Genomic DNA, 67,668 nt, shown 5'->3' on the forward strand with positions numbered 1-67,668 from the left:
GGGGGGCGGCCCGCGGGGCCAGGCGGCGGCTGTTCTCCCCCCCGGGCAGCGGGACTCGGGAGCAGCCGCTGCTGCAGCTCCCACTGCCGCGGGGGAGGAAGCGGCCATGGCGCTCCGCGGCTGCGGCACCTCCGAACCCCCCGAGCCGGGGCCTGCTGCGGGGACCCAGCAGCGCGTACGCTGGGCCCAGCCCCTGGCCAGGCGCATCTGGGCTGCTGCCCAGTTGGTGAAATCCCCCGGCGGCCCCGGGGTGGAGGCATCGGCCGCCCAGCCCCGTTCGTTCCCCTGCGGGACGGGGGGGCTGGGGCCCGCTGCCCCCACTCCGGGGCCGCTGCGGGATAGCACCAGCTGGACAGCAGCCCAGACACGACTGGCCAGGGGCTGGGCGCAGCGTGGGCGCTGCTGGGTCCCCGCAGCAGGCCCCGGCTCGGGGGGTTCGGGGGCGCCAGAGCCGCAGCCGCGGAGCGCCATGGCCGCTTCCTTCCCCGCGGCAGTGGGAGCTGCAGCAGCGGCTGCTCCCGAGTCCCGCTGCCCGGGGGAGAGAACAGCCGCCGCCTGGCCCCGCGGGCCGCCCCCCTCCTCTCCCAGCCACCCAACTGAGTCCTGCTCGCGGCCAGGCCGGACTGTTACTCACCCCGGCCCCGCGCTTCCCCTGCGTCTCCCGGGCCTCTGCGGAGGAAGTTTTTTTTTTTTTGGCCACGCCCCCCCCCCCGCGTCACCCCCCCTCCCCCCGCGTCCCGATATTTGCCTTGGGTGATCTGGTCACCCTAATGCCTAACCCTCCTCTCCCAAAGAGCCTGCACCGAAAAAATTCCTTCCCGAAAAAAAAAACGCTTACCGGGAATATGCTCTTCTGTTTGTCCTCCACCAAATATCGGCTGCTGTGATTGGCTACCTTCCTCCTGGCTCGAGAAGAGCTCCTGGCTGCATGGCTCCAGGGATTCCGGGGTGTCTCCATCTGGCCCACCACCATCACTCCCGTTTTCCTCCTCCTCTTCTTCCTCCCCCCCCCCACACCGGCTCTGAAGTGTCCATGGTGGTACTCGGAGTGGAGGTGGGGTTAACCCCAAGTATTGCATCCAGCTCTTTGTAGAATCGGCAGGTCGTGGGGGAGCACCTGAGCGGCCGTTTGCGTCGCGGGCTTTGCGGTAGGCACTCCGCAGCTCCTTGACTTTAATCCTGAACTGCAGGGTGTCCCGGTCATGGCCCCTTTCCATCATGTCCTTTGATACCTTCCCAAAGGTATCGTAATTCCTACGGCTGGAGCGCAGCTGGGACTGGACAGCTTCCTCCCCCCAAACACTGATGAGGTCCAGCAACTCGCCATTGCTCCATGCTGGGGCTCGCTTGGCGCATGGAGGCATGGTCACCTGGAAAGATTCGCTGATAGCACTACACACCACGCCGGGCTGAGCAAACAGGAAGGGGATTTTTAAAATTCCCAGGGAATATAAAGGGTGGGTCGATATGTTGGTTACCTGAGACTAGGGCAGTAGAGTTTGAACTGATGACCAGGGTGGCTAGAACAGGCATTGTGGGATACTGCCGAATAATTCTGGAGGCCATTCACAGCGCATTGGGCGGCCACATTGGTGCCGCAGCGCTGAAGCGGCAGCGCAATACTTGCTATTCCTCTGGGAGAGGTGGAGTACATGCAGTGCTGCAACCACGGAGATACAGCGCTGCAAATGCCTTGCCAGTGTGGACGGGGAGTGAGTTACAGCGCTGGGGGAGTCTTTACAGCGCTGTAACTCGGAAGTGTAGCCAAGGCCACTGAAAGCAGGAAGGAAGACCAAGAAAGAAGGGTGAAAAGGTTGTTCTGATGCCTTTCTTCCTCTCACGTCTGTCACTTACAGGTGGTCCCTCCAGATCATAGAGGATGCAAAATGTGACAAGCTTTCTCTACTGCTGCCTGTGCTGTAATTGCTTTGGGATACACGAGAAGCTGGAAGGCAGGATTTTCAGAAGTGCCAAAGTGATCTAGGAACAGACGAGGGACTTGTGTTCCTTTAATCACTTTTGAGAATCCCATCCGTAGGGCCCAGGACGGTCAGTCCGTCACCTTTCACCCACATTTAGGTCACTCAGAATTAAAAATAATGGGCTAGGAAAAGCAAGCTAATGCTTCTAAGGAGTCATCACAATGAAAAAAAAAAGCAAAAGACATTGCAATCGCAGAGCCTTTTATTTACTCATTTTAATCGAACCATCAAGAATACAGGATGTATCCCACAAGCAATCTGCTCATTTTAGGTAGCTGTGGGTATGTCTACAAGGCAAAGTAAAAAGCTGTGGCCCTGAGTCAATTGACTCTGGTTCACAGGGCTTGGGCTGCAGGGCTAAAAATAGCAGTGTAGATGTTCCTGCTTGGGATGGAGCCTGGGCTTTGAAACCCAACGAGGGAGGAAGGTCTTGGAGCCAGGCTTTGGACCATGTGGGGACATCTAGACTGCTAGTTTTAGCCCTGAAGCCCATGTCCCATGAGCCCAAGTCAACTGATCCAGGCCCTGAGACTGACTCACTGTCGTGGGTTTTTCTTAGTAGCGTAGATATACCCTGTATGGTCCTGGGCCACAATCACGCTTGGTGATGGCATGAGAGTTACATCAGAGATGCATTTGATCCAGTATGTAGGGAAGCTCAGTTTCTGGAAATTGTCTGTTAGCTACTCAAGGAAGGGACTATGTGCCAAATTCTGGTCCTGGTGAAGGCTTGATCTGGTTGAAAATTCTTGGCAAACTTTTTGGAGATTTTGTTGTGAAAGTTTGTGGCTGCTTTTTACTAGTGAATAGAATGGTTGATTGTTTTTTTAATTCAAAACTTTTGCAAAAAGAATTTAAAGTTTTTTGTGTGCTTTTTTTTTTCCTGCAAAATTTGACTGGCTCAATTGAAAACAACATGATCTTTACCACAGGCTTCAATTATAACAGCACTTGGCCCCTTGTCTTTTCATTTTGCCTGTGAATTGCTAAGCACACTGGCACTATATGTGTAATAATCAACAATAGTATTTTAAATTGACAACCAAATATACATTATGCAAATAATGAGGAGGGGACAGAACAAGGTGAAGGAATGGGAAAATTGGACCTCTGAAATCTCTTAATTGCTGGTTGGAGATGGGGAAAAGGGATTGGGGTAATTTTGGCATCTGTCCTTAATGTTGAATGGTGGGAAGGGAAATTTAGCTCAAATGAGATAATTAATATATATATATAATTTCCACCCAGTTATAGAAAAGCCAGTCTTGGAGCAGCTGCTAGGTCATTGTTTGTGAATTTAAAAATAAAGATTACTTGGCATAGGCTGCAGGGGTGGAGGCAGCCTCTCTCTCTCTCTCCTTCTAGGGAGAGGTAGATGAGATTGGGAAACGTTAGCTAATCCAACTGTTTGTTGCTCAGGTGTGGCTTGGCTTTCAAATCTCTCCCCTCTGGCTGCTCAATGAGTGAATATCCGTGGCCCAGATGATGCACCCTGCTGGTATGAGATTGTGGGTCCTACACTCTAGAGAATTGGGGATGTCCTGCCATGCAAATAGCTAATGGTGTCAATTTAATTTATTTTAGGAGGCTTTGTCTCTGGTAGCCCTGGTTGCTAGTTTTCCCCCTTCACTGTACACTCAGTGATCTGATGCCTTCTGGCAGCCATGCACAGATTTGGAGACTCAGAGGTGAACATTTCCATTCGCTATCTCTGATTCCCTGAGTCATCCGGTCCTCCCAGCCTGGGATGGGAATTGAACTCATAACCTAGGAGTAAAAGGTGCCAGGTTCCCACTCCGATCTGCTAAGCATCCAGTCTCCCATGTCCCATTTATCATTTCCAATCCCTGCACAACCCAGTTAGGTTCTTTTCCCCCTGTGACAGACTATAGTTGCTACTATCCTGCTCCCTCTTCTACTGCTCCTTGTGGGGATCCAGTGCTTTCCCCCAATGCCTCTGCTGCATTTGGCACACCAGCCTTGGCAAACAAAAACAACATTCCAAAGAGCCTGCCCCCAGATTCTTGGCAAAAAGGAAAAACAAGAACACCCCCTGCCAAATTACGCAGCCACAGAAAGAGTGTGAGGCGTAGGAGGGTCTGGCTGGATTCAAAGCCATTTTCCACCTGCTTACCACACTAGAAAGGAAATCAGAGAAGGGGACAGAAACCAGTGATATGCCAGAGGGGGCTCTTGTTTAATTTGGCCAAAGCAAAGGGGGAGTTGAAGAGATCGCCCTGCATCTAATAGAGCTCCCCCCCTTCCCTGGATACTGCTGCCACTGCCAGAGCTAGACTTTGTCCCAGGGGCTTACACAAATACTTCTGCAGAACAAATGCACCAGCATGCCCCAGACTGCTCCAAGCATCAGGTATGTTCAAAAACATCTCCTAGGAAAGATATAGCTGATTCTTCTGCACCCCCGTTTCGAATGACACCAAGCGATACTATCAATGCACTGCCTCTGTTTTTTCAGAACCAAATATTAACATTTCTTGCATGTGCACTTCAGACAAGTTTGTTTGCAAAGAGGTGTTGGCTCCTCCTTGGTTGTGGTTATAAGAAAACATTTTTGTTTAAATAGGAAACAAATAAATAGATCCGCCAGACACTGACATGCACCCTGGTTATCACAAGCTAAAGGAGAAAATGTTGGTGGGCGTCTCTGGTTAAAACATGGGCAGCAAATCACTTGGTACCCCGTCCCAGTTCTTCTGTGACCACTTGCTTGCTTGTTCTGAGATACTGTATGTTCTTCTCATATCAGCCACTTCTTTTTTAGGAGACTAGAAGGAGTGGGAGAACTAAAACTGATGTGCTGTGAGTGGAGCTAAGTATAGGGCTCCTAGACTTAGAATAGCAGGGGTTGCTGCAGGTAAGCACGCAGAGCTGTAGGGGCGCCGGGGACTGGAGTACAAGAGAGTGCTGCACACTGGCAGAGCAGTGGGTGTGGCCCAGGACCAGAACAGTAGTGAGTGGAGGAGGAAATGGTAACATTGAAGAGAAAGGTTCTCTCTCTCTCCTATACATAGCTAACAGAGCTATGTACCTCCTGATAGCGAATAGCGGTGGCTCCTGACATTCCCCCGTGCACCACAGAAACAGGAGGGGACAGAATCAACCTCGGAAATCCCCTCTGTCTCATCACTGGGGAAAGGGGGTCTTTGTGGTGATCTCACCCAGTCTGAAACCCTCTGTGCTGGTGTGTGAGATTAGCATGAGTGAGTGAGAAGCAGTGAGGAGGGAGGCGGGGAAGGAGGGGAGTCATGGGCAGGAAACCAAGAATACATCAGACACTCTATATTTAGATCTTTTTATTCAGCTGAGGACAATATTCCTTGATTTCTCATTGTTTGGGAGAGGGCAGAGGGCAGGCAATCTATTCAAAAAGCTTTGTCCTAAGAGATGCCACTTTGTCTGGGCACACCAGGGGCGGAGGAGGGGCATATTAGGCCAGTCAAGTGTGCTTTCTGGGGGGGTTGTCAGTCAAAGAATCCTGGGTTGGGTAGGTGGAAGGCTTTGTATTAGTGATGCTGTCACAGGGTATTAGGGTAACCGTTGCAGGGGGAGGTTTGGACCTGGAACACTTCTGTACTTTGTCCTTGGACAGTGACTCATACCAGACAAAGTCTGTTGTAGGTGTGTGCGGGGGGGGGTGCGGATTATTGTAACCTTCTAGGGGCAGGGGATAAAAGCAGGCAGGGATTCAATATAGGAACGTATGCAGAATGGCGTGTGGACGTTACCAGAGTGGAGGTGGCTGGGGAGGGGCAGGGGCAGAGAAATCTGGGGCTGCCCATTTATTCCAGCTCCTAAGAGTGGGACAGAATTGTAACGAAAATAATATATTCATCGTATAAGGGACTCTGGGTGCAGCCCCCTTAGGAGGTGGGGAAGAACCTGAGTTGGATTCCTGTGCCCCTGGAACAGATTCTGGGTGCAGCCCCTGGGGGGGTGAGGGGGGGAAAGAACCTGAGCTGGATTCCTGTGCCCCTGGAATGGACACTGGGTGCAGCCCCAGATATGCTGCTGTGTAAAGCTTGCTATTTCATTGACATTCTTCCCTCTTATTGTGCTCCTGAGGTAAACTAACTGATAGTATCATGCTGGTGAGATCCCTGTTCACTGTGGGCCTGCTTCTCCAATGCCTTGCACTTTGCCTGGTGCAAGTGAGTGGATAAATCGATCTGGTAGCATTCTACACCCACTTTGCATAGGTGCAAATAATTATACAAAGTGCAAGACACTGGAGAATCAGACCATAGGTATGTAGGACACATATACCAATTTCTCAATATAACCATCTCTCTCTTTCCTGCATTTCAGCTCCGAGTCTATTTTTAAACTCTCTCCTCATTCCATACCCTGCAAGATAGATATCAAGTGCCCCCACTATCCAGCATTGTGCCATATCCTGCTGTATCACACACTTTACCCTTAGGGATCTCAGTCCAGGTTATGTGTGTACAGAATTCATGTTGTTTGCGGCACCCCTGTTGGTCCCAGGATATGAGAGAGACAAGGAAAGTGAGGTAATATCTCTTACAGGACCAGCTTCTGCTGGCGAAAGGTACAAGCTTTCAAGCTACACAGAGCTCTTCTTCGGGCTGGGGACAGAAGCAGAGTGTACTAAACTCAGACAGAGTAAAGCATTCTGTGGGAACAGAGGGCAGCAGGCACAAAACCAAGGCCAACCCAGCTGACGCTAACTGGGCCTCTTGTAGGCAGTCTCACCAGAGGGGCCAAGTATTGAATGGGCTGTGGAAATTAACCCACTGCCCTCTCCGGGCTAGAGCTGTTTCCTTGAGAGTGGGTTCGAGCCACACAGGCAGGGAACAGAGCATGGGCACAGCTAGCACTGTCACTTCTGCTGCTGGTAAACAGGACTTCAGGGTGGTATCCTGAGCTCAGCTACACCACTGTAAAGCTGAAGGCAGGGCCAAATCCTGGTCCCAGAAAAGTCACAGGGAGCTTCTTTCATTATTTTAAATGGGATCAAGATTTGACCCTAGCTCCTTTGGAGTCAGTGGAGTTACAGCAGATTGAAATGGACGCAAACAAGGTCAGGCCTTGAAGAACTGATTCCAACCTCCCTCACACAGGTATAAACCAGAACTGATGTCAGTGGAGTTAGTTACGCCGGTGTAAAATCTGAACGAGAGCAGGAACTCACCCTCTGGGTCACATTCATCTCAGGCGTAACTTGAGTGGCTTCACTGGAGTTACACCATAGATGATTTTGGCCCTCAGCCTCCAGGACTGTTAACTAGGCATCTCCACTGGCATAAAAGGGAAACAATTGATATTTAGTTTTCTCTTTAGCCATGAAAAATAATAATGCATGGGGGGGGGGAGAAGAAATGATCACTTTTGTTTTTCGCTCCTCATTTTTACTTCACATCATGAGTCATGTTATCATGTTCTCAGGAGCTGAGTAACTGCCGGGGCTATTTTTACCCTTGTTCTTGTTCAGCAGGCTTCCTTTTCTCTGCCGCTGCTTCTGGATGGACGAAGGACATGAGGACGGTGAGTGGAGGGGAAGGGGAACTGAGGGTGGGATGGCTGTTTGGGGGGTGGAGGTGAGCCCCACCCAATTAGGAAACAAAAGCAATATATTAATATCCAAAAACAACAGGATGAGCTCTGATGTATGTCATATATATATATATATATTATTATTATTATTATTATTTATTATATTGGGGGAGAGAAATTTCTTTCCAATGCTAGTCACCAGTCTGGAAAAATAAAGAAGGAAAGCAGAACATTTTTTCCTTCCATCAAAACAGGAAAGAGATGGGGAGTGGGGTTGGGAGGAGATATATACACATAGTAAAATGTTGCCAGAGTAAGGAGATGGCTACCCTTTGCCCTAAACTTGTGGGGGAGAGCAGGGTATGTACGTACTGTGAGAGGTGCATTCTCTCACTTAAAAATACATGCATACAGGTAGGTTTGAGGTATAAATCAATCCTCCCACTCTGCTATATCTTATCCTCTGTTTGTATCTCTCTCTCTCATTCATACATCCACGGAGGGACAAAGAGGTTGCCCATTCTCCCCCCCCCTCTCGCCCCCCAGGTGTGTGTGGGGGTGAGCAGTGCCAGTCACCATTGTAAGAGCCCCTTTCCCAACCCTTCTGTATCAAGAACTGTGTAAGGTCTCATGGGTCTGGCCTATGGTGTCCTCTTCCCCAACCTCTTCTTTCATTCAGTCACTGTCAGGGATCACTCTTAAGGAGAGTGAGAGAGATTTACTAGCCCACCATGAGGGCAGAGGAAATCCTGGCTCAGGTGAGTGACAGTGGAAGTGGGGACTCCCTGGGAGGTCCTGGCAGCTCACACCAAACACTAACTCCCCAGGTGGCATCTCTCTCTGCCATGTAGTTGTTCTGCCAGGGTTTTATTTAACACCTGAAAAGCAATTAGAGCCCAGAGGCCCTGTAATCCTTCCAGTTCAACACAAAGACAGAATATGCAAACCCTACACAACTGTAGCTTTTTCTTTCTCTAAGCAATGTTCCCCACCCCATCTCTGCCTCCTTCCTTCCTTCCCTCTTTCCCTTGCCTCCTTTCTGACTCCTTTTGGGCTAAGTTTGACCTTCAAGAAGTGGGTGCAACTCCCATGGGAGATTCTGGGGCAAATGACAAATGGTGGTGTAGGTGACACAACTGTAGCCTTTTTCTGATCATACTTATACTGGGGTAAACCTGGAGTAACTCCACTGAAGCCAACAGAGTACCACTGATGTGAAATCAAAACTGGCCCCTGGTGTATGCTAGTCATAGAGCAAGATTTAGGTGGGCTGAATTCATCTTTAGCTGTGACTTCACTAAAGTCTATGGAGTTACACAAGGGATGAATTTATCTGGCTGCAATAATGGTAAATTACCTCTTGCTATTTCTGTCCCTGGGACCCCCACCCAAGCTTTGCTAATGGATCTCAATCTTGCCTATACCACTGCTGCTCTTCCACCCCGGGTCTGCCCTCCCCCCATAGTTCTGCCAATGCACTACCCTGCAGCACCCTCTGCTGCTAATACACCCTAATCCTCATCAGCAGTACCCTCTGTTTTCCTGTTCTGGGCTCCCATACAATTCAGCCAATATATCTCAGTCCTGCTCTGAAATATCACCTGCTATTCCAGTCCTAAGAGACCCACTCAGCTATACTGAGACACTTTAGACCCTGACTTTCAGACCTCCTATTTTTTTCTATTGATTAATTTTACGTAGCATTCATCATGGAGAGGCTGAGACGTGTCCACAATTCAAGCTGCGTCTTGCTTCCCACTATAAACCCAATTTTGTTTCCTACCCCTACAAAATCCTCAGAAAAGGTTATTAACACTCACATGTTGCATATGTGATCTGTGGCCAGCCAAGAATTTTTTGCCAACATTTGAGCTGATGGGGGAGAAGCTGTTTATGTGCTAGGGAATCTACATTGTTTTAGGACTTTTACGTGCATGTTAAACCAATTCCCAATAACAAATAAATGATTGGGGCATGATGAACGCAATTCTTCATTGTTTAAAGAGGGGAGAAAATTTCTAATAAAAAAACTTCATAATTAAAACTCCAGGCCATCGAACGTGGAGGGATCCTATAGGGCTGTCATATTTGTGGCTTGTTTGATGGGATCTGCTCAGTCATCACTAGGTTGTGACATTGCCTCATCAAGTCATGATGACACATAATGACATTTTGGCTCAACATCATCCCATTGCATCTAAACCTCATCCCACTGCAATATGCAAATGACAATGCAGTGTCCAACTGTTGTAATGTGAAATAACAACATAATGACTTTGCCACTGGCCTCCAAAGTGCTCTGGAGTCAAATGAATGTCTCACAGCAGTCCTTATAGAAGGTGCGATCGCCTCATTAGAAAGGTGACGATTCTGGACATAATGAGGTGAGCAGCAATCCTATTTCATAAAAGCACTGAAATAAAAAGAACAGAGAGCTGACCAAGTTCAGAGCTGGGGTAAGCAGGGGCAGCCCCAGTGAATTGGTATTGGGCTCAGTGGAGTTGCATCTGCCCAAATCTGAATTTGGCCCAGTACCTTTAAGATTTTTCACAAGAGAAAAATCTGTCCCTGTGTTAAAAACAGAAAAGACAAATAAATAGCCTCTGAAATCCAAGCAACTCTGAATATTATTTAGTTCTATTTTCAGCCAGGGTTACAGGTGGATGATTAGTCAACTTCCAAACATCCTCTTCCTTGTCGTTTAAAGATTCAATTGGGATTTAGCTTTTCACTGTTGCTGAGCTTCTAAAAATTCCCCCGCATCATCCACATCAAAACAAATAACTTTATTTCCATCTGACCTTACATGTAATTTAGCTGGATGTAGAAAAGCCAGTCCCCCAAAAGCAGACCCTAGAGTCGTACAACATTTCCTAATGTCTTGTGTCTCAGAGAAAGATGCAGCACTTCCTGCTAGCTTGGTCCTTAGCCCCACTCGCTTTGACTGATGTATGTAAAGTGCTGATCACCCCACACCCACTCAGTCCAGTCCTGGGTGAGTAGACACAGCCAGTGGGGTCTATGGGCCATAATCTCGGCTGATGTAAATCATAGTAGCTCTACTGAAATCAGTTCAGGTATGCCCATTGACACTAGCTGAGGATCTGACCCTGTATGTTCATATGTGTGATGACTGATGTGATGTGGACCCGGCTAGGATGGTCAGTGGACTATGCCTAGAGAATGAAGGGAGCAGTAACACTAATGGTATTAGTGGGGAGTGTGACTAAAGGGACTGAAAGATCTAAGAGAAAGCTCCTTTAAGATCTGTGATATATTGGGGAGGTGGCACTATGCCAGAGGGGTATATCAGACACTGCCTTCCCATGCTTCAGTTCTGGAATTAGGCTCGGGTCTGATTCAACACCCTTCCATCCCAAGCCTTTTCTCCTGCACCTGTGCGCCATGGGTTGGATCCTCAGCTGGTGTAAACTGGCATAGCTCTGGTGACTTTACACCAGCAGAGAATCTGGCCTCTTGCTTCCTGGTTTAGGATGAAGGTGGCCCATGTACCTTGCTAACTCAGAGCACTTAGCTTTGCCCACCCTTTCTATGTGAATATTATGCTTTTGTGAGTTAGGTTACATTTGTTTTGGAAGTAGGGAGCAGAGGAGATTACTGTGTTGTTATGGGAGACATAGATACGGAGAATCTGATTCTGCAGTCAGGTACTCCACAGGTTCCTGATTTACACCAGAGAATATGAGCTCAAAGTCAGGCCCTTTAGGTATGAATAGCTAAGCTGGGAGAAGTTGTGATGTCCGGGGCCTCACACTGCAGAGGAGACATTACACTGGACACCCTTCTGCCCATCTCTTGTGGTTGCTCATCATGGAGAAGTTAAAGATCACAGGGCACTTCTAGAAGAGTAACTCCAGCATCTTAACCAGCGTCTCTTCCCTCAGTGAATGGGGTTCTAATAGCTGCTGCTACATTCATACCATTGCTGAGCAGAGAACGGCTGGGGTCTTTGCTTAGGCTGTCGCTGTGCCATCAGGATCTCTCTCTCTGCTGCATACAGTGCCCTGGGACCCCTGGGGTACGAAGCTGAAATTCTCTTTCTAGCAGAGAAATCACAAGAGCAAGCACCTTAGCTCCAAATGTGTGAGTGTGTTTGTGCATGTGAGAGAGAAGAGCATGTGGATGTGTCTGTCAGGATGCATGAGTATGTGATTATGGGTGTCTAATTGTGTTGATAGTGTGAGAGAGTGCCTGTGAGTATCTCTGATTGCGTGACTCCGATAGAGTATGCATATGGTTGTGCATATGTCAAGAGTGAGAGTGTTAGAGAAAGAGCATGCAGTTTGTGTATGTGAGTGTATAAGGCTGTGTGTGTGTGTAGGAGAGAGCATGGGTGGGCACATGAGTGTGTGAGAAAGCAGGTGTGATTTGTATGTGTGTGTTTTGTTAAGTGTGTCATTTTGTTCGTGAAGAGAACATGTGAGTTTTCAAGAAGGCATGAGTTTATGAGAAGTCATGATATGACTTTATCTTGAATTCACCTGTTAACTAACCCTCTTGCTTCCCCCCAGCAAATACCTCCTTGCTTAATTTCCCTTCGGATGTTTATTACATGTGGAGATAATCATGCAGCAAAATTCGTTTTAGTGCCAAGAGCAACACAAATTCTGTTGTAACAATGTTTGAATTTTTTTGGCTTTCTTCTGCACACAGAGAGATTGAAGATATTAAAATGATACCTCCCTCCAGAGCAAGTGGGATGGCAGAGCAGGGGAAAAAATGCTATGAGTTGCAACAGTGAAAGTCTTAGTCTCGGGCCAAAAAACTCAACTGCTTTGCTGGGAATGTCCTTCTCCTTATCTCTCGCTCAGTCCTGAAGGAATTTCTCTCCCTACTTCTATGTGAGTGTAGGGACATCGCCAATATAAATTATGTTTATTAGTGAGGGTCTTTTTTAGTTTGGTGAGTATTGAATTGTCAGTGCCTTATTACATTTTTTTTTTCTCTGTCTTTGATATACAGCCAAGAAAGGAGTTGCTGCTAGCTGTCTCCACCCCTCTCTTCTCCTTTAAAAGAACAGCTGAAAGGGTGACACCTTATTCTCTTTCTTGCAGACTAAAATAAAGACCCACCAGCTCTCTCCCTGCTACTCTCTCTCCTCCCACTTGATTTTACCTTTTTTCTTGTTGCAAGAGAGCATAAGAGGCGGCAGCAGCACCGCTGAGACTTATCAAGACTCAACACACACACAGAATCCAGCCAAGACATTTGCTCAGCTGTCTGCAAAACCAAACCAAACAAATCAGACCTCACATACAACCAAACTACCAGCAACATTTTGAAAGAAAAGACACTGAAACCAGAAAATAATTTAGGAGAAAAAAAATTCAACTTAAAACAACTTTTTGTTTTTTTAAAAACATGCCAGAGGAAGAAAAACATTATTAAAAAAAATTAAACCAACAAAAAAAATATTAAGAAAGAAGATTTATTTTCTGATTTTGTATACATATTTAGGAAAACTTTGTTTCAGACTTTTTGGGGTTTTTTTGGAAAACATTGCAAAACATTTTTACCTTTTTGTGTGGGTCTTTTTTAAAGAACAAAAATTAAGAAGGAAAAAGATAAGTGTGTGGACCATCCGATAAAAGGAAATACTGAAAGATTTCTTGCGGAGAAGGGGAAGACAGACTTTGGATGCATACATTTGGGGGGGGACTGCCTTTTTAGTTTATTTATACTCCTCTCCTATATTCCTGCTGGCTGATGAGGCAGAGAAAGGGGCAGACAAGTAACCAAGACTTACTTTTTTAAAAATAGTCTCTGTTTTTAACCCTTTCTTCCCCACTCCATGATTGTGGGAAACAAGAAAAAATAATTTGGAGGGGAAAATGAAGAAGTGCAGAACCCTCTCTGCAGAAGGCAAGGCTGGAGCCAAACTGTAAACAGAACCTGCCTCTCTCACCTCTTTGCCTAAGCGTGGGAATTTATTATTTCTTTTAAAGTCTGTCCTTCAATGTGTCTGGAACTTTTGGGGCTCAGAGTCGGTATGGATTTCAGATTGATCTTCATGTCTCTCTGGTACCTGCCTCTCATCAGTACTGAGGTGAGTGTCAAACCATTTTATTTTACAACTGAGAACAATCAATATCTGGTGAACTTTAGACCCAGGATAAAGTATACAGAGCAGAGTGAGAAGACTCCTTATAGGTGTTTCTCTGACAAGTTTCATTGTATCTGTGGGAACAGTTGTACATTTGGGGTTTTTTTTTAATCGTACTTTATTTTAAATTTAAATTTAAAATTAAATAAATTAAATTTAAATTTAAATTTAAATAATGGTAAATAAATTTGTTTTTAAAAGGCAAGAAAATGAATAAGGGGAAAATAAATACTGTTGAACAAGCAACATTTAAGCCGCTGAACTGACAGGTAAAAGGGAGTTGGGGAGAAGGGTTCAGTTTTGACTCTATATTGGGGGGGGCGAGGGAAACAATTCCAGCAAGGCCAATGGGGCCACACGGGGGGAGGGGGAGCAAATTCTGCACCTGCCCAAGGCTTGCAGTTTGGGAGAGGGCAACAGTCCCCTACCCCCACCCCAAACTACACCCATGTCTGGGGTGCACTCCCCATCCCCACCCATCCTGGCCAAATGTAGCAGTTGCAGCTTCTCAATTGCTCGTGCATTTATGAGTTTTGCTCTTTAAAACAAACAAACCTTATTTAGGCAACTCTTTCTGCAGCGCACCATGGCTGGCCCTTGCCCTGCTGGCTAGCTGTTTGTAGGGGGAACACCTTCTCCCACCACTCCCCAGAGAAAACATGTAATCCAATGGTATCTCAGACCTCCGGGTGGGGATCTTCAAGATAGGTTCTGCTGGAATTGAACAGGGATGAGCCTGTCTGGCAGTTCAAAAGGGAGCCTGGGGTACCTGTTGCAATGGGGGGGGGTAGACCGAAGGAGAGAGCCCCCAGTAGTTTAAGAAGGCGCTTGCGTACATCTCACGATGCTAGTGGAGTCAGACGGAATGAAAGCGCTCCGGTGTCGTTCAAGATTTATGTCTCTCTCACGCTGGGAGGTCAGGCTGAGTGGAAGTGGGGAGCTCCCTGAGTTCTTGCGGCTGAATTCTAGCCCTGGTTGCTGGCTGCAGCAGCAGCAGCGTGTTCCCCAGCTGTTCTGGGCCGGGAGCTGCAGCAGGGATCCTCCTATCAGTTCTGAACAAACACCCAAGAGGAAGGGAAGATTGCAACGATTTGCAGAGAGGTTTGTGGGGGAGGGGGGGTTCTTAAAGGAACCCAGGTCCTCTCTTTTGCTTTCCTGGTTTTATCCCCCCCCGAGATTTCTTCAGACACAGTGTGCCCGTCTCTTGGGACTCTGTGATCTCTTACACCAATGTAACTTCATTGGGTCCGACCCTCAGCATGCTGCGCGGTGTGTGTCCGTATGAGTAAGAGTGCATCTCTAGAGGGTCAGGACATAGGGCGGGAGAGCCGCAGCAGCTTGGCTGGAAATGCACAGCTGCAGGGGAGAGTAATTACAAAAAAAAAAAAAAAAAAAAACAACTGAAGAAATCAAGTTGGAGGAGCTTGCAGGGAGCTGGCAACAGCAAAGAATTTAGTCTGGGAGCGACAGGAACAGCACGAGTAACGAGGACTCGTACTTCTGCAATAGAAAGCTACAGAGGGTCCTGTGGCACCTTTAAGACTAACAGTATTGGGAGCATAAGCTTTCGTGGGTAAGAACCTCACTTCTTCAGATGCAAGAAGAAGTGCAATAGAGTTATTCATAGAGAGCTCAGGGCAGGACCCAGCCAAGTATAAACAGGCACAACATGGAAAAAAATACAGCCCCCCGAAAACACCAAAAGGGCGGCGGGAGTGGCAAAGGGAGAGAGGCAGGGGAGGGTTAACATGGAGGTGAGCCTAGCAGAGATGGAAAGCTGGGACGCAGCCAAGGCAGGTTGTTTTGACCACCAACTGGTGGAAAGAATTCTCCTTTTGTTCTCCGTGCTCCTGCGAGTCGTCATGCAGATTTCACCCACCTCCGCTCGCTCGCTCCTGCCTTGCGGTGCCAGCGGGGGACGCCCGCCCCCCTATTCCTTCCACCCACCCGTGCCTCACCTATTTGGGGGAGGGGCAGGTGCACTTCGGGCCCCACCCTTTCTACAGCTGCAGTCACTCACCCTGCCAGTCTCATTTCCCAGAGCCAAACCAAATACAACCAAGAGGGAGGGAGGAAGGGCTTCCCCACCACGGGTGATGATCATCCTGAGAAAAAAACAGCACAGATTCATTCCAGGATTTCAGCCCAAAACTCTGTCCACCTTCTCTCCCTCCCAAACTGCAGGAGTTCGCACCACACCACTATTTCTTGCCTTTTAATGAGGGTAAATCAACATCACACTCCTGGTAACTCCTCCACAGGCTTGCTACAGCTCTGTCTGGAACAGCTCTGAGGGAAAGTAATAACCATCATACTTAGCAGCTAGATAGCACTTTACATTTTTTAAAGAACTGGGCAAGCCTTAACTAAATAATCCCCATAGCCCCTCTGTCAGGTACTGTAAGTGCAGTTTAAAACAACAACAGTAAGAGGACCAAGAAAATGTCACCATGACTCAACAACAGAGTAAAAGAGGCAGTTAAGAGACAAAAAGACATAATTTAAAGTCAAATCCCACTGAGAAAAATAGAAAGGAACATTAACGCTGGCAAGTCAAGTGTGAAAGTATAGGCAGGCAAAAAAAGAATTTGAAGAGTAACTAGCAAAAGACTAAAAAAAATTGCTCTTAGTTTGTAAGTACACCAGAAGCAGGAAGCCTGCCAAACAATCAGTGGGGCCACTGCACAATATAGGTGCTAAAGGAGCACCCAAAGAAGACAAGGCCATTGCAGAGAAGCTAAATTAATTCTTTGCATCAAGCTTCACTGCAGAGAATGTGAGAGAGATTCTCACATCTGAGCCATTTTTTTAGGTAATGAATCTGAGGAATGGTCCCAGATTGAGGTGTAAATAGAGGAGGTTTTGGAACAAGTTGATACATTAAACACTAACAGGTCACCAGGACCAGATGGTATTCACCGAAGAATTCTGAAGGAACTAAAATATGAAATTGCATAGCTACTAACTGTGGTATGTAGTAACCTATTGCTTAAACTGGCCTCTGTAACAGATGACTGGCAGATATTTAAGGTCTCACCAATTTTTAAAAAGGCTCCAGAGGTGATCCTGGCAATTACAGGTCTATAAACCTAACTTCAGTTCCAGGCAAACTGGCCAAAACTATAGTAAGGAACAGAATTATCAGATGAACACAATATGGTGGAGAAGAGTCAACTGGGCTTTTGTAAAAGGGAAATCATGCCTCACCAATCTATTAGAATTCTTTGAGGGGATCAAAAAACATGTGAACAAAGGTGATCCAGTGGATATAGTATTTGGACTTTCAGAAAGCCTTTGATAAGGTCCCTCACCAAAGGCTCTTAAGCAAAGTAGGCAGTCATCAGATAAGAGGGAAAGGTCTCTCATGGATCAATAACTGGTTAAAAGATAGGAAACAAAGGGTAGGAATAAATGGTCAGTTTTCACAGTGGAGAGAGGTATAGTGGGGTTCCCCAAGGATCTGTACTGGGACCACTGCTGTTCAACATATTCATAAATGATCTGAAAAAAAGGGGTAAACAGTGAGGTGGCAAAATTTGCAGATGATACAAAATTACTCAAGTTAAGTCCAAAGCAGACTGCAAAGAGTTACAAAGAGGTACAAAGAGTTACAAACTGGGTGACTGGGCAACAAAATGGCAGATTTCAGAGTAACAGCCGTGTTAGTCTGTATCCGCAAAAAGAAGAACAGGAGTACTTGTGGCACCTTAGAGACTAACAAAATGGCAGATGAAATTCAGTGTTGATACATACAAAGTAATGCACATTGGAAAACCTATTCCCAATTATACATAAAAATGATGGGGTCTAAATTAGCTATTACCACCCAAGAAAGAGATTTTGGAGTCATGGATAGTTCTCTGAAAACATCTGCTCAATATGCAGCAGCAGTCAAAAAAAGCTAACAATGTTAGGAACCATTAGGAAAGGGATAGATAATAAGACAGAAAGAATCATAATGCCCCTGTATCAATCCATGGTACGCCCACACCTTGAATACCGTGTGCCGCTCTGGTCACCCCATCTCTCTCTAAGGTGCCACAAGTACTCCTGTACTTGTCTCTAAGGTGCCACAAGTACTCCTGTTCTTTTTGTGGATACAGACTAACACGGCTGCTAGTCTGAAATTTAAATACTGTTTCTGTAGTGTGGGCGATTCCGCCAGCCATTACACTCAATGTAATTTTGACTATACGCGATTTTTGCTTTAGGCGCTGACTGCGGAACTTAACCCCAGCGTAAGATGAGACAGACCTGTAATTCTTTTCTCCCCTGTCTGAACTCACAAAAGCTCTGAACTGGAATCAACGGGCAGCTCTAAGGGAAGTAGAGACCTGGCTAAAGCTGTCTTGGTTGAAAAGGCAGAGTTTGCCCCGTCACTGTGCTAGAATGCCTTGGGAACTAAAAAGCCCTCCAAATTGTGCCTCCCCCTCCCTTACAGCCTCATGCAAAGACACACAACCATGGATACATTAAACACTCCGTCCTCTATGCAAGTCCCTCCCCAACAAAGCATGCATCATACAAATACACACCTATGCAAATCTGCATGTAAATACACACATGCACGCATCATACATACATTATTATTATATTTCTGAGCACCCCCAAAGTATACAAGGCACTTTGCAGAAACAAGTAAAGGCACAGACCCTGCCCTGAGAAGCCTACAGTCTGAATTCAGACCTGACACAACAAGTTAAGGCATGTGCACATCTTGCTAGTTCTATTAAATGAGGTTAGAGATATCCATCCGTGTACCATAGAGACATCTTAATGCAAACATGTCATCTTATTCCTGGAGCATACATACATCCACACATACATGCACCATGCAATTACCCCTTCAACTATCGCCCACCCCCATCCGTCCCCCCCCCCACACAGACTGCTTAGGAGAAAACACGCCATGGGAACTGGGGTCAGGTGACAAGTTTGATCCATTGAACACATGTGATGAGGGCAGCTTTTGTATTTCCCCAAATGGAAACCAAGCTCTCTTTTCCATTCCAACCCTGGAACTGTTTTTCCTGCCAGGGGAGATGTGGTCGAGGGGAAGGGACTCTCCCTGATCCTCAGGCCTCTGCACTATCATTTATCAGTATCTGACTCCACAAAGGAGTGAGGGGGGCAAAAGACCCCTAATATTTCCCCACATAACACCCCAACGTACCCAGTGGGAGGATGACAAACAAGTGGGTTGAATCCTGGCTTGAGACATGGGCAGGAGACAGGAATGCTCCTCCCCAAAATATCACCTCCCGCTTTGCATCATTTCTCTCTCTCTCTTCCTCATTTCGGTCTGTCCCTATGTGGGCAGAGGGGAGGGGATGGAGGTAAAGAAGGGTATGAGGTATCCTTCACTCCTCGTGGCTCTCTCTTCTCTTACCCAGACCACAAAAGGGAAGCAGTTGGTGCTGTGGGCTGCCCAGCGGTTGTGTTTGTTTGAGCAGGCGAGTATATTTCCGCCTCGCGCACTAAACACGAAACATCATCTGTGTTGGAAGGGAGGGAAAAAAATAAATGTGCCTATTTCTGTGCATTGTGAGAGGTGCGTTCACGCACGTGTGCACCAACACACGTGCGCGCGTGCACACACACACAGTGTTTGGGCACTGCTTTAACACTGGTGATGTCAGAACTCAGGAATGCTGGCCCCCAGCAGTAGTTTTTTTTTTTTGGAGGGACTGTGATGGCATTTCTCACCTCCCTCACCAGGCTGAAGATGGCGCCTGCCTGAGAGGACACACTCAGCGCCCTGATGGAGTTTCCCTACCCAAACCTACATTCACAGCCCTGTCACTGTCCCCCTCTCCACCAACCTGCAGAAGCTCCTGAAACCCCTAACTGACTGCTTAATGGCAGGCCCTGTAAGAGCAGCATGCACGATGATTCCTCACTGCCTGTAAAGGGAGGAACTACTTGATCCTGAACTCACATCTTTCTCCACAATGTCTGGGGGAGCGTCACTAGAAACACTGGGTTTGCATCTGATTCGGAAAGATCTGAGCTGTAAAGTGGAGTCCTTTTGGTCCCTCCACTTCTCCAATCACACCCATCTTTAAGGCCTGGGAGCCCTTCCAAGGGGAGTGTGAAAGTGGGAAGGTATTTGCCAGCTGGGAAGCAAGGATACTAACCTATTTGCATTTTCCCTGTGGGTCATAATAATTGCCTTGCAACCTTTAGAGAGATGGGCTAAACCAGGCGTGGCTTTGGTTTTTGTAAATTTCCATTGGCTGGGCCTGCACATTTTGGAATCCATCTCCCAAAGAATGGGGTGGGGCTGTTAAACAGTCCTAGTTTTGGTTCATCTCTAATTTACATCTTCATGGTGTCATGGCGTAAGCCTCTTATACTGTCCTGCACACGTGAGGCTCATGCAGGAGTGAAATGGTGCAACCATGGCAGTGAATTTCAGGATGGGTCACATGTCTGGGGTAAGCCTGGGGAAACGACAAGGCGATCAGTGTGGGTCTATCTCTCCCCATCAGCTGATGTGTGGGCCAGGAGAGAATGACTCTGTCTCTTACGGTATTTCCAACACTATTTATACATGTTGTGCTGATGAGCAAATTCTTCCATTACTTTGCCCAGAGGCTGCTGTTGCTTGGGGGCTGGGGACTGTATGCCTCCTCTTCATGTCAGGGGGTGGGGGGTGAGATTGGTACTAGTAGATGGTTAGAACACAGAGGGCGAGACTGTGTCACTGGAATCAAGTTAGCAAAGATTGAATGGAATGTTTTAGGGAGTAGAACCTAAACAGTATTTCTGTGCCCACATGGAATGGATTCTGGGAGAGATGAAGGGGTTTTCCCTGATTTGTGAGAGAGCAGAATTGGTCCCTGGGAGACGGGTGGAAGGATTCCTAAGAGGTTACCCATAGCTGGGTGTGGCACTGGAAGGGTTAAATGCATCTGCCCAGCCAAGGAACCAGCAGCCCCTGGGGTTAAGTCAGAATGAGTCTCTTGCCAGGCTCTGCTGGGACTTGCCCGTCTTACTCCACGCTGAGGAATGTCACAGTGTCTCCCCTCACCATCCCCAATCTGAGTTTAAGGTAAAGAGAAACTTCTTCTCTTCGTACCTTGCTCTCTTCATCCTTCATGCACCGACCATGGTATAATGACACAGTGGCTATTAACCCATCCCTGACATTGTGAACCCTCTGTTCTGATCAGCAATGAGGTGGCTGGGGAGTTTCATAACCTACCCCCTTCCCCAGGGAGAAGAGCAGAGAGCTCAGCGCCTTTCTGCATTTTCCTCCCCCAAATCAGAGGGTCTCCCCTTCCATTCTCTCTCCTGTGCCATTTATGTGGCACTACCCGGATGTGCAGAATCACAGCCTAAAAAGGAGGGGAGGAATTTCTTTCTCCAAGCCCCAAGGGTCTTTCTCAATCCCTTCCTCTCAGTTTCACAATCTTTGCTCCCTCGGGGCCATGCATTTGCTGTGCTATTAAATGAGGAGGAATGAGCTACAATCTGTTGGAGCCCATGAATAGCCATAGGGATCACTGCAGAATGGCAGTGCATGCTCCATTCACTGCCCTTGCAGAGACTGATCACACTTTTCAGCACTCCCAGCTCCTGACGGCGCAGGGAATAGGACCTGGAATCTAACCTGAGTTTTCCACACAGCCCGGCATACATATTTCTAACCCCAGAGCAGTGAACTGGCCTCTGCAGCATTCCCTCTTCCCTCCCCACCCAACATGGGTTGGCTCCATGCTAGATTGCCCTACTCCGTGTACGTGTCTACAAGTGCAGGGGAGGGAGAGAGTCACGGTGAGTTAATGCATTTGGGTTTCACCCTTGGCATCTTGGGGTTCAAATCTTACCATAGCAGAGGGCCAAAGACTGAAATAGATATGGGCTCCCGGTGAGGACTGAGGGGCATGAGCAGAGCTTTGAGGGGGTCTCAGACTGAAATAATAGAGGGGACTGTAGGACAGGACTGAGCTATACGTAGAACATTAGCAGAGCTGCACGTGGATTCGTTTTGCATCAGCCAAGGCTGCTGACATCTGAAAGTAGGGAAGAAAATCTGACACATAATAGAGACGTGCTTAGAACTTACCAGCACATAAAGATCACGCTGTTCTGCCTCAACATAGGGCAGGCAAAGCCACCACTGAGGAGACCCCACTGGCTTGCACAGCACCTGCCCAGCACTGTACATCCCTTGCTTTCATGAGCACCAAAATAATTTGACAATGTTAAACAAACAAAGAAGCATGCTTGCGTGTATGCGTCCGTCAGTGTGTCTGCCTGCAAGTCTCTAGCGCAGGGGTAGGCACGCCAGCTGATTTTCAGTGGCACTCACACTGACCACATCCTGGCCACCGGTCCGGGGGCCTCTGCATTTTAATTTAATTTTAAATGAAGCTTCTTAAACATTTTTAAAACCTTACTTACTTTACATACAACAATGGTTTAGTTATATTTTATAGACTTATAGAAAGAGACCTTCTAAAAACGTTAAAATGTATTACTGGCACACGAAACCTTAAATTAGAGTGAATAAAATGAAGACTCGGCACACCACTTCTGAAAGGTTGCCGACCCCTGCTCTAGCATGATGGCTGTGCATGCAAGTACAGAACATGGGGAAGCAAGGAACTCAGGGTGGGAGCAGAGAGAGGAACAAAATCACTGGGGTAGGAATTCCAGGGCCATGCAGCAGCACAAGGCCAGGCCTCAGGCACTTGACAGCCAGCCAGGACTCCATCAAGACAAGAGACTTCTTTGATCTACCACAGAGTTAAAAGGAGATCATTAACCTGCTCTAGACTAATAACCCCCCCAACCTCCCCCGCCTTGCTGCAATTGCAGGAAAATCCCTAGCTGCTCTGGTTGGCCCATGGGGAGACTCCACCCTCCACTGCCATTCCACTCATCTCCCAGCCATATCGCAGAATCAGGTGGATGTGTTTGCTGGTAATTGCTGCATTGTGTGCAGGGCCGGGGGGGGCGCAAGTGGGGCAATTTGCCCCAGGCCCCGGGCTCCACAGGGGCCCCGCGAGCCCTGGCCGAGAATCCCTTTCCTGGCTAGAGGCGCCTTTTAAATTTTTACTCACCCGGCGGTGCTCTGGGTCTTCAGCAGCACTTCGGCGGCGGGTGCCACAGAAGACCCAGAGCCAGTGAAGGACCCGCCGCCGAAGACTCAGAGCGCCGCCCGGTGAGTACAAGTGCTGCAGCGGGTGGCGCCTTATATTATATCCGCTCCCCCGCTTTGCCCCAGGCCCCCTGAATCCTCTGGGCGGCCCTGATTGTGTGTCTTCCCTTCTTAGCTTCTAAGGGTCCCTCCGTAACTTGGGTGTGCAGTTTCCTACTCACAGAAAGAACAGGAGTACTTGTGGCACCTTAGAGACTAACAAATTTATTAGAGCATTTGTTAGTCTCTAAGGTGCCACAAGTACTCCTGTTCTTTTTGCGGATATAGACTAACACGGCTGCTACTCTGAAACTACTCACAGAACTTCCTCAGCCCAGGCTCTGTGACATGGGGATGCTAGGACATCTTAGGTGAGCATTCCCCTCGCACAGAACCAACTCAGAGAGGTGGGGAGAGAATAACAAACCTCACAACCAGGCATAGTCTCTCACAGGTCCCTCTCAGACTTGGCTTTGTGACTGGGAAGAAAGTAAGAAACCTCACAGCCCAGGCATGCAGCCCCCACTGCCAGAGCTGCTTCAGAGATACAGGTAGAGAATAATGAGGCCTACAGCCTGGGCGTGCTGACATGCTTTAGTCAAACTGATAGCATCTGCGACAAGAAAAACTTGGCACCTAAAATTCCTTCTGTGATCAGGGAGTGGAGCTAATTCCTGTAATCCGGTCCCCAGTGAGTGGGCCTGCTTTTGCAGTCCCTCTGCAGAGCACTGATCCATAAATGCTCCTCCAGTTTTCTCTCCTCCTCCTCCTAGCTAGCAAGGTCGCATCTCTCCTCTTCCCACTAATTCCACCAAAGTCATGCAGTCGTGTAGCACCTGCCTGCTGACCCCAACAAGTGCCAGAGTTTAAAATAAAGTCTAATTTCCTACATGTATTAAGTATCAGGAAGGACCAGAGTCATCTGGACAGTGCAACGTTCATCCACAGATGCACTTCTTGACAGGTGAAAACATTAAAAATCAATTCTGATCTCAGATTACAAATACTTGGACTAACAAACAATCCATTTTCTAATATTCACTCCAGTGTGTGTGATACAAAAATAGTACCATACAGGAGGAATACAGAGCCTTTCACTTCTAGCTCACTGGTTCCAACTAGGGTGACCACCTGTCCTGAATTGCAGTCCTGAAATGCAGAGTTCAAGTCCTGGTTGTGGGTTGAATGACTCCGGGACAGCATTTGTCCTGGATTCCCTGCAGCGCCACTCTGCACCTGCCCAAGGCTTGGAGGCAGCACCAGCCTCTTCATGGTGGGGGGGGAGGAGGGGCTGAGGTGGGCCTTGGCCCTCCCTCACCACAAGGCCCCTCCCCCTGCTCCTCCTCTTCCCCCTGAGGCCTTGCCCCCTGGCCAGGCCAGAAGCTGGAGTCAGCCCATGGTAAGAGCTGCCCAAGGAGCCCCAGCCACTGTGAGGAATACCCAGACCCTCCACCTGCCCTGGGCAGCGTGCCGCAGGGGACAGGGGCATGGGCTGGAGACTGCTCTCGGGCAACCTCGTACCCCACCGAGGGCATGTGCAGGGTCTGGGGCTCCTCACAGTGGCCCAAGCTCCTTAGGTAGCTCTTACCACTGCCTGGTTCCAGCTTCTTACCTGGCCTGGCCAGGGGGCAGGGCCTCAGGGGTGAAGAGGAGGATCAGGGGGTGGGGGCTCAGGGGAAGAAGAGGGACAGGGGTGGAGCCAAAGAGGGGGGCAGAGCTCATGCATGTGTCCTGCTTTTGCCTTTTGAAAAGATGGTCACCCTAGTTCCAACCCAGATCCAGTAATTGGTAATTATCAGAAGTCATCATCATATGACAGCTGTTTGGTGGCCCCTGAATGACATGAGTTTATGGCCTCTCAGCTGTGTGTCTTGTGAGAAGACGTCTATATCACAAAAAACACCATGAAAACTGGCATTAGCTGGCTCCCTTATTGGCAGCCTAAGCAGAGAGTCCAAGGATTTAGTGGGCTGGGAAACTGCACTTCTCTTCTCATCCCTAAAAATGGTCCCTAAAGATCAGATCTGAGGCCCATTGGTAACAGGGAAGGGGGAACAGTATGTGGGGTGAAACGTGCATTGCCATTGCCTGTGTGGTACCTGCTCTGTGGATAAACAGAGGATTCATTGTCTCTAGAGTCATCAATCTGGCACTTTTCCCCAGCACTAAACTTGAAATGAAATGTTACACCCCGAAAGCAGCTGAGCAAAGAATAACCTCGGTAAGAGAGCATTCACCAGAGCCCAGGTACATGCATCTCACTAATAATCCTAAAACATTAAAAAAAGCTACATTTCATAAACACATGGGGCCAAATTCTCCTCTCAGTTACAACGGGGCAGCCCACTGAGGGACACCGGGCAGGGGCTCAGCTACCACCCACTGCATAGGAACCCAATTAGGCAAGCAGCTGAAAGGCCAACTTTTCACACATGAGTACTCCAGAATAAAGAGAGCATGGAGCTAACCAAACAGTTGGGTAATACTTTTCTCTGTTTCTGTTCCTATTATTCTGGAAATGTGTTTTAATAAGTACTTGCTTTCCCATGCCTCTACTCTGTACTCCTGCAGGGCAGTCACAGGGACCAATTCAGAGTTGGTGTAAGTGGCTGAGATTTCACTGAGCTCAATGGAATTGCACTCACTTACACCAGTTCTGAATTTGACCTGTAACCTGGGGTTTGTAATGTCAGCATTCAAGGTTTATGACATTGAAATCCAATTGTTATGACATCACAGCCCAACACCATGGAAATAATTGTGATGTCATAGTGCAGAGTTTGTGACTTTGCTGCTGGATCAAACAGGAGTAGCAAATTGGTCTCTGAAAAAGGAGTCAGTCTCCCTTTCCACTCCTTTTTTTTAACAGTGCCCAAATGGGCACATAATTGGCCAATGGGATTTAAAAACAAACAAAGCCCGCAGAACATCTGATAGATCATGTGAGTGAGTTTCATAGCAGAGGGAAATATTGGGAATGTTTTCCCTGATATTTTTAAAACTACTCTGGTACTGTATCCCTTTATAATGAAACTTCCCTGACTGTTGGCAAAGTATTTAAGGTTCCTCAGCGTGTAATGCTATTGCTCAGCAATTCTCAGACTTCATTCCGCAGCCCACTTTGTAAGAGGCAGAGATTCTCTCACTTCCCTCCTCTCAGATTTCCCATCCCACATGTTCATGGCAGCTTTCCTCTCTCCGTTGGGCTGGTTCCCTGCCTCTCCCTCTCACTGCCACCTTCCCCTTCCTCACCATAATTGGAGCTGTTTGTGCAGGATTGGCATTCAATACCTGTGTAACACTTGTTTCCTACTTTGTTATTGTCTGGTAGGGGGACCCCATCCCAGAAGACATTTACAAGATAATGAGTGACAGCTCGGTGCGCTCCAGGAGTGACCTCCAGCGTGCCCTGCAGATAGACTCCGTAGGTAAATCTCCTCTACACCAAACACTCCTCTTCCTTCCTTAAATCTCATGGTGGGAGTACCTTTCTTTTTCCAGCAGGTACACTGGCAAGGCTTATCACTCTAAATATAGAAACATGTTAGTCTCTAGGTGCCAGTCTATCAAGCTATACTGCAAAACTCAGTTACAATAGGGCTGGGTACTGGGGAGATTTAAATAGCCTGGTGCATGGAATGAGGAGCTTGAGAAAAACCCAAGCAAGCTTCTGAGCTAGGAGATGCCCAGAGAGGTGGTTGGAGTGGAACATGAGTAGATTAAGAGGTGCACAAGTGGGTGAGTGAACTAGCTCATGGGCTGATGCAAAGGCACACAGGTGAATGAATGAAGTGGGCTTTGAGGAGATGCACAAGTGGATGAATAGACTGATCCATGGGATGACAAAAAGACAGACAAGTGGGTGGTTGGGAGTGAGCCAGGTGAGCTGATAGCACTCATCTAGGAGCAGGTGAGAATATGTGCAGGGGAAGGGGGGATGAGAGAGCTGGTCCCCAAGTAGAATAGCTAGGGAGGGGCACAGGCAGGTGGGTGGACTGGTTCCCAGGTAGACCCTTCTATGAGATGATAGAAAAAGGAAGAAGGACGTGGGATTGTGTCAGGCTGACTAAGCTGGTGGGGGGGTTGGAATTGCTTTGTCATTTTCTGTGGGTAATAGCTCAGAGTTTGCAGTGCTTGGGAACACCTGGCCAGGACTGAAGTCACAGAGCAGCAGCAGCAGCCCAGGGAGCAAAGTGTGGAGGGACTGGCACGTGTGGGAATGAGACCACGTGTCACGGTCGCCAGGCTGGATCAGGAATTTATTTATAAACGGTCTCTTCAGAGTGAATTCCATTCTATTCTAACCTCTGCTCCCGCCCGTCCCCCTCCACCCCCCTCGCCTTCTCTCTTGTGTTTTGTCTGTTTGTAGCTTTGTAATCCTTGCCGAGACACTATCTACGGGGGAACAGAATTTCCTGCTTTTGTTTCCTATGCCAGTCGGACCACTGGCACGTTCTCAAAAGCATTCCCGCTCCCTTTCAAAATGGCCTGGGAGGGGACGGGGAAGGGGGGAGAGAACCAGCTGTGGGCTGCTATTGTTTTCCTTAAAAAGAGGCGACGAGGTTCCCCCCCCCCAAGTTCTTCTTCTGAGTCCATGAGCCACACAATGGGGCAGCTTCCAAAATTAGCAACACTGCCTTTTGCAAGCCTGGGTCCCCACCCGTCAGCAGCAGCAGCAACGGTCTATCAAGAAGAAGGGGAGGAGGAGGGGGACCTCGGTTTTCAATAGAAGATTTGTTTCAAGTCAACAGTGTTGCTCTTTTTTTCTCATCAACTTAACCTTTATGCAAAAGGCAACCCGCACCCTGGCCTGATAAAATTCCAGAGAATGCAAGATGGAGGGGGGGAGAGGGAGAGACAGAGAAGATGTGTGCAGTCTGTCATGTCCTATAGCTTACGTAAGGGATACATTTCTGTTCCAGTGACTAACCACTCATATGCTTAAGAAATTAAACAGGATTCTCTTGGGAGACCAGGGGTTTGGGAATGGGCTATGGAGTCTTTCAAGCCCAGGTCATTGGTTCCACGCTAAACCCAGATTAGGAAATACTGGATGACACAGGGGATCACATATGGGACTGAACGCTTTCATACCCAAGTTACAGATTCCAATTTGCCCTCAAGTAGTTAGTGACTGCATGTCATTACTGTTCGCTGGCCTATGTGAAATCAGCTTGGTGCTGTCACCGCAGGCCGGCAGCCAGGTGTTCACATCACAATATCCACTGATGATGACTTGTTCACGTGTGGTCTGAACAGAGACCAAATGCCCCTCTCACCCTTAAAAAGTGGCCATCCCCAGGGCACGGGTGAAGTGCATTATGGGGCGTGATAGGTGTGAGATGCTTGCTCTGCTGTTGTGCCTGATAAACAGAGATCTTCAGTCCAGCGCCTTGTCCCAGTCCTGAATTCACTTTAATACAATAACTCCCTGGAGGCTGATGTCCATTCTGCCTCCCACTGCAGCTACACCAGGCCACAGAAGGAAAGAGCTGCCGCTGGGTAGGAGCTGTCTCTGAACACTGCTCTAGTCTGGGGCTCAGGAGGGGCCACTTACTAGAGCAACCCAGGGAGACTATGAGAAGTTCTCTGTTCAGCACTTCCTATGGGAAAGCAGTGGGATGGGATACTGGGAATTGGGCTGACTGCTAACAGTCCTCCTTCCTTCCCCCCCAACCACCCCCAGTAACTGAGTTTTAACTGACAGTAGTAGAGGGGAAGAGTTATTTTGAACTCATTTTTCTATTCTCCTGCCAAAAAAGTTGACTACCTCAAATGAGCGCGAACGCAAGTACCCCACCGCCACCTCATCTAATGCACCTGCATCCTGACCTCCCGCCCCACTGCTATTCCAGTCCTGGGTCCTCCACTCAGCTCTGCCAGTGCCCCTCAGTCCTGCTCTGTAGCACCCTTTGTTATTCCAGTCCTAGGACAAACACACAACTCTACCACTGCACCTCAGTTTTCACCTGCAGCACCTCCTGCTAATCCAGCCTTGCTCCTTGCTCTCCACTCCCACTCATCTGATTCACCTGAATCTTGACTTGCAAGTCCCTCTGCTACTCCATGTACATTCCAAATAGCTCTGCTAAAGTGCATCTCACTCTTGCCCTAGAGTATCTTCTGCAAGTCCAGCCCTGGGCCTCTCTTTAACAAGATATGCCGGTTACTGTGAATGGAGCAGTGTGATGAGGTGAACAAACGTAGAATCTCCCCATACTCATTGCACTTGTGACCTAAGCTGGGACTTGAACCTAAAACTCTGGACGGGACATGCTAGTGCAGTAACGAGACCGATGAATCACCCAAATGCTGCCTCCTCTGTCACTTGATTCCCACACCATTGCCTCACTTTTTTACCTCATTGTCTTATTTGGCTCTGTCCTTCTCTTGCAGAAGAGGATGGCTCCAATTTGGATCTGAACTCAACGCGAGCCCATCCTGGTCAAAACTTGCCTCGAGGGAGACGAAGTCTAGGTGAGTGATAGACTCAGACCTAACTTCTGTGCAGGAGTTTCAGTGTAAGTGAGAGATTAGCTATACAGATATATGGGTTTGTACAGTCTGCATCTGTGTTCACCATGAGTGTATGAATGTAGGTGTGCATGTTTAAGTGTGTGTCACTCTGCGCACGTGCATTTAGCCATGTAAGTGTGTTTGTGTTAGAGAGTCTGTCTCTGCCTCTATGCTACCAAATGTAGTCTCCTTCTTTCAGCATTGCTGTAACTGCCCCAGCACCAAGGGTAGTACAGACAGCAGGGTGCAGGCATTTCCAGCACTGTGTCCTGATGCCCTCCTCTGGCTGGGGCTTCGGACTTGGTGCTGGCAATGCCTGAGCCCTGTCTGCATTAGCATTCACTTCATAGCTCGTACCAGTGCTGGAAAACAAGCTCTAGATATGCTATTGTAGACACGTCTTGTGACAGTCAGTAACTAACTCTGTGTTTCTGCCGAGTGTGATACTGCCCTCAGCAAACGTAGAGACTGCTATTAATTGTTAAGTACTGAAATTAGCTGAAATAATTCAACAGAGCAGAATGATAATGGACCAGGCCTGGTGCCCTAGCGATTGTTATTTGCACTTTTTGATTCCTAGTCCCATCCTCTTGCTCCAGTAGGGCCTGAAAGTGTTGTAGAGGCCAAGTGTTCAGCACCTGAAGTGGAGGAGCTCGTGTTCGGAAGCAGGAGACATCATTCTGCAGCAAATCACGCTATCTCATTACACAGCGGCATTGACTAGCCCCTGTCCTTTCCGGCCCAAGATGTTAGCTGTAGTTATCATTATTTATTATGTACCATCAGGATTCTTGGCCCTTTGAAGGAGACAGTGAACGGCATTGAATGGGTGTAGGATGGGGAAAGAATATATTTCTGTAGTTCCAGGAGAGTGTGAGCCTTTGTCAGATAACATAGTGGGTCTGCATCAGGTTTCTGGGAGTAGCCTGTGAAGCCTATTTCATCATTTTTCTCTTGGGTCCCTCTAGTTGCAGTGGTAGATGCTGAGCCAGCAGTACTCGCAGAATGCAAGACACGGACAGAGGTCTTTGAAATCTCCCGGAGCATGGTAGATTCCACCAATGCCAATTTTGTGGTGTGGCCGCCGTGTGTGGAGGTGCAGCGGTGCTCCGGATGCTGCAACAACCGCAATGTGCAGTGTCGCCCCACGCTGGTCCGCGTGCGGCATGTCCAGGTACACAAGAATCCTCTATCCTCTCCCTCCCCCTTGCTTCCTTTTCTCCTGGCCCCTCCAGTAAAAACACAAACCAACTGGGGGGATTGCCTGTGGTCATACAAGTGAGGGGCTAACCCTGCTGGCCTCTCCATCACCACCCTGACAATGCATCTCAGCCCAAACACGTGCACTGAGACAGCATCCCCTCCTCCTCTCCTTGCCCCTCTGTGATCTTCCTGCCTAGCCCGGCTGTAAACAGACACCTGATAGCTGACCTCTTGCTCTGATCATGCTAGCTCATCAGTTAATAGTGATCTCCACGCTTCCTCCCAGACAGCTCATTTAAAAATATAATCCTCCCCCGCAAATCTTCTGCCTGACCTGTGAGAGATTCCCTCAGGCCTTGGGCAGGCCGGTGTGTATGTGTGTGTCTGCACACTCACACAGTCTGCTTTATCAGGAAATTCCTTTCTCAGAAAAGCCACTCTGAATGAGGGAGAAAAAAGAGAGAGGGGGAGAAATGGGAGTTGTTTTTGTGGAAAAAGCAAAGGTCAGGGCAAATGTCAGCCAGGAAAAATGACCCGGAAATGGCTTCTCTGAGGTCTCTGTATTGTGTGGTTGGAAATGTTTGTCTAGTGAGCAGCGTGTGGTCTGAAGCATGTGGAGTGGGGCTTTCAAGGAAAGATAAACAGCCAGTAGGTTTGATCACTGGTTGAGTGATGTTGCCAGGGCCAGTGCATTGGGAGCATTTCAGTTCCAGACTCAAAGCAGTGATAGTATTTATAGCCTGCAGACCTCCGCAGGGAATGTGGTTTTGTTAGATAAGCTAAACTAGGTCAGGCCTGGTCAGTATTTGAATGGGAAACCACCAACGCAAACGCAGAGACTGTAGGATGTGCTGCTGGAGATCTAGTAAGAGGTGCTCTTCCCTCTGAGAGTACGGCTACACTGCCACTGGGAGGTGTAAGTCCCAGTGCAGGTAGACGTACAGCCCCTAGCTCTGATTGAACTAGTGCTCAAAATAATAGCATGGCTGCAGCAGCTCGGGCTAGCTGCTCAAGTACAATCCCATCCAAGAGCCTAGGTATGTACTCTGGCTCTTCTTAGTGCACGAGCTCAATCATAGCTAGCGTGTGTACATCTGCTTGAGCTGGAAATTACACCCCTCAGCTGCATTGTACATGTATCCTGAATCAGTGATGCAAGGGCTGCAGAATGGTCCTTGGGAGCATTGTGTTGCCAGACATGCTGCCTTTCACATGAGACGAGAGCCCCTTACCACTGTTAGTCATCAAAAATCATGAGACAAATTCAGACATGGCTCCACTGAAGTTAGTAGAGTCGCGCTTGTTTGCATTAGGTCTGGATTTCTCCTCTCTGCCATGTTGTTTTTTGCAACAGTAAGGGTTTTAACTCCAATATCTCAATTCAGTTAATTACATTCTTCCTACCCCAAAACTTCCTCTGTCAAATCTATCAGACCCAGCATTGTTCTGTATTTCTTTTCTCAGTTGTGTAATGTTTTTGGGCACTGTTCATGTTTCATGCAAGAAGCAGCTGTAAGTCAGGAGTGGGTGAAGTGATTCTCTATGTACAAAGTCAAAGTCAGACCTGCCTGGCTATGTGCTACTCCACTGAAATCAGTGAAAGTTGCACCAAACTGTACCAGGTCTGGATTTGATCTGTGGATTTTAAAGTGCTTTTGGACCCTTTGGGAAGAAGGGCAATAGAGAAATAAAGGTAGTATTCATGTTGATGTAGTGGGAGTTGTAGCTGTATTTATATTTTAGATGGGTTTGCTTTTATTCTCGCCCAATAGGTAAGCAAGATAGAATTTGTTCAGAAGAAGCCAAACTTTAAAAAAGCCATTGTGCCCTTGGAGGATCACCTGGAGTGTCGATGTGAGGCACTGTCGTCTCAGCCCTCCAGTCGCAGTCGGCCAGGTTCACGTGAACACAGAGGTAAGGCTGCTGGTACTAGGGGAAGAGAGAGGGAAATGCTGCAAGATGAGACAGAGGGCCAGAGCCTCAGCTGCTGTGAATCAGCACAGCGCCGGTGAAGTCCAGGGAGCTTTACTGATTTCCAGCGGCTGAAGGTTTTGCCTAGAATGCTGCTTGTGAGAGAGGGGGGAAAATGGAGGAGGAGAAGAGGGTGAGAAAGACAGAGAGAGGAAAGTATGGAATGGGGAAGAGGGAAAGAGCAGAGAGGAAAAGGAGAGTGGAGAAATGAGGAGAATAGATGAAGTGAGGAAGAATGGAGGGGAAGGAAGAACAGGGTCTTCGGCTCTCTTGTTCTAGAGATGGTGGGGAGGGAGTGGTATTTCCAGCTGTCTCAGCTGCTGCTCATGGCATGATACACTCCCATCTCTGTTTTGGCAGGTAAGTCACCATCGATCACTGCAGCCCCTGTTTCGGTGAGACAACGAGCACGCCAGCTGCCAGCACGAAAGAGAAAACATCGGAAGTTCAAGCATGTCCACGATAAGAAAGTGCTGAAAGAAATCCTCACAGCATAGAGGTGCTGGCCGGGGACAGAGTGCAAGGCAGGTAATAGCAACAACTGCCACAGGAGGGGGGCACTTTGGGAAGTGAGCCAGTCTGCTCTTCTAGTCATGGGGAATTCCCTTCCCACACACAAGCGCTGCCCATGCACCTCAACTGCTACCCACAGCACCTGCTGCTATTTCAGCCCTGGGCCTCACACACACTTCTGCCCAGGTATCTCAGTTCTGCAGCTCTTGTTATTCCAATGTAGGGCCAAGATGCTCAATAGTGCCGAATTGTGTGATCTAATGAAGTAACAGGACTAGGCTGGTACTCACCAAATTCATCCCACTTATGATTTATCACACTTGAACAATCTTGCAGAGGTGAAAGATTTATGCATTATTCCCACTTTGCCACTGAGCCCTACTCTACAACCTCCCTTAAAGCTGAACAACAAGCCTATCCCCTCTATATCTAAAAACCATTGGAGACCATATTATTTGTCTATTATGTGGAGCTCGCTCTGATCTTCCTTCATGAATTGAGTTTCCACTGGAAATGGAGAATTAATGTCCATTTTGTATTCTCTATTGTGGGATTGCTTTTTTTATTTTTTTGGTTAAAATGGTGGAAGCACTTTGATGAGTCTCGCTGTCCTAACAGGAAGTCTGAGAACATAACAAAGGTTAAAAAAAGCAAAAGGAGAACTGGAGTCTCGAATTAAATCTGGAGCCTTTCAATTCTAGGGGCCTGACTCTTCTCTCACATACAGTGATGTAAATCAGGACTAACTCCAAGGACTCCAATGGAATTTCACTGGTGTAAAGTCAGTATGAGTTAAAGGAGAATCGGGTCTTAGGTTCTCAATAGGCTAGGCCTTTTGAGACAGAGAGAACTGTGGTCTGAGCACAGAAACTTGGAGCCAGGAGTCTTCTAATTCCATCTTTAGCACTAGGGCTGCTCTGGGTTTCGTGTTCTGCCATTTTAACCAAAAAATACTCCTCTGGTCCCTGACCAGTGCAAGAATCCAAATGCAAAGGTGATGTGCTGCTATTTTTGTTCCTGTGCCAAGCTTGGCTTGGTCTGTCCTGGAGATAAATAGAAGACTTCAGTGGCTTGGTCTCCAGGGCTATTAATGTGGTACTTCAAAGAAAACATTATCATAGAAGAAAGAGAGAAGGAAGGGGAATAGTAGAGCGAGATGGGTTCTTATTCTAATTCAGTGTCTGTGTTTGTTTCACTTTTAGGTTTATTTAATATGCAGTAAAACCTGCCTTACAGATCACCTCTGAAGAGAAACCACCTGTCACGAGCAACTACTTCCAGAGGCCACAGAACACAACCACTCTCTGGTGTGCCAACCTCGGAAGAGAGACCACCTCTTACAAGTCACCACTTTTGCTAACTACCATGAGTGGTCGCTCGTGGCAGGTTTTACTGTATTTGCTGTATTGCCCCTATGGGGTCCTCAGAGTGATAACTCTTCCTCTCTGTCGGTCTGTCTCGATGCCCGAGTCAGACGGCAAATGGTGCTTCCCTTTCCATGACCGGACCTTCTCCCTCCCTCGATTTCCCTCTCTTCATTTATTAACAATATTTTAAAGTTTTCCAAAAAAGAGAAAAAAAAATTAGAAACCCCTCCCAAAACCACATGTAACTGGAACTGGATGATGCCTTTCCTACTGCAGAGACTAGAACGGCAAATGGGAAAAAGAAAAATGGGTCAATTTTCCTTTGAGGGGCAAAAAAGGGGAGGGGGAATGGGAGCAATTTTCTTCCTTTCCCCTCTTCTTCTTGGTGAGGGTGGGAGACCCTGGCTGAGATCAATGATTGTGATGGACATGTTTTAAAGCAGGCAGACCTCAGATTAAGAGAGGAAACCAATGACGGAAAATGCACTAAGGACTTTTATTGTCCCGTCTGGACAGATTTTTTTTATGTGTGTGTATATATATTATTTTAAAAACCACTAAAATGTACAACATCTCGGGGAACAGAAAAAATGAAAGCAAAATGCATTTATCTCATCCACCCCTGGTGCAGACTGGAAGACTTTTGGGGCAGTGGGAAGGAGTGGACAGCTGGCAGAATCATTCTCCCCTCTCCCGGCCCCCTGACAAAGGATGCTGTCTTTGCACATGGCTGTAGAGGGTTCGACTTTCCAGTCTAGGACTTGGGTTACTGTTTAATTCACTTGTATGTATATATATCTCTGGTTTTAAAATGGATTTGTTCCACGGTGGGAGGAATCTGCAGGCATGTTTGTGCATCAGCTCAGGTGGGCTAGAAGAAAAGCAAACTTTCCCCGGCTTTACCCAGTGTGTGTGTGGGGTGCAGAATGGGGTGCACGGAGCAATGTCCCTCACACTCTTTCCCCCTGCTCACAACTCCCCTGCAGGATACAGAGGGACAACACAATCAACCAACGAAATACAGGCTTAGAAACATTACTTCATCAGAACAAACTGTAATTGGCTGACCAGTGATCCTGAGGGCAGGATAATATTATCCAGGAATATCTGAGAGCAGAATAACCCTTTCATGGATGTTTCTCATATCACATTCTCAGTTGCTCTCCCCATCTCTACTTCCCTGGCTCTCCCATTTTCCTCCCCCATTTTTCTCTCTCAAACACACACACGAGGATTTCCTTAACTTACATTAAAGCCCTTTTCAGTTTCAAAAGCTATAGATCCAAGGAACTTCTTGGGCAGTTGAAGGGGTCTGGGGTGAGGGCAAGGGGAGAAAGTGAACCTCTACTTCACAACAGTGATTAAAAACAGAAACAATCCCCTTTGGTGAAAGAGCATTGCTGACTGGTGTCCCGACCTCCACAGACATCTTAGAGAGCCTCAGACGTCTAGGTGGCGGAGGACAAATGACTCTTCAGATAGGGACCACCTGTACACACCCCACACGCAATTATTAAGGACATTGTTATTTATCATATGAATTGCATGAGGAGACCCAGTCATGGACCCAATGTGCTGAGCACTGTATAAACACACAACAAAAAACCTGTCCCAGCCCCAAAGAGCTTACAAGTTAGAGCTACAACTTTCCTTTCCCAGCTGCCTCTCCTTATTCCATTTTCTTTACTATGATAGCTCCCTCTCCTGGGAGAATGAGGCAGAAGAAGGGGAAAATATGCAGTATCCTCTCCAAGGGGAATAACCCCTCTCATGGTCACTCAGTACAGCATACACATTGGGACAGAGGAAACAAGGAGTAGGCTGGAGGTAATTTCGCCTTCATATTTGTGCCCTGTTGGCAAAGGACCCATCCACCAAAGTGCAGGCAGAAATACCACGGGGAAACTAGCAGCAGAAGAAAGGTGATGATGCAGCGGGATGGGGAGTGCTGTTCATCAGACAGGGGCTTAGATCTCCCCGCATCTCAAACCCAGAGCTCCTCGCTTGCTCTGCGGCCAACATCCTTCTCTGCCTCTTGCACTCTGCTCCATTCACCCCACCCCACAACTTCTCAAGTCTTAAGACACTTTGTTTTCCTGCTCCAAAATCTCCTTCCTGTGGTTTGTAAAGTTGGTGAGTTTTTTTGCTTTTTTTATTTTAATGTAAGATTAATTTATACTCAGTACTGTATTTAAAGTTGTAAAAAAATAATACAAAACAAACAAACAAAAACCAAAACTCTCAACAAAGTGTTAAGTTTCTTCTGTATGCAAAACTAAAAAAGCAAAAAATGATCAGAGTTCAGATAGAGAATCCCAGCTTCTACACTTTCATTTCTGGGACACTTTAACTGAGATTATAAAAGCTGTAACTAGAGACTGAACATTCACATTAGCTTTTCTAGTCCACCCCAGCCACCAGCCAGGGCTGGATTTTTCCCTACTGTGTATTCCTCTTTATTTTGTCCAGTCTAGTTTTCAATGACTCAAGCACTTGGGATTTCTCATTCTAATAGGTCTCAACTTTAGCAATGTTTTCTGATGCCCAGACAGACTTCCCCATTGCTCACTTTCATCCCATTATTCCAGGTTCTACTCCTTTGAACAACTCAAAACAGTTCCTCTTCCTCTGGTGTTTACATTCTTCATAGGCTCCTAAACAGTTGACATATTCCCCCCTTAGTCATCGTCTAGACATCTACAGCTCTTCTCTCGTAAGGGTTCAGAAGGCCAATGTGTTTCCCCTTCCACTGGGTAAGGGAGGGGTTGCACATTCTGGCACCCATGTGCAGAGCGCTGCCCCACGCTACAGTGCAGTTAACACACATGTGGGTACAAACAGCCGCCTCAATCTGGGCTGTTCCACAGAGAACTGTTGGAATGTCCCTCTGAACTGGCGAATCACCCCCCCCCCCACCCATTTCTCCGTTCCCTGAGTCCCCTGCTCTGTTTGAGTTAGTGAAACAATTGTTCCACATTGTTTTACTAACTAAAAGAATAATTCAGAGTCTTGGAGAAACAGCATTCAAAATTCTCTTGCAACAACTTGTCTACAATTGCACCCTGCTACTCCACAATCTTCCTGGCAGTTTAGAGAAGTTATCCTTCCCTTTCCTTCCTAAAATACTCTTGTGTTGCCTGTTGTGGTTTCTGACTAAATGTAGCACAGGAACACCACAGTTTAACGGCCCTCTTCTTACAGTCTAACCACAGAGCTCTGGGCTGGGGGTACAGGCTCTGGGATGGGGCTAAGGATGAGGGGTTTCGGGTGCAGAAAGGGGCTCTGGGTTTGGGGGGTGCTCAGAGCTGGTGCAGGGGCTTGGTGTGCGGGCTTACCTCAGGCAGCTCCCAGTCAGCGGCGCAGCAGGGGTACTAAGGCGGGCTTCCTGCCTATCCTCGCACCGCAGACCGCGCTGCGCCCCGGAAGCAGCCAGCAGCAGGTCTGGCTCCTAGGCGGAGATGGGCAAGTGGCTCTGCGTGGCTGGGAACCAATGCACAGAGCCCCGTGGCCCCCTGCCTAGGAGCCGGACCTGCTGCTGGCTGCTTCCGGGGTGCAGCGCAGCGTCAGAACAGGTAGGGACTAGCCTGCCTTAGCCAGGCAGCACTGCCGACGGGACTTTTAACGGCCCAGTCGGCGGTGCTGACCAGAGCTGCTGCGACCCAGTGCCTGACATGCCACGACCTGCAGTTTGAGAACCACTGCTCTGGTAGAGGGAGCCAAGCAACAACCATTATATTCAGCACTGAGGTATACAGACCCAATTGGGAGCTCCTCGTTCCACCCCCTCGGTGGCAGATCCAAAGAGCTCAATGTTCTATATAGTCCCCAATCCAGAGGCTACCTCCACATACAGGGCCCGGATTCCAGTGGTCCAAGGATCGTCTCTTATTCGGGCACTGTTCATTAAAGGTTCAGGACAATTACTACACGCCTCCTATACGAAACTGTACTTCAGTGGTAGCTGAATGGCCTCTATCTGCATTCTCTACTACAGCACATTGGGATTACCAGAATGGAAAGTGTTAGAGAAATCTAAGAGATGATGCTTTGGTCTAGAAATCAGGACTGGAATTCCTGTAAGAAGAGGCACTTTCTCATGAGACTTCCCCAGGCTAGTCTTACAATTTGAGAGACTTCAAGCAGCTTGGGTTGACGGGAATTACGTGCAAGGCAATGAAGAATCAGGCATATTCAGATCAGATCCATGCAGATTGTACCCCCACTCGTGGGAGAAGAAGGGGAGGTTGTGTTCCCACTCCATGAGCCCAGTATGGGACAAGTTCCCTCTCTGTCCTCTACACACACATGCCATGCTACAGCAGTTCAAACAGACAGGTACAAAATCATCTCGAAGACTGATAACAAGCAAACATTTATCTATAGCTCTAGCTACTCCTAAATGAATAGGTGCTGCATGACACCATTGCTCAGAACGCTTTTGACATTACAACACTTGTTCAATGCCTGTCATCCATACATAACAGCTGTCCTAGAACTGATTATAATGTTTGGATGCAGGACCTTGGATAAGTCTTTTCTTCAGGACTAATTGAACTGGTGCAGCCTACAATGTTTTCTCTCCAATGAGGAGCGGAAACCACAGCACTGCCACTGCACTGGCATAGTCAGGCCTCCAAATGCCATCCCAGAAAGTAGAAATGAGCTCCCAGCAATTGTGCTGGGCACGATGGGCAATTCAAAAGTCCCAGGATTTACTGGTACAAGTTGTAAGGAGTGCTGTACAGGGATGTGCCAAAATAGCTTTGGTGGAGTTGCTGTCTGGACACATAAAACCGGTGTTGCCAGCGCTCATGATTTTATCCTGAGTCTTATGACAGCTAACGTTTTACTTGAAGCCTCAGCTCCTGGCTAATTGTGATTACATGAGAATACAGATTAATAATCATCATAATCTTTCATTAGTTTCTATCCCTTGTGATTGTGGAAAAAAGCTTGACATTTTGACCTACGTGCACCCCAAAGGCTCAAAACCTATAAGGCAAATAAAAAGACTGCCAAATTTATTATTTTTTAAAACTCATGATTTTTCAGGCAATCTGATGATTTTTCAGTGTTCAGGGTTAGTAATACTGAAATTGCTGCAAGGACAAGGGATGCAACTAATTATTACACCCAATCACTCTTCCCGTAACAGTTTCCTCACCTAGGCCCCAGTTCAGGAAAGCACTTAATTACATGCTTAAATCTATCCCTCTTTAGAAATGGGCCTTAAACACATGCTTAAAAGCAGCGGTTCTCAAACTTCATTGCACTGTGATCCCCTTCTGACAACGAAAATTACTACATGACGCAGGGCGGGGTGGAGCCTAAATCTCTTGGGCTTCAGCCCCAGGCCCCAGCAAGTCTAACGCTGGCTCTGGCAACCCCATTAAAATGGGGTCTCCGACCCACTTTGGGGTCTCGACTCACAGTTTCAGAGTAGCAGCCGTGTGTTTGAGAACCTGCTGGTGGAATCTCTCAGGCAGCAGGTGGGAGAGCTACAGGAGGAGGTGGCTAGGTTGAGGAGCATCCGAATCCACAAGCAATTCCTGGACAGTGTCCATGTGGAGACAGCTGAGGTAGCTGTCCCAGTACACAGGACTGCTGATACACCACTGGTGGAGGAGGAGATGGCTCAGGGTGGACACTGGCAGCTTATTACTTCTGGCAGCAGGCAGTGCTCCACCCCTGCTCCAAACCCTCCAGCCGTGGTAATAGGTAACCGTTATGCTCTTCTTGATACAGGAGAGAAGGAATCACCCCCTACAGTAAAGGAGGAGAAGCCTCGTACCCCTAAGGCTGGGAGGTCTGCTGCCACCACTGCGAATAGGAAACGTAGAGTAGTGGTGGTCGGAGACTCTCTGCTGAGGGGGACGGAGGCGCCCATCTGTTGCCCTGACATTTCATCTCGGGAGGTATGTTGTCTGCCAGGAAGCCGTATCCGAAATGTTATGGAGGCATTGTCGAGGATTATCCAGCCCTCTGACTATTACCCCATGCTATTCATCCATGTGGGCACAAATGATACTGCAAGGTGTGACACAGAGCGAATCAAGAGTGAGTACAGGGCTCTGGGAGTATGGGTGAAGGAGTTTGGAGCGCAGGTGGTATTCTCTTCGATTCTTCCTGTCAAAGGTAGGGGCCCGGGCGGAGACAGATGCATCATGGAGGTGAATGCCTGGCTGCGAAGATGGTGTCACCAGGAGGGCTTTGGCTTCCTCGACCATGGGATGCTATTCGAGGAAGGACTGCTAGGCAGAGATGGCGTTCACCTTTCGAGGAGGGGAAAGACCATATATGGACACAGACTGGCTAACCTAGTGAGGAGGGCTTTAAGCTAAGTTCGACGGGGACAGGTGAGCAAAGCCCACAGGTAAGTGGGGAACATGGAGACCTGGGAGATGGGTTGGAAACAAGAGGGAGCATGGGCTATAATGGCAGAGAGAAAGGAGGGTCAGGGCAAAACTGGGAGGCAAGATCAAACCAGTATCTTAGATGCCTATATACAAATGTGAGAAGTATGGGTAATAAGCAGGAAGAACTGGAAGTGCTAATAAATAAATACAACTATGACATTGTTGGCATCACTGAAACTTGGTGGGATAATACACATGATTGGAATGTTGGTATGGATGGATACAGCTTGCTCAGGAAGGATAGACAGAGGAAAAAGGGAGGAGGTGTTGCCTTACATATTAAAAATGTACACACTTGGACTGAGGTGGAGATGGACATAGGAGACGGAAGTGTTGAGAGTCTCTGGGTTAGGCTAAAAGGGGTAAAAAACAAGGGTGATGTCATGCTAGGAGTCTACTACAGGCCACCTAACCAGGTGGAAGAGGTGGATGAGGCTTTTTTTAAACAACTAACAAAATCATCCAAAGCCCAATATTTGGTGGTGATGGGGGACTTCAACTATCCGGATATATGTTGGGAAAATAACACAGCGGGGCACAGACTATCCAACAAATTCTTGAACTGCATTGCAGACAACTTTTTATTTCAGAAGGTTGAAAAAGCTACTGGGGGGAAGCTGTTCTAGACTTGATTTTAACAAATAGGGAGGAACTCATTGAGAATTTGAAAGTAGAAGGCAGCTTGGGTGAAAGTGATCATGAAATCATTGAGTTTGCAATTCTAAGGAAGGGTAGAAGGGAGTACAGCAAAATAGAGACAATGGATTTCAGGAAGGTGGATTTTGGTAAGCTCAGAGAGCTGATAGGTAAGGTCCCACGGAAATCAAGACTGAGGGGAAAAACAACTGAGGAGAGTTGGCAGTTTTTCAAAGGGACACTATTAAGGGCCCAAAAGCAGCAATTCAGCTGGTTAGGAAAGATAGAAAATGTGGCAAAAGACCACCTTGGCTTAACCACGAGATCTTGCATGATCTAAAAAATAAAAAGGAGTCATATAAAAAATGGAAACTAGGACAGATTACAAAGGATGAATATAGGCAAACAACACAGGAATGCAAGGGCAAGATTAGAAAGTCAAAGGCACAAAATGAGCTCATACTAGCTACAGGAATAAAGGGAAACAAGAAGACTTTTTATCAATACATTAGAAGCAAGAGGAAGACCAAAGACAGGGTAGGCCCACTGCTCAGTGAAGAGGGAGAAACAGTAACAGGAAACTTGGAAATGGCAGAGATGCTTAATGACTTCTTTGTTTCGGTCTTCACCGAGAAGTCTGAAGGAATGCCTAACATAGTGAATGCTAATGGGAAGGGGGTAGGTTTAGTAGATAAAATAAAAAAAGAACAAGTTAAAAATCACTTAGAAAAGTTAGATGCCTGCAAGTCACCAGGGCCTGATGAGATGCACCCTAGAATACTCAAGGAGCTAATAGAGGAGGTATCTGAGCCTCTAGCTATTATCTTTGGAAAATCATGGGAGACGGGAGAGATTCCAGAAGACTGGAAAAGGGCAAATACAGTGCTCATCTATAAAAAGGGAAATAAAACAACCCAGGAAGCTACAGACCAGTTAGTTTAACTTCTGTGCCAGGGAAGATAATGGAGCAAGTAATTAAGGAAATCATCTGCAAACACTTGGAAGGTGGTAAGGTGATAGGGAATAGCCAGCATGGATTTGTAAAGAACAAATCATGTCAAACCAATCTAATAGCTTTCTTTGATAGGATAACGAGTCTTGTGGATAAGGGAGAAGCTGTGGATGTGGTATACCTAGACTTTAGTAAGGCATTTGATACTGTCTCGCATGATATTCTTATCGATAAACTAGGCAAATACAATTTAGATGGGGCTACTATAAGCAGGGCCAGCTCCAGCATTTCTGCCACCCCAAGCAAAAAAAAAAAAAAAAAGCCGCGATCAGCGGCGGCAGTTCAGTGGCAGATCCTTCACTCCTAGAGGGAGTGAGAGACCTTCCGCCCCCGAATTGCCGCAGGTTCTGCCCCTCTCCCTTGGCCGCCCCAAGCACCTGCTTGTTAAGCTGGTGCCTGGAGCCGGCCCTGACTATAAGGTGGGTGCATAACTGGCTGGATAATCGTACTCAGAGAGTTGTTATTAATGGTTCCCAATCCTGCTGGAAAGGCATAACAAGTGGGGTTCCGCAGGGGTCTGTTTTGGGACCGGCTCTGTTCAATATCTTCATTAACGACTTAGATATTGGCATAGAAAGTACATTAATTAAGTTTGCAGATGATACCAAACTGGGAGGGATTGCAACTGCTTTGGAGGACAGGGTCATAATTCAAAATGATCTGGACAAATTGGAGAAATGGTCCTAGATAAACAGGATGAAGTTTAACAAAGACAAATGCAAAGTGCTCCACTTAGGAAGGAAAAATCAGTTTCACACATACAGAATGGGAAGAGACTGTCTAGGAAGGAGTACGGCAGAAAGGGATCTAGGGGTTATAGTGGACCACAAGCTAAATATTAGTCAACAGTGTGATGCTGTTGCAAAAAAAGCAAACATGATTCTGGGATGTATTAACAGGTGTGTTGTGAGCAAGACACGAGAAGTCATTCTTCCGCTCTACTCTGCGCTGGTTAGGCCTCAACTGGAGTTTTGTGTCCAGTTCTGGGCACCGCATTTCAAGAAAGATGTGGAGAAATTGGAGAGGGTCCAGAAGAGCAACAAGAATGATTAAAGGTCTTGAGAACATGACCTATGAAGGAAGGCTGAAAGAATTGGGTTTGTTTAGTTTGGAAAAGAGAAGACTGAGAGGGGACATGATAGCAGTTTTCAGGTATCTAAAAGGGTGTCATAAGGAGGAGGGAGAAAACTTGTTCACCTTAGTCTCTAAGGATAGAACAAGAAGCAATGGGCTTAAACTGCAGCAAGGGAGGTTTAGGTTGGACATTAGGAAAAAGTTCCTAACTGTCAGGGTGGTTAAACACTGGAATAAATTGCCTAGGGAGGTTGTGGAATCTCCATCTCTGGAGATATTTAAGAGTAGGTTAGATAAATGTCTGTCAGGGATGGTCTAGACAGTATTTGGTCCTGCCATGAGGGCAGGGGACTGGACTCGATGACCTCTCGAGGTCCCTTCCAGTCCTAGAATCTATGAATCTATGAACTGGGTAGGCACATGCTTACATGCAGCCCTGAGTAGGGATGCTTTCCTGATTCAGGACCTCAGAGCCAGACTGTGGCCCTCTTAACTAACACTGGTGAGCAGTTACTCATGAGTGGGCTCATTTACATCAGTGGGACTAGTTCTGTAAGTGTTCTCCAGGGTTGGTAAGGGGTCACAATCCGGCTTCAAGGACACTAGCTCTTAGTATAGAAACGACTTCTGACTCTGAGTTCTATGTATGTTTATATATGTCTGAAAATATGCCCATGTCTCTCTGTGTGAAAGTGTGTGTGTGGGAGGGAGGGAAAGAACAAGGGAAAAACAGAATGAAAAGGAGGAAAATATGAGAAAAAACTAAAAATGCCAAAACCCCAACCGCACAGCTGTTCATCACTTAATTTCACACAACCCGTGACCGCATTCTACTGTAATCTCCCCATGACCAAGTGAGCATAGCAAGGCCCTGGACATTTCTCAACTTAAAAAGCTTTATACATCAATTGTTACAGACTTGTAACACACACACACACACACACACACACACACACACAGTACAGTGGTGTGTTGGAGCCTAGCCTGGGCCTCTCTCATTGGCAGTTGCAGAACTTACTTAAGTGTGGGGACCACAGGATGAGGCTTTGGAGTTCCCAGCGGTCACCATAGCAGCACTGATAATGGCTTAGAGAGGTGCAGAGCGGAATGAACCAAGGCTTGTGTCTCAAAATAAGTAATAATAATACATAGCTCTTTTCACCTGTAGGTCTCAAAGGGATTTGCAAAGAAGGTCAGTATCATTATCCCCAATTTATGGAGATGGGGAAACTGAGACACAGAGAGGGGCAGTAACTTGCCCAAAGTCACTGGCAGAGCCTGGTCAGAACCCAGGTCTTCTGAGTCCCAATCCAATGGGTGATCCACTAGTTCACACTGGCTCCCTAAATGTGCTACCTTTAGGAACCCTTTCCTCCACCATCAGAACAGATACCAAACTTAATTCTCCAGAGACTCTACAGCCTGGGTTTCACATGCAGGAGAACACCAGTGCCCAGAGAAGAACAGCACCAACAATGACCAAAAAAAAAAAAAATGTTCTAATTACAAACTCAGTTAAAGAAACAGTCTGGAAGCAATTAAGCCCAAGTCCAAATGTTGTGGGGAACCTGGCAGCACGTAGATTTCAGGTTTGACAGTCAACACTTACTTTAAAATGTTTGTTGAGATTTTTTTGAATGCTTGTGAAAATGAAGGGCCAACAGCGATGGACAGAAGCTGGATAGTGTGTATCTGTGGAGGTCCTGTGTGAGCCTGTCTAAGGCAGCTCTGCCAGTCACCTCTGCTGTTGAAGCAATCCCTGCTATTCCAGTCCTTGAATCTCTGGGGAGGTCTACCAATGCACCTCTACCCTGACTGGCTGCAGCACCCTGTGCTTTTCCAGGCCTGGGCCTCACATAGGTCTTTTCTGCATTAGGACACTTACCCATTTTTCAGCAGTGGTGCTGCTGTACTAGTACTACCAATGGTGCAGATTTCAGCGCAGAGTAGGATTGGATGACTTACTGCCTGCACCTGGTTTGCACTGCAGTTTACACCACTGGCAGCACTGGTGCCACTGCATCATTGCTGAAATACAGGTCTGAAATTTCCTAGTGCAGATGTATCCACACAGTTCTGCCAATGCATCTCTTCCCCTTTAATCCTGCAGCAAAATCACAATGCTGAATTAGTGACTGTACACTTATCACCTCTGGCTGCAAGCTGTGATGTCACAAACACAGGATGATGAGATCAGCACAGGATCAAGCGGGGAAGCGGTGAACTCGAATGTGTTTGGCAAGAAAAACTCTTGCTCAGACATGTATCTACAATCACAGCAAAGGGCACAAAGGAAATAATCAGCCAAGGAGATATAGAGATCATATATATATATATTCTTGTTGTTTGCTCCTATCTGAAAGTCACCTTTTAAGGCTGTCTTCACTGCAAAGGTTACCTGGGTCCAGGAAGCCAGGTCTGGGTACCCAGGTTAGCCAAACCCGCCTGCAAAGCATTGCTGAGCCACGCTCAAATCACACCCATGTAACTGTGTCCACACTGCTGCCACAGGAACCTGGGTTAGGCTTTAGCATTTCAGGGGACATATCCCATGGTTCTTAGCACCGCCCTAAGCTGAGCTGCCCTAGGAATTGTTTCGTGGTATGTTATAGGAGAACTTGCCTGTCCTGCCCCAAGCCCCTGAGCAGAATGTTTGTAGCCCATCAACTCTATAAACTAAAACACTTATGGCTCTGCATGCTCCTCACTTCTGACCATTCCAGATGGTGCCAAGGCCTGGCTCTAGCTCAGGACGATTACCTGTTCCTGATTTTGGCACTGTTAATGCAGCAGAATGCAGACGGGGCATGAGACTCAGTGGAGGGCATTGTGGAAGCAGCTCATGGCTCTCAGGCAGTGGCAATGGGTCCTGGTGAAGAGATCAGGCAGGCTGCATGCTAAAATGGCAGAGTGGAGATAGCTCATGTAGATTGTAATCGCTGTGGATTCCTCCTGTGCAGACTGGAAGAGACTGGAGCAGGACCACAAGCACAGTGCAGTGGGATTACATCCTCACGAAGACCTGGGATAGCCAACATTGGCTCCAGAACTTTCATATCAGGAAGCAGACCTTCATAGACCTGTGTGATGAGCTTGCCCTAACCCTCCAGTGCCAGGACATGCAGATGAGGGAGGCCATACTAGTTCAGAATCATAGACACGTAGGACTGGAAGGGGCCTTGAGAAGTCATCTAGGCCAGTCCCCAGCACTCAAGGCAGGGCTTCCTAACAACTAGAAGTGCGTTGCTATTTCCATCTGGGAGCTGGCTCTCGGTGGCCGGCGATAAGTTGGTGGCTAACCACTCTGGTGTTGGCAAGTCAACTGTTGGTGCTTTGGTGGTGGAGGTGTATGAGGCAATAATTGCTGTGGTTTTCCGAGAGGTGGTGGACATTGCGAATGTCCCCAAATCAAGAGCTGGCTTTGAGAGAATGGGGTTCTAGAACTGTGCTGGGGCCATCGACCGCACAGACGTGCCCACTGTTTGCCTGCCACAAAGTACACGTGAACCTGCCAACCAGAACGGACACTGCCAGCTCCTTACTCAAGGCTGGGCCGACCATAAAGGGAGGTTCGTGATCACCTATGTTGGATGCATCGGCAGGGTGCATGAGGTCAGGGTGCTCAGGAGGCTTAGTGTTTACCTGGTTGGACAAGACGGGACTTTATTCACTCCCAGTAATATGGATATCAAGGGGGTTCTGTGCCCACTGATATTTTAGGGAACTCAGCCTATCTATCCTCCATTGCCCTGGCTCATGAAGCCCTGCCCTAACATCAGAGCACCTAGCAGGAGGCAGCTTAATTACACATTGAGCAGTTCCAGGATGGTGGTGGAATTTGCATTTGGCTCACTGAGGCCAAGATAGTGCTGCCTCCAAACTGTTTGGATGCCAGTGTGCCCAATGCCACTTGTGTCGTTAGGGTGTGCTGCATACTACACAACATATACAGAGATAAGGGGGGCAGCTTTCCCCCGGAGTGGGTTAAAGACACTGCTAAGATACAGGCCCACACCGGCAATGAGAAAGGGCACCTCTGATCACTTGGGGGTGGGTCCAGGAGACCAAGGAGACCTGTGTGCCCATATCCTTGCATCACATGGGGAGATGGGTGGGGAAATGAGATGTTATGATAGGGGAATGTGATGTTGTGTAGTCTTGTATTTTGTGTGTGTGTGTGTGTGTTTATTTGCTATTGCTTTTATGTAATTTTCTGAGAATTTATGAGACTTTATTAAAAGTTTTGGATAAAACTTCCTGCTCCCTCCTTTTTCCCCAAGCACTCACATGCTGGTATAATGTACAACCACCATACTTCATTAAAAAATTCTTTATTCAAAACAAATACAGGCAGTTCAGTTGCCACTATGCAAACTGTGCAAATGTTAATAAAAGCGAAACTATAGTGTGTGATGAAAATAGGGTGACTAGATGTTCCGATTTTATAGGGACAGTCCAGATATTCGGGGATTCGTCTTATACAGGCACCTATTACTCTCTATCCCTTGTTCCGATTTTTCACATTTACTATCTGGTCACCCTAGATGAAAGCCAACCGTAACGCCAAACAGTGCAATGCCCCTGGTAATGGAATTGCGTATCACCAGTGTACCTGTCCTCCTTCTCCTGAGGCTGCATGGGCAAGAGTGAACAGGGTACATCCGCCTATGCACCCTTCCATTCTCTGTACTCACCCCAGTTGAGAAGTAATTCTGCAAAGATTTCTTTTGGGGGGTGGAGAAGGAAAGGTGGAAAAGTGTGCTGCCCCTTTAAAGGCTGCGGAGGTATTATTTAAGTGGAAAAAGTGTTTCATGGTTGCAATGGAATGTGTTTGTGTTTCACTAATTGATTGAGGCAAAAGAGAGAGCGAAAAGACTTTCCTCCCCCGTGACAGATTCAGGAATTTTTCCGCTAATCAAGAAGGAAAACAAAAAGCTGTGCTATGAGCGGGAGAATAGGAAGAGGGGGGATTCCCAGGTGTCCCATAACCCTGACGGCCATGGACAAAACATTTCAATCTAAGCAGACCCTGCACTGGAAAGTCTGAGGCAGCGCTGGTGAAAGGTACAAATTAGGACCATGCCTCTCGATAGCAATGACTACCCTGGCACTGCTATATCTGCTGCCAACAAACTGTGCCTTCTTCCTTCCAAATGCAGAGGGCAGGGGCAATAGACTCAGAGTGGGGGAAGTTATTCTCGAGCAGTGGCCCCCAAACTTTTTCCATTGCACCCCCACTTACTCATAATGGAACCTGTCTGGACACCTCCCCTCCACTCCCCCCTCAGGAATTGCGGTTGGGAGCTGCGGCCGGAGCTGCAGTTGGGGCAGAGAGCGGGGCCGCAGCTGTGGTCAGGAGCCAGGGCCAGGAGCAGGGTCGCAGCCGGGGCAGCAGCCAAGGCTGGAGCTGCAGCGCGGGCCGTGGCCAACAGTAGAGCCACAGCCGGGGCTGCGGCTGGCACCACAGCCGGGAGCAGAGCTGGCGGACGAGGCCAGGCCCGAGTTTCATCTGCGGGAGGGGCAGGAGCAGAGCCGGGGACAGGGCAGGGCTGGGTGGTGCTCCCTCCCCACCCCCCATGGGGGCTGGCCTGGGCCTCGCCGTGTCCCCACAAAATGTTCCTCCACATCCCACAGTTTGGGGATTACTGTTCTAGAGCGGGGGTGGGCAAACTTTTTGGCCTGAGGGCCGCATCGGGTTTCGGAAATTGTATGGAGTGCCGGTTAGGGGAGGCTTTGCCTTCCCAAACAGCCAGGCGTGGCCCGGCCTCTGCCCCCTACCTCCCCCGCTTCTCATCCCCTGACGGTCCCCACCCCGGGGCTCCTGCCCCATCCACCCCCCCGCTCCCTGTCCCCTGACCGCCCCCAGAACTCCCACCCCTAACTGCTCCCTCGCCGCTCCATCCAACCCCACACTTCCTGATTGCCCCCCAGGACCCCACGCCCATTCAACCCCCCTGTTCCCTGCCCTCTGACCGCCCTGACCCCTATCCACACCCTGAACTCCCCTGGCCTCTGTCCAATCCCCCCTGCTCCCTGTCCCCTTACCGTACTGCCTGGAGCACCTGTGGCTAGCAGCACAACAGCCACGCCACCCGGCTGGAGCCAACCATGCCACAGCTGTGCTGCCCGGCCGCCCAAAGCATTGCACCGGTGACGCGGTGTGCTGAGGCTGCGGGGGAAGGGGAACTGTGGGGGAGGGGCCGGGGGCTAGCCTCCCGGGGCAGGAGCTCTGGGGCCGGGCAGGAGGGACCCGCAGGCCAGATGTGGCCCAGGGGCCATAGTTTGCCCACCTCTGTTCTAGAGTGTATGCTAACGGGCAGAAAAATCCTGTGCAGTCTTCCCCTTATGGGAGCTGCACCCTGAGTCTATTCCAGAGGGGAACAAAAATCCTGTTGGATTCTTCTCCATTCAGCGGCTGCACCCCAGTCCATTTCAAGAAGCACAGGAATCCAGTGGAGCTTCTTCCCCTCCTTCTGGAGGGCTGTAGCTGTGTGACCATACTGCAAACTTAATTAGCCAATCCTTTTCACCTGGGGGCAAGTTACAGGTAAATCGTGGACTGAGGCTGAAATTAGAAATAATTCTCCCCATTCAGTTTTGGCAAAGAATGTTTCTCTCCTGGCTCGGCAAGGGCTGGTATGAGCTGCACAGTAATCGAATAAAGCATTTTCTCAGTTAAGCTGCCTTCAATTGTATTAGATGAAATAGAAGGGAGCAGCTGAACAGATCTACACTTTCCCCCTGCTAAGTATTTTCCCCTTTCCATGGATAATTCCATTGGGTGGGATGCAGCATATTGTTTTGTCTATTTCTTTAGGTTTCGTACATAAATTCAAAGCTTGTGACAGTGAAGGATACATTGGAGACAGTTATAGTGCAAGCGGGTACCAGGCAAGCTTCCCCCTCCAAATAGGGTTGCCAGTTTTGGTTGGACTTATTCCTGGAGGTTTCATCACACGACATAATATTTAGTTAAAGATGAATCTTTAACTCCTGGAGACTCCAGGACATTCCTGGAGGTTTGGCAACCCTACCTCCAAGCATACACACTCAGAAAGGAATGTCAGTGTACCTCATTCTTGACCTACAGCACCTGTTGCTATTCCTGTTCCTTCCTCCTCTCAACTCTATCCCAGTACAGTGGCTCAGTTCTGATCTGCAGTCCCTCCACTAACATCACATTTAAAATCTAAGAGAAGAAGAAATACTTAATTGTAAGTGTTTTCAGCAAGGAAATACTTCCTGAAGAGGTCTGTGCTAAACAAACACTTTCTATCAGAGGAGGCGCACATGGCATGTGCCCCCTATCCTCAGTAAAGGATTCGCCTTAAAATATGTGATTATCTGCACTCTAGAAAGCAGATTTATTTATGAATGTAGATTTAAAAAAATCTGTAAGTGTGTGAACATCTGTAGGGGAAGTGGGAGCATGCAGACAGAAGACAATAGGACACTGGCCCAGTTATTAACATGCTTGGTACAATCTCTGAAGATTTGCTATCTTACCAACTCAGTATAAACAGCTGGAGGAAATAAGCTATTCCAGTCTTCCACCCTTACCCACTGTTAGACCAATCCACCTCAGTCTATCTGCAGCAGGCCATCCAGTTCATGTCCTGGTATCAAGAGCAAATCCAATACTGTACACTGCAGACTTGATCTGCAAGCCCCTCATCACACTCCAATCCTGGGTCTCTGCTGGGCAGCGACAGCCAATCATGTTTAACATGAAGGAGACGGCAATCATGGGTGATGATTTTGTGATGTGCAGAAACAGGGATTTGAATGAGACCTAAGGAAATCATTTTATATAGACTCTAATCAGAAGCTGAACCTACGTTTCCAAAGGTAAAAGGGAAAGGCTGTAATATACCCCACCCACTGGTCTGAGATACAGTAATTTTATGAGACTGAGTGGATGATTATGTAGATGATAGTTCCAGGGTAATAGGGGGATGCTAAAGTAGTGTTGTTGAAGGCATAATTCCAAATGAACCTCCCTCCACCCCTAAAACCTCACAATCAGAAGACTGGTTTCAGAGTAGCAGCCGTGTTAGTCAGTATCCGCAAAAAGAACAGGAGTACTTGTGGCACCTTAGAGACTAACAAATTTATTAGAGCATAAGCTTTCGTGGGCTACTGCCCACTTCTTCGGATGCATAACGAAGAAGTGGGCAGTAGCCCACGAAAGCTTATGCTCTAATAAATTTGTTAGTCTCTAAGGTGNAGGAGTACTTGTGGCACCTTAGAGACTAACAAATTTATTAGAGCATAAGCTTTCGTGGGCTACTGCCCACTTCTTCGGATGCATAACGAAGAAGTGGGCAGTAGCCCACGAAAGCTTATGCTCTAATAAATTTGTTAGTCTCTAAGGTGCCACAAGTACTCCTGTTCTTAATCAGAAGACTGTGTTTAAATATATTGAAAAATGCCAGGTACTGCTAGACTGTCCATGCAGTCAGAAATTGCATATGTGCCCCACAGCCTGTGTGACCTAGGAAGTGTCTCTCTAAGATCCCCATCTGTAAAATGGGGGTGATAATACTTTGCTAGCTTATGGATGTGAGGATAAATCCATTAAAAACTGTGAGGGGCTCAGATACTATAGAGATGGGGGCCATGGAAGTATCATAGTGAAATAGATCAGATTTGTTAGATTAGGAAGTTATTTCGCAAACAGTGACAGCAAAGGTTTGCCTAGCAAGGCCTATCACCCAGTCCTGCCTGACCTTCCTCACAAATTCAGGGTGCCTTCCTGCTCACAAGAAAAACAATGTGGTACAAGTAGGGCTGTAAATTAATCACAGTTAACTCAAGCAATTAACTCAAAACAAATTAACTCGATTAAAAAAATTAATCCTGATTAATTGCAGTTTAATCGCACTGTTAAACAATAAAAGAATACCGATTTAAATTTATTGTAAATATTTTTGGATGTTTTTCTACATTTTAAAATACATTGATTTCAATTACAACACAGAATACAAAGTATATAGTGCTCACTTTATATTATTTTTATTACAAATATTTGCACTGTAAAAAGATAAATAAAAGAAAAAGGATTTTTCAATTTACCTCATACAAGTACTGTAGTGCAATCTCTTTATCATGAAAGTGCAACTTACAAACATAGAATTATTTTTTACATAACTGTACTCAAAAATAAAACAATGTAAACTTTAGAGCCTACAAGTCCTACTCCTTGTTCAGCCAATCGCTAAGACAAACAAGTTTGTTTACATTTTTGGAAGATAATGCTGCCTGCTTCTTATTTACAATGTCACCTGAAAGTGAGAACAGGAGTTCTCATGGCACTTTTGTAGCCGGCATTGCAAGATATTGTACAAGCCAACCAGATATGCTAAACATTTGTATGCCCCTTCATGCTTCAGCCACCATTCCAGAAGACATGCTTCCATGCTGATGATGCTTGTTAAAAAATGTGTTAATTAAATGTATACAAATTTGAACTCCTTGTGGGAGAATTGTATGTCTCCTGCTCTGTGGTTTTACCCGCATTCTGCCATATATTTTGTGTTATGACCATCTCGGATGACAACTCAGCACATGTTCGATTTAAGAACACTTCCACTGAAGATTTGACAAAACACAAAGAAGGTACCAATGTGAGATTTCCAAAGATAGCTACAGCACTTGGCTCAAGGTTTAAGAATCTAAAGTGCCTTCCAAATCTGACAGGGACAAGGTGTGGAACATACTTTCTGAAGTCTTAAAAGAGCAACACTCTGATTTGGAAACTACAGAACCCAAACCACCAAAAAAGAAAATCAACCTTCTGTTGATGGCATCTGACTCAGATGATGAAAATGAACTTGCGGCAGTCCGCAATGCTTTGGATCGTTATCAATCAGAACCCATCATCAGTATGGAAACATGTCCTCTGGAATGGCAGTCAAAGCATGAAGGGACATACAAATGCTTAGCACGTCTGGCATGTAAAATACCTTTCAACGCTGGCTACAACAGTGCCATGCAAATGCCTGTTCTGACTTTTAGATGACATTGTAAATAAGAAGCGGGCAGCAGTATCTCCCATAAATGTAAACAAACTTGTTTGTCTTGGCGATTGGCTGAACAAGAAGTAGGACTGAGTGGACTTGTAGGCTCTAAAGTTTTACCCTGTTTTATTTTTGAGTGCAGTTATGTAAAAAAATAATTCTACATTTGTAAGTTGCACTTTCATGATAAAGAGATTGCACTACTATACTTGTATGAGGTGAATTGAAAAATACTATTTCTTTTCTTTTTTGCAGCACAAATATTTGTAATAAAAATAATAATATAAAGTGAGAACTGTATACTTTGTATTCTATGTTGTAATTGAAATTAATATATTTGAAAATGTAGAAAACATCCAAAAATATTTAAATAAATGGTATTCTATTATTATTTAACAGTGCAATTAAAACTGCAATTAATCATGATTTTTTAAATCTCGTGATTAATCGCAATTAATTTTTTTAATCATTTGACAGCCCTAGGTACTAGCTTACTTGACATCTGGCTTTAGCATGCACCAGTCGAGGAAACAATTGTGCAACTGAAAGAGGAAATCTCTATCCAGACTATTTCCATCCTCTATTGTTTGTTACTCAACCCATTCCTTACAGAGACAAATATGTAAATCTAGAGGATTGCAACACTGCATTGTGACATGTGCCTTTTAGTATTTAATTTTAGCAGCATGAGATGGATATGCAATTCAGAGAAAACCCAGTTCAGATGAAAGAGGAAACCTGTGATACTGAGGAGACTATGTTTTTACCATAAAAGGAAACAGATCAGTTCAATGACCCTATAGGTTTGTGTTCTGTTGTTGTGTGGGAGATCCAGTTAGATTCCTGCTCCTGCTCTCTCACTTCTCAAGACCTGGTAGGGTCTGGAAGTCCTAGGGTGACCAGATGTCCCGATTTTATAGGGACAGTCCTGATTTTTGGGTCTTTTTCTTATATAGCCTCCTATTACCCCCCACTCCCTGTCCCGATTTTTCACACTTGCTATCTGGTCACCCTAGGAAGTCCTGTGAAGGATGTTTCCAGTGATCCAGGTGATTAGAGCTTTGTGCTGCCAGCCACGAATCCCAGGCTTGATTCCTGGTCTTTGGGCCTTTGCTCCATGGTGTGCAGGAGTCATATTTCCCTCTTCTAAAGGAATCCTAGACGGGGACATTCTCTGCCAGTGAGCAGCTGCATATTGATAAAGTTCCCTCCATGAACCTCAGATCATTATATTTATTTATATAGCATCTTTTAAAATGAGGCTTGATGGTTCAGCTACAGAGACCCTCCCCTAGCATAACACTCTTTCCACCTCAATGGGTGAAAGAGTATTTAGAAACAGGTAAAGTTAAGTAGTTATGAGTAAAATAACTCAAACAGGGAAGACCTCCAGCACTGAGAAGACTTTCCCCCAGCTCAATGCAGACTGGAGCTTGGGACAACGAGCAGAGACAATACATCTGGTCTTAATTATCTTGGTGGGACACAGGGTAAGAGCTGGTCTTGCAAATACATTGACCCTAGATTACCAAGGTGCTTATATATTGGAAATACGACCCTAAAGCAGGGGTAGTCAATAGGCAGACTGCAGCCCAAATCCAGATCACTAGATGCTTTTGAATGGACCCTGAAATCTTTTTATTTACTTATTATCATTATTATTTTCTCTGGAATCTGGTCCTTGACTATACCTTGACCAAGAAATTTGGACCTCGATAAAAAATAATTGACTGCCCCTGCTCTAAAGCATTTAACAGAAAAGTGCTAAGTCCCCATCTAAACCACAGCTTTTCACCGTGTCACTAACAAGCTAAAGGCACCACTGGCTGAAAATACAGTTTGTGCTCATTGTGCACATGGTTAGTAGTTTATTACTAACCAGTGAATCTTAACCATGCGTCATCCCTACCAGTGGCCTAAAGTGGTACATGGCTCCGCTCCTATCAGGGGTAAGGCACATGGTTTTTTTGCTGTTTGGATGGGCTGGGCACTTCCAACCATGTCCTTCTCAATTCCCACTTAAATCAATGTGAGTTGGGATCATTCACAGCACTTCGCAGGATCCGGATCAAAGCTTTTAGCATTGCTTGTCAGTTATCACAAGGCTATTGATAAAGTTCCCTCAAGAATCTCAAATCAAGACATTCCTGGCCAGCCAACACTGATGTATTGGTACCTTATTCCTTAAAACATGGAAATAAGAACATTTTGTTTGCTGAAATCTTGCAGATACAACACACTTTCAATTCCTCAAACACAATGTTCTCCACATGACTAAAAGCATCCCATGACTAAAAGCATCCCCCGCTTTCCTCCCTATCTCTTTCCTCCCAAGTACACACACATGTGCGACTGGTGTTCAGAAAGAGAGAGCCTATGCCCTTTTCTTTATAAAAAGGATAAGAATATGATATGTGCATGCTTCATTGAGAAAGTTACCAAACCACAGGAGATTGTGAAAGGGGAAAGCCAAAATCCGGAATATGTGCGGAACAAAGGAACATTTAAAAAAATGTTTTACAGTATTTTCTTCACCAAGTACACTGCTTAGCAAGACTGTAGGGATCCCAATCACTTGCATTCACCATGCAAGACAAAGTGATCATGTCATAAGGCTGGTGGGCTATGTTGAGCTGTTGGCCTCTTCACATCATGCTGTTTTATCAGTGTGCAAAAAGATGCTGCAATTGCTATGTTTTAAATAAAGTACTGGATCCTGGCCCCCTGCTCTGGCTCACCTGCACCACTCACTGTGTAAAGGGGCTGTAAATTGACCTAATCAGCCAGCTGAGAATTTCCCTGCCCTGGGGGAATCTCGGTGAGACATACCTCACCCACACCCTTGTAGCCCTTAGCACAGAGGATAACACTGGTGGTATGGCCAGAGTATTCCTGCACTCCAGCCACCCTGGCTGCTGAAACAGCCCCATGGGAGTTGTTACCACCTGGTGCAAGTTAGAGCAGTTCTATGGTTACTCCAACTTGCATTAGAAAGTGAAATGGCTCAGGACTAGGGGAGTACAAAGGTGATATCCTCACCTTCAGAGGGGTAGCCGTGTTAGTCTGAATCTGTAAAAAGCAACAGAGGGTCCTGTGGCACCTTTAAGACTAACAGAAGTATTGGGAGCATAAGCTTTCGTGGGTAAGAACCTCACTTCTTCAGATGCAAGTAAACCTTTGCTCCTTTAGGATATCCTACATTAAGCACAGCTTGACCTAAAGATCAGGGCCTGTGACTTCAGAGACAAAGTAGAAAAAAAAGTGTTTATTATGAGAGCTAAACTCAGCCACACACACACACATGCACACACACATACGCAAATGGTATTCTCGTTTTTTTCTGGTGCTCAGTCCCCACAACTACCCCAGCAGGATAGACAGTGATGACATTCTCAACCAATGAAACTCAAGACCACAAGTTCTAACATTGTAACATCAGACAAATTTGTTACTTAGCAACAATCAAAATAAATCATGGTTCTCTTTTCAAGAGGATATACAGTGAGTTTTAAAAAATGGTTTCCCACCAATGATGGATGTCACTTTCACATGAATTTATGTCACAATGCAGCGTAGTAAGGTTTGAAATAAATGTGTAGATCTTTAACTGTCGTGCAAAACCATAGGCTCATAGGACACTTCATGGAAAGTTAGGAATATACTGTGAATTTAGGGGCAGGTGACTGTAGAGTGCAGCTGAAGGAACAGGGACGAAACCAGGTATGAAAATTTAATTTGTGTGAAAAAAATTAAAGGCGGGGGGGAGGGCGCTGTTCCTCACAAGGGACAGGAGACTTTTGAGGTGGCAGATTTGAGAGTTGTTTTAAATGAATTTTGTGCAAATGAAGTGTGTCAGATCAACCAGTCCTGGAGACAGAAGTCTTTTACTTATCCTCATAGTGGGTACAGTCAGGACAGTGGCAATGCAAGACTCCCCCTAACCCCACCAATGTGCCTCAAACCTTGTCCTGGATAAGTCACCTGTACGGACAAGAGAAGAGCTCATTCTTTGTCCCATTCAATCCTTGGCCTCTCTGCTAAGACTGTCACTGAGGTTAACAAATAGTGCTACTTATTATGGTGAGGATTTTTGCGATATGGGCTCCTCACTAAGAACTGGGCTGAGCCTGCTTATTTGTCTCCCAGAGAGGCCATTAAAGAGCCAGCAGATGTTGGTAACTTTCAGCAGTGTGAGACAGATCAAGGAAAAGGGCAAATGAGCATTCCAGGTGCACTTGGTTAATGTTACAATGTGCAGTTCTGTCCCCTGCAGAGCCATTTTGTAGTGATTGTGTCCCTGACAGCTGCCCAGGAATTCCAGGAATGTGAAGTCACTGTGTGCTTTCCCCTCCTGCTCCAGCCTGTCGGCAAGAACAGGATATTCACCATAGAGAATGAGAGACACGTCTTGTTATCAGGAAAAAACACTCAGTCAGCGTCTGCAATATACTCTGATTAACCATATGGCCACCAAAGCTTCATCATCAGGAAGCCAGGGCACATTAGCTTGGGGAAAAGGGCATCAGGGAGGCATGGGCTACAGAAATTTGCTCAGCTGGTACTGAGATTATCCATATAGCACTGGAAAAGAATAGAAGGAATAATGGTAACCCCTTGCCAAACTGTAATGTCAGCAAGAAGTTTTATTTACATCAGAATCCTCCAGAACCAGCTGAGATGAGATTATAGAATTACAGAGAGAATAGCAGATGGGATGCACTGAGACACAGGGGAAAAGTCCCAACAAAGGAGTCCAGGGAAATAACAAACTACAAGAGTGGAACTTGAGCCAGCTAAATCTCTCCATTATCCACCCATAAGGTGGAACTGCATCCTTAATATAGGAACAATTTGAGGATTCAGTCCAGGGCCGTCGCTTCCATTTAGGCGACCTAGGCGGTTGCCTAGGGCACCAGGATTTGGGGGGGGGGGCAATGGGGGGGGGGGGGGGGTAGGGGGTCCTTCCGCGCTCCGGGTCTTCGGTGGCAATTCTGCGGCGGGTCCTTCATTCGCTCCGGGACCCGCCACCGAAGTGCCCAGAAGATTGGGAGCGCGGAAGGACCCCCCCGCCGCAGAATTGCCGACGACGACCGGGAGCACAGAAGTACCCCCGCCTGGGGCGCCAAACACCCTGGCGCTACTCCTGATTCAGTCATTAATATAATAGCTGACAATGAATCTTCTCCCCCCCCATTCGCTGCTTCTTGTCCTTTCTTGATGTAGCTTCCCACTAGAAACAGATGGATGGGAACCTCCTTGCAACACTTCACCAGAGACAGGCAGATGGCTGGGACATTAGTGTAAGTTTTCATTGGAAACAGCACCTCTAAGCCCAGTAATGCACTGCAGAACTGAAGCTGGGTATAAACCTGTAGGGGATTTGAACCCCCAACATCTTGGCTCAGCGGTGAATGATTTTAGACAGAGAGCTGCAGTGATGGGCCAAACTTACTGACCCTCCAAGCCCCGTACGATAATCTTCAGAAGTTTGAGAGCCACAAGACATGCCGTGGGGCGGCACCTACCAGGGCATGGGGCTAAAGCCCAGAGACCTCCCTCCCCGCAGGGCAGAAGCCCCTAGCCACACCATCCCACCACAGGGCAGAAGCCCCAAGCTCCTCCCCACCCCCAGTCTGGTAGGCAGAGAATGGAGGGCAGGCATAAGTGGACTCCACAAGCCACACTTTAACTGTAAAAGAGCAGTATATGGCTCACAAGCCGCCGTTTGGCCACGCCTGCACTAGACTACATGGCAGTACCTACCAGTGCTCTCTCCCATCTCCCTGATCCACATAAACATCTCTCATTTCCAGCATAGCCTCTGCAAATATGTCCTGTCTCAGGTAAACAGGATTTTGCTGCACTGGCTGACCTTGTTTACCTCCCTGAAAAAAAAGCCTTATTGGAATTTTTCCTAGGAGCTGGTGAGTCACCTCTTAGAAATGTGCTGGCTGTTCCATACTGAGTCATTCCTATTATACTCCCCCAGCTCACTGTCCTGCAACAGAGAGTCAAGGCCAAACAAGAACCCCCTGCTATCCCGATGATGTAACGTGCTCTCTGTCAGCCCAGCAGCAACGGCCCTTGTTATTGCTGTGGCAATTGTCTCTGCAAAAGGAAGTGAGGCCTAGTGACCAGGCATTCTCTGTGCCACAACACAGGAAGCGTGCTGAAAAATTAACCACGGGCATTGTCAACTCCAAAACCACAACACAAAACAAAACAAAACAAAAAAAAGACTTCACGAGAACAATTACCAAAAGAAAAGAAAAGAAAAAAGGCCAGCTAAACTGGAGAAAGGCCAAGGACCCAGTGTTTTCATTTCACAACACAATACACATTAAATAATACTTCCTTCTTGCAAGACGGCCCTTGCGGGGCTGTGGGGTTTTTTTGTATGTGTGTTGTTTTGTTTTTCTTCATTACTGGAAGGGAGTCCATCCATATCAATCATTCTCAGCCACACCACGAGGTCAGGATGAAGGTCTCTTCAGCACTGCTCCTCTGCACCAAGCATATCAGCTATTCTCAGTGCCACTCGGGAGCAAAGGCTGCTTCTGTCTGACCCCCAGCCCTTCCCAGCCCCATTGCAACACAACTGTTTAGAATTAAAAACTTTAGAATTGCTTCTGCCCATCTGTCATCCTCAGCCCTTCTGTGGAGTAAAGGGTTCTTCGGCCCTTCCCTTGTCCATCCATCCATCCATCTCAACTGTGTCAGCCCCACTGCAGAGCCCCCTGGTCCACACTAACCCCCCATTTCGAACTAAGGTACGCAAATTCAGCTACGTTAATAACGTAGCTGAATTCGAAGTACCTTAGTTCGAACTTACCGTGGGTTCAGACGCGGCAGGCAGGCTCCCCCGTCGATGCCGCGTACTCCTGTCGCCCAGCTGGAGTACCGGCGTCGACGGCGAGCACTTCCGGGATCGATCCCAGAAGATCGATTGCTTACCGCTGGACCCGGAGGTAAGTGTAGACCTGCAGTTTGTCTCTTCAGCATAGCTACTATCCAGCCATAGGAGCTAGGGAGACTATCTATGCCTAGGAGCAATGTGGACTAAGCCTCCTTGGTGCTGCTCCTCTCCATCCAGCAATATCGGTAGTTCTCACCTCACTGCAGTCTTTTTCAGAACTGCTCCACCTATGCACTTCCAATATGCTACTGCAGTCATAACTAGGTACTTCTCTCTGAATCTTCCAACCGCATCACCACTCCCAGGCAAAGATCTCTTCCTCACTGTAACTATCCATCCTACTGAGGAGTAGGTCCCAGAACCTCACCACACTTGGTCACTGTGGCTCAGCAAGACTGTGATTCTGGTTAGCCAAGTCCTGTGTCCACCACTGGCCTCATCTGCTGGGGGCTACTACATATGTACAAGTGGCGCTGCTAGAGCCACTTAAGATCAAGGTTGCCTGACACTTTCTATGATAAAACTGTTTTCAGTTGCTTTTACTTTGCCAGACTTTAACTGTTTAGGATGAAACTTCCCATGCTGAGTGTCTGTCTCAGGCTGAAATTTTTTGGAATGCTTGGGCTAAAGTGGTGAAGCTCTTTCTAAGAATGAGACTAGAGGAAAATATGATGTTTTACCCATTTAAAAATATTCTTACAACTGTTTCGTTTAGAAGCTCTTGTACCTCCATGCTTTGGAGAAGGAACATGAAGTTTGGCAGGGGCATCACCCTGGTGTTAGGGATGTGCCTTTTGCCATCTCTGTGAAACTGTGCTCAAATTGGGCACAATTATAACTTTGAAAAATCTCAGCTCTCACATGGGCAATAGAGATTTGCTGGAGTTTGGCAGCTAAATTCCCCAAAGATTCTACCTGTGCTGAGCATGCATCTTCCCAGGATTGCAGGGACTGAGTAGGACTTTCCTTGCAAGTAATGCTCCTGGCTGCTTGTAGCTGCTTTGATGCCAGCCACAGGAACTGAGAGCGGGGGGGCTGTCTCTCTTGTGCGGTCAATGCTCCTCCTGTTGGCATTCAAGCTGCATGGACGAGGAGGAGGACTCAAACTGACTCGAAGGCACAGAAGTGAGGAACAAGGTGAGACATGGGGGAGGAGAGGTGTGTGTGAGGAACAAGGGAAGAAGGGTTGCGAGATCCAAAGATTGTGGGTAGGAGCCAAGAGAGGTACAGGTGGGAGCAGAAGCCAGGGCATTAAGGGGGGATGGGAAGGACAGAGCAGGATGGTGGCAGGAGCCAGGGTGGGTGAACTGGATAGGTGCAGAAGGGGACAGGACAGGAGCTGGAGGATGGATGGTTTGGTTAGGAGCAACAGCAGAATGGGAGGGAGGAAGGAGCCAGGGTTTTGGGGGGTGGACAGGAGCAGAGTGGGAGGGAAGCAAGAGCTGTGGGGTAGAGGGTGGAGAAGAACAGAGAGAGAGAGGGATTGGAAACAGGGCATGGGGAGTGGGTAGGTGCAGAAGAAGGAACCAGAGGGAGAGTGAACAGGTGCAGAGAGGGAAGGGGGCAGGAGCTGGAGTGCTGCAGACAGGAGCGGAGAGGAACAGAAACAGGCTAGGGGGCAGAAGGATCCATAACCACTGGAGAACACTTCCCTACAGAACCTGGAATTGAATCCAGAAGTGCTCAGTCTCACCATTCGTCTAGTGTGAAACCCATTGGCAAAGTGTATGTCTCATCCTCCTCTAGTGACTAGTCCATTCAGAGGATGACACCTACTGCTGCTACCCCTTCTTCCATTAGTTCCAATGGTGGAGATCTGTTCTGTGTATCTAAAGGTTCAAACCCTACTGATAAGCCAAATTGGTGTCTGTATGGTTCCCTGTGACAGAATTCCTGTTTTGTTTTGTTTTTACTTTAATTAGGAAATTATGTTATAAAACTGTGTTAAAAGAATGTCAAGGTTGCAAAGTCAAGCATTATAAAGTTAGGGAACACTAGAATTAAGGTTGCCTGCGCAACCTTAATTCAGCCCTCTTGTGTGTAAGCATTATAATGCAATCTTTAATATATGGTCACATATTATTTATTCCACAGGACCACTGGCTCATTCAGTGAATGGGCAGTTATTGAGTATTTCTTTTTACCCTCCACGTTCAGTAACAACCCCAGGCCTTATTCAATATTCCTCTCAAACTTCTCTTCTGCATACTTCCCTTATCAAACTACCCACTCCAAACACTGTTAGGTGTGGATGTTTGGTGTAGTAGTCAGTTATTTTGGAAGGAAGTTGTTTGGTAAAGGAGGTGATGAAAAGTTAACATCCCTAGGTTAGTAGAGTTAAGTTTGTGGTGTGTGGTCTGTGGCGTAAAGTAGCTGTGGTAGTGGTACAATGCATGCTTGGGGGTGGAAGTTAAGAGGGTATGTACTGTTAGGTGGCTTAACTTTCCATTTCTTTGCTTTTGTGGTTTTGTGTCAGGCTGTTATATGCGTAGCAACCTTAGCTGTTTAATGACATTTTTGTGTATTAATTTCCTAGTTTTTCTAACATTTAAGTGATGAAGTTTTATCCATTCAATAGAGAACATAATCCACTGGTTACTGTGTTGTGCACAGACTTTCAGTGATAACAAATAAGGGCAAAAAATGACCCTAAATCCTAATTTTTTATTGAACTCCCTATTTCATCAGATCCACTCAAGAGTCATCTCTCTGTCAAACCTTCTGTAGGCAGACAATGTTTTTTAAAAGTCAGACTCCAATGGACAAATATAAACCACAGCCCTATTTCAAACATGTCCTATTTAAACGTTATGAAAATAAATCAAACAAAAACCACAAAGAACATTCAAAGGGCACAAAAACTAACACTGGATGGAAAGGCCTCTTACGTGTAGAGAAAAACAGGAATGTTTACCCTATTTTTAGCCCATTTTAAAAAGCAACCTCGACTGTCGAGTCATGAACAAGCAGCTCCATAATATTCTGCAGCTCATAATTCTAGTTAAACCAAGAGGGGAAAAGGAATCACCCCCATTTTGGGAGGAGAGTCTGTTGCACAGCACCATTTGGCACAAAGAGTTCCTTATGCTGTGAGAATTCCCCCACCCTGCTCATGTCCTAACTCTGACTCTTTCCCATAGCCCCCACCTCATCTCCTCTACCCCAGACAGCGGCAGTATTTGTTTGAAGGAGAGGAGCTGCAGTGAGCTGTATCCCAGAGACATGTTGGGACGCAGAGGGAAGAGCGGAGCGATGGATTCTACTTGTCAACTCGTGATAAAATATGGTGATAAAACCAAAAAGGTTCCAATTTTGTGGTTTTTTAAAAAAGAACTTGGCTAAGTCTCTAGACCGGCTGCTTCCTACATAAATAAGAAGCATGTATGGTGCACAAAAAGGAATATCTGACACCCCAATCAATTAGACAAGGGGGAAAATGGCTCATTTTCCTTCTCAAAATATAATTATTGTAGTTACAGAGGATTTCAAGGACATTTGATGTTTTGGCAAAACTGTGGATTGATGACCCAGGACTAGACTAGCAGGAAAATGGCTGAGTTACCAGTCCGGATTGAAATGCACTGGCACAACAGCATGTAGAGGTGGGTCAGCAGAGAAATAGCAGGGGATGCTGCCAATCAGGACAGGTGTGCCTTAGTAAAACAGTAAATACATGTCTGTTTGTGAGGGTTGAGCCAGAGCTAGCATCAAGAGTTGTTTTGAGACAGGATCTGGACAAACTGGAGAAATGGTCTGAAGTAAATAGGATGAAATTCAATAAGGACAAATGCAAAGTACTCCACTTAGGAAGGCACAATCAGTTGCACCCATACAAAATGGGAAATGACCGCCTAGGAAAGAGTACTGCGGAAAGGGATCTGGAGGTCATAGTGGATCACAAGCTAAATATGAGTAACGCTGTTGCAAAAAAAGGAAACGTCATTCTGAGATGTATTAGCAGGAGTATTATAAGCAAGACTCGAGAAGTCATTCTTCCGCTCTACTCCGCGCTGATTTAGGCCTCAACTGGAGTATTGTGTCCAGTTCTGGGCACCACATTTCAGGAAAGATGTGGACAAATTGGAGAAAGTCCAGAGAAGAGCAACAAAAATGATTAAAGGTCTAGAAAACATGACCTATGAGGGAAGATTGAAACAATTGGGTTTGTTTAGTCTGGAGAAGAGGAGACTAAGAGGGGACATGATTTACACAGAGTAGGCCATATGATGGCCCTCCCCCTGGCCTTTTGTGCAGTTCGAGCAATGCAAAGGGCTTGGAAAGTTGCTCTAACGTGTCAGCTGAGAAATCCTCAGGAGCGGGAGAATCCTATACCACACCCTTTTAGTTCCCTTCATATAGTGGGCGGGATGAAGAGGGGGCACGGGAGAAGTGTGCTGAGCTCTGGAGATCCCCAGTAGGCTTAAGAGCCTCTAGGGATCCATTACAGAATCTGAGAGAAGGTCTGAGGCTACTCCAAGTTATGCTAGGGACCGCACTCCAGGTTTGGGGGAGTGCCAAGATAGCTCGATAACACCTTTGCCCCCCGGCCCTCACTTTCTTCATCAGCCCTGAGCAGAGTTCTGATGCAACTGAGGCTCGTAGATATCTGAGCCTGGTACTTCACTCATTTATAACAATTTTACATTGGTGTGACTGCACTGCCTTCAGTGCTATCGCTCCTGATTTACATGAGGAGAGCTGGAGGCACTGCGTGGGGAAGCTTGACTGCCGCTGCCTGTGCTGTACTTGTTCTGTGGCAAAACAGAGGACTCCCGTCCTGGTCTACACTACAAACTTCTGTCAGTAGAACTATGTCGCTCAGGGGTGTGGGAAATCCTCACCCCTGAGTGACGCAGACATAGCGACCGAACTTCTGGGGTAGACAGCACTATGCTGACGGGAGGGCTTCTCCCCATCGACACAGCTACCGCCTCTTGGGGAGGTGGAGTACCTATGTGCTGATGGGAGAAGCTCTCCCATCAGCGTAGGTAGAGTCTTCACTAAGCACTACAAAACTGCACCACAGCAGCGCTGTAAGTGCAGACAAGTCCTTAGTCTCCAATCCTGTCAAGACAGCACCTTTCAACAGCACTCCGTTCACCCACTGAAAAGAGAGGGGCGGGATGAGAGGGGGGCCGGGAGGAGTTACAGAGATTACAAACCCCAACACAGATCAAAAGGAGCCTCAAGAGAGTGCACTCTCCCTGAAACTATAAGCGTATAGCGCCACCTAATGAGCAATTACTATTCAGACTTGAACGAAGCACAAAGTGAATGTAAACCAAATCAGAATGGTAGCATTTTATATCCCCTATGCACTGGTATAAATGACTACACAAGGTGCAAACAATGGCGAATCTGGCCCTATGTCCCCTTATCTCCACAGCTCTGCCTGTCCAGCCCATGCTCTCAAGTCTGTGGACCAATCAGAGACAGGGTGAGGTTGAGGTGCTGGCTCATAGTTCTCCTCTCCTTTTCTTTGTTGACAGTTTCAGAGCCATCATGGAAGGCCATGGGACACCAATGCAGACCTCAGCTGGGAAAAGCGATGAAATGTTGTTTCAACCTGTTCTTCCCACTCCAAGTCTGAGTCCTGCTTCAAAGTATGCCTCAACCACCATCATGTCAAGTTTATAAATAGCAACTTAGCCATAGGCCAAAGTGCCAGAAACAAAATATATTACAATAAAACTTAAAACTAAATCCAAAAAATTAAACTACCAAAATATATGTAAATACAGATGAAAAAGAACATAAAACTAATTAAACCATGTATAATCACCGTCCCACTTGCCTTTCCCTTATTTTAGCGGCTGACCGTGCAAACAGGACAACCGCTTGGATCACAGTTACATTGTCAGTTCCTAATAAATATTCTGTTTTCTCACAATTGTATGAGGAAGACTGCAGAGATGGTGGATTAGGCCCAACTAGTGCATCCAACTTCCCCCCCCACAAATCAACACAACTCTCCCAGCATACACCCCTCAGTACAACCACTCACACAACAACACAACCCCCATAAACAATAGCCCCAAACATCACTCTGAGGCCTAGAATGTCTGCTGAGTCACTGTGAAGCAAAGGAAACAGTTACAAGCACGGCTGAGAGCTCTTTTTGTTTAGAATATCACCAGGTTCAATCATCACTGGGAGTCGCAGTTTGTTACTGTCCAGTTTTTAAGTTCTCCGCCATTTTCAGCTTTTTTACACACATGACAAATTACCTCCATGCAACAGCATGGGCTTTCAGCTACTTAACTGTATAATAGCCCTTCACACTTCCTAGTGTCTTCCATCCACACATCTCAAGGTGCTTCACAAACATTACTTAAATAACCCTCACAACATGCCTGTAAACCATGGAGAGAATATTATCCTTGTTTAACAGACAGGGAAACTACAGAACAAAGAGGTTAATTCACTTGCCCAAGGTCACATAGCTAGTCAATGGTGGAGGTGGGACTAGAACAGCTCCTTCCTCAACTCTAACCACCAGATTTCACTGTTTCCCAAGAAACCATAAGAAAACCTGCCATCATATGGGGGCACTGGTACTTGTATGGTTGTTTTGCTTGTTGGTTTTGAGTAAAGACTGTTGTTTTTTCCAATACTACTTACAAGTATCTCATTCTTTTTGGCCATCGCTGTGGCTAGCTGACACTCTACTGGTGTGAAACCCCACTGCAGATACTGTGCCAGGATAATAAGAGAGTTCACTGAAGGCTCAGATTTGAACACAAAATCACTCTCTGGGTAAGCTTGTGTGTTGCAAGGGTTCTGGTTTAGTCTAAATTGACACCAGTTTGGCAGGCATCTCCTACTGCATTCTTTCCATGTGCTTTTACAAGCAATAAAATTAAAAATACAAAACAAAAAGTCCACACCATACAGGGTAGTTTCTCTGATTCCCCATAGCTCCCTGCCTTGGCTTCTAGTCAACACAGCCCCTGTTGGCCTCTTCCTTTTCTTTTAAGCTGTTGAGCCTGTGAACCCTGGCTGGGAACTAATTCCTGAAACTCCAAGCTGTGACTTGCTTATCTGGGCCCTCTCCTAGGGATAGTATTGGCATGAGATATGGCAGGGCTTTGGGGTCACTAACCCTCCATGGAGTGCCGCAAGACCTATATATCCTTATTCCAGTAGGTGGTGCTAGCTAATCTGTCTAGGAGCTTGGCTTCCTAGGCCAAAGTGGTATTAACCTTATTTGTGGCGTTCAGAAGGCAAGCTTTGATG

The 67,668-nt window shown here is 47.0% G+C and overlaps 1 protein-coding gene across 3 annotated transcripts; it reads left to right on the top strand.

The window, feature by feature from the left end:
* Positions 1–7,316: 7,316 nt before the first annotated feature.
* Positions 7,317–36,593, top strand: PDGFB (platelet derived growth factor subunit B). 3 transcript variants are annotated; one of them, XM_034776294.1, is made up of 8 exons: positions 7,317–7,508; positions 12,501–13,584; positions 26,121–26,217; positions 29,186–29,266; positions 30,280–30,479; positions 32,281–32,422; positions 32,840–33,007; positions 34,195–36,593. In XM_034776294.1, exons 2-7 carry the CDS (start codon positions 13,495–13,497, stop codon positions 32,974–32,976), a joined length of 747 nt encoding a protein of 248 aa, XP_034632185.1. In that variant the 5' UTR covers positions 7,317–7,508; positions 12,501–13,494; the 3' UTR covers positions 32,977–33,007; positions 34,195–36,593. The 3 variants fall into 3 exon arrangements, with proteins under 3 accessions (XP_034632185.1, XP_034632176.1, XP_034632170.1); XM_034776285.1 differs by having other exon boundaries at positions 7,322–7,508; positions 30,274–30,479; positions 32,840–33,003; XM_034776279.1 differs by having other exon boundaries at positions 7,331–7,508; positions 30,274–30,479.
* Positions 36,594–67,668: the final 31,075 nt, after the last annotated feature.

Source organism: Trachemys scripta, chromosome 1 (assembly GCF_013100865.1).
Source record: "Trachemys scripta elegans isolate TJP31775 chromosome 1, CAS_Tse_1.0, whole genome shotgun sequence".
Classification (NCBI taxonomy): domain Eukaryota; kingdom Metazoa; phylum Chordata; order Testudines; family Emydidae; genus Trachemys; species Trachemys scripta.

Excerpts from the sequence above, each read along its gene's own strand:
- PDGFB (XM_034776285.1), top strand. The coding sequence starts at position 13,495 with ATGTGTCTGGAACTTTTGGGGCTCAGAGTCGGTATGGATTTCAGATTG. Across the intron at positions 13,585-26,120 it reads TGCCTCTCATCAGTACTGAG|GGGGACCCCATCCCAGAAGA; the intron begins GTGAGTGTCAAA and ends ATTGTCTGGTAG. Across the intron at positions 29,267-30,273 it reads TCGAGGGAGACGAAGTCTAG|TTGCAGTGGTAGATGCTGAG; the intron begins GTGAGTGATAGA and ends GGGTCCCTCTAG.